The sequence below is a fragment of the Mirounga angustirostris genome, unplaced genomic scaffold (assembly GCF_029215605.1).
Source record: "Mirounga angustirostris isolate CCGP_5_RB_7025 unplaced genomic scaffold, mMirAng1.0.hap1 SCAF_7, whole genome shotgun sequence".
Taxonomy (NCBI): domain Eukaryota; kingdom Metazoa; phylum Chordata; class Mammalia; order Carnivora; family Phocidae; genus Mirounga; species Mirounga angustirostris.
In genome coordinates, this window is record NW_026991715.1 from 5,997,849 (window position 1) to 6,069,937 (window position 72,089).

At 39.1% G+C, this 72,089-nt stretch overlaps 2 protein-coding genes across 2 annotated transcripts; one reads left to right on the forward strand and one right to left on the reverse strand.

Moving 5' to 3' along the window:
* Positions 1-1,677: 1,677 nt before the first annotated feature.
* On the reverse strand, positions 1,678-20,627 carry TRIM58 (tripartite motif containing 58). The gene is made up of 6 exons (XM_064595579.1): positions 20,205-20,627; positions 17,733-17,828; positions 16,198-16,428; positions 13,033-13,055; positions 12,835-12,935; positions 1,678-2,511 (listed from the first exon to the last, which is right to left on the reverse strand). The coding sequence occupies exons 1-6, from the start codon at positions 20,625-20,627 to the stop codon at positions 1,922-1,924; spliced, it is 1,464 nt and encodes a 487-aa protein (XP_064451649.1). The 3' UTR covers positions 1,678-1,921.
* A 15,625-nt stretch (positions 20,628-36,252) lies between these two features.
* On the forward strand, positions 36,253-37,224 carry LOC123852038 (olfactory receptor 11L1). The gene has a single exon (XM_045886211.1). It carries the CDS (start codon positions 36,253-36,255, stop codon positions 37,222-37,224), a length of 972 nt encoding a protein of 323 aa, XP_045742167.1.
* The last annotated feature ends 34,865 nt before the right edge of the window (positions 37,225-72,089 follow it).

Consider the following 72,089-nt stretch of genomic DNA (forward strand, 5'->3'; position numbering starts at 1 on the left):
TATGTTCACCATATGGTCTCCTGTCATGGATCCCTGGCCTTACAGTGACATGAGTAGGTGTTTCACTACATTGCCAGCTCCTGTTTAACCCCTGATGATGGGGAAGCATGAATGGAAACCCAGGGCATGAGCCTCTTCTCTACTCAGACCATGCATGAAAGAGGCCTCAGGTATGTGTGGTCTATAAAATATCAACAAGAGGCATGTAAGAATACATTATTATTACCTCCATTTGAAAAGGAGAGATGGAAAGAGGACTTGTTTGCTTATGATCAAACAAAAATGTATTACACATGAATGTACAGAAATCTTTAATACAAGGACTCATCAATAAAGTATGTAGAGCCATCTGGAAATACAGTTTATGAGATTGTTCCATTGCTAAAATTATTATACTTCATGATAGTCCTCCAAATGTAAAAGGCCTGGAAAGAAAAATGTTTAAAAACTCTAGAAAGAAAACTATGTTAACGATGTTATTGGAAAGTAAGTGAAAGATTTTAGTCAAAGATGTTTCAGGAAGAGAAAAATATGTTAAAATTCAAGGTAGAGTTAAAGTGGAGGATTAAAGTGTTGGCAGATTATTATTAAAGTAATGTTAACTAAATTTCCCATTAATTAATAATTGTATGGCACTTAAATATTTAGCATTTAAACACTTTAGCATTTGTCTGGCAATTATTTATTAGACACAGATATAGAGAAACGTAGCAGTGAAGTTAGCCTTCCAGGACTTAAGAATTTTTTTTAGGAAGTTACAGAGTACACTTTAAAAATAAGTCAAATATCATTATCAGTTCATCATCATCATCATCATCTTTATATTGTATTTAAGTAGAGAAGTTTAATTAAAACCGATCATATCAATCATGATCTTAAATATCTGTCATAGCATTGTAGGTCCATATCACTATTTCACTTATAGGAACCATATTAAATTGGTGAGATCTAAAGACAAAGGGTTTATTTGTTTGAGGTCTTGCCACTAGCAAATGGCTAAGTCAAAGAACTAGTTGAATCAGAATTCTGAGTAATTTCTACTCTAAAAAAAAGTCTCTAAAAATAAAGGAAAAAGTTGCAGTCCTAGATGTGTCTGGAGTCATAATCAGTTATATCAGAATCAGAGGAATGGATTTCATAATCCTTAGAAATTAGTCCAGTATAAAGAGGATTTAGAAAGTAAATGAATATAGTCATAGGAAAATTGAATGTAAAAAGAAATGGTTCTGAATATGTTAATCTAGAAGGAAATGGAATGTTATCAATAACAGGTATAAAGCAAAAAATAAGTCAGGAGCAAGAAAGAAAGAGACAGAGGCAGACAGAGAGAGACAGAATGAGAGAGGAAGAGAAACAGAATTATGTATCTGATGCTGGAGTGAAATTGGACTGTTCTCCACCAATTTAAGACTTGCCATTTGTAAAAAAAAAAAAAAAAAAAAGTCATTTCTATTCTTAATATGAGTTGGAATGGAAGGAGATCAAAAAGAATGAGAAATTATAATGAATGTATAGGAATCCTTAACAAAAGGTCCATTGACTTGGACAAAGCCTCATCAAGAAAATGTGTAGCACCATTTGTAAGACTTGAGAAGCCTGCTCCATTTCTAAAATTATGATATATAGGGGCGCCTGGCCAGCTCAGTCAGAAGAGCATGTGACTCTTGATCTCGGGTAGTGAGTTCAAGCACCACATGGGCTATAGAGATCATCACTTACAAAATTAAATATATATGCTCTATAATTCTCCTCCAAATGTAAATATTTAATATTTTCTGTTTTGTCCTGATGTAAAAATGTCCATAGCAAGAAGGATTAAAGTGCTGATTTGAATGGGGGCATTTGTTGGGGCTTAGCATGTTTGCATCCTCATTCCACCCCAGGAACCTTTGCTAGGTGTAAAATTCTCAGGAACAGAATTTTAGGAATGATCGTGTCTCACATTAGAAGCAGAGTCAAGATGACCCCTGGATGCCCAATTTTCTGACTCCACATCTGTCATAGATGGCAAGATAAGAGGAATCGTGTCACAGATGAAAAAATAAGGTCGAAGAACACCAGAGAACAGTTGATTGAATGTGTAGATGTAAGACCCATTTGTTACATTGTAAAAGGAGATTTCACCTGCTTCATAGTCCAAAAAAATCCCAATGCAATGAGGCCGTTCCAGGTGGAGGAGAGGCACTGATGGGGAGGTAAGGACCATGTACTCATTCCCTTTCAGCAGCCACATGGCCCAGACTCCGTTCTCAGGAGAGGGTGTGGTCTCCCCCTTCCGTGGCACTGTCTCTTGACAGACACCTAAACCCCATTCTGCTCTTTCTCCCACCATGACTTCCCAGTAATGCCTCCCTGAGGAGAAGTTCTGCAAACCCAGGATACAGGGCCATGTGTCAAATCGCTCGGGGTTGTTGGGGAGATCCCTCCACAGCTCTCCATCCTGCACACTGCGTAGATCAGCCGTCAAGAGGAGGCTAGGGTGTGCTGTGACAGGGTCCAGCTTTACATCAACTGTGGGAAGAATTTTGTGGGACATGTGAAAGGTCAGAGAAGACTGGTAAAAACATAGGAAGCACAATATTATGTATAATAGTCCCACCATTCCTCATCCTCCTCTCTCAAATAACTCCTAGAGAAAGAAAAATAATAGTTTGCCTTGTGGGTCACTAGTATATTCCTCATTACTTCCTTGTGTATCCCATTGCTACCTCTGCATAATTCAGGACTCATTATTACCCCAATAAAAGCATAACCACTGATGATGTGATGAACCATAAGCATAATTATTTAGATACCTTTCACCTACATTCAGAACACTTGGGTGCTCTTAGGAAGATCTTCTGCATTTATTTTTTCTCAAAATCCATAGAGAAATTTTGTTAATTTGAAATCTACCACTTTCTTCCAATGTTATGTTACTCTGGTAGGCAGAATTCTAAAATGAGCCCCATGACCTATAGACCCTGGTGCTACTCTCATGATTATATTTTATGACAAGAGGAACATGATTTGGGTGGATCTCATCTAATCACATGAACCCTTAAAATCAGAAAGGTTTCTCTGGCTATTGGGCTGGTGGCAGAACAGGAAGTGAGAGAGATTTGAATTTAATGTGTCCTTGCTGTCTTTGAAGACAGAATGAGCCACATGAGAAGAAAGGCCAGTGACCTCCAACTGATAGCCAACAAGGAAATGGGGATCTCAGTCCTACAACCGCCATAACTACATTATGCCAATAGACTGAATCAGCTTGGGAGTGGATTCCTCCCCAGACTCTTCAGAGGAGCCCAGCCTGCCAACACCTTAATATTGATCTTGTGAAAACCTAAGCAGAGAAATGAGCTGATCCCACATGAATGTCTGGTCTGTATAACTATGACCTAATAAATGTATGTGGATTTAAGCAGTGAAATCTGTGGTAATTTCTTACACAACAACAGAAAACCAATATTGATACTGTGAAGTCCCAGGGAGATTGATGTGAAATTTTACTTATACACATAATTAATAAATACATTTATGTGTAAAATCTGAATGAAGAAGGCAGAATGTAAAATATTCAGTGTCTTGACTTTATAAACATTTAAAAATAATAAGTTTCATTAATATGGTTTTATTTTTAATATCATAATAACAAATACTATTATAATGACCCTTATTACTATTTGTCTCTAAATCCACTTCTGGTGGTCTTGTGTTGATACCCTAACCTGAGTGGGTCATGTATGTAATATATCATCGCTGCTAACCCATTTAACCACCCTCAAGGTGACTGTTATCATCCCCACATTATAGATGAGGAGACTCAGAGTCAGAGTTTATGCAATTTCCCCAAACTCTAGAGGTCATAAGTAACAGACAGAAATGTGGGTTTCCATGGAACTGTGCTAGGCCTACTTAACATATGTTGTCTTTACACATCATTTCCACTCCAGCACACTTCCTTGATCCATTTATAAGAAAATAAATCTGTGAAGTGGTTGTTAAAATGGTCTATCTCCAATTGCTCCCCCACCCCTCTCTCCTACACTCAATTGTTCATCATGATATAACAATACTCAAAGGAGACTTCCCAGTGACCTCCACACTGGTGAGTAGTCATTAGAGTTCACCTTAAATTACTTTTCTGTAGCATTCAATGTTGTTGAGAATCCTTTGTCCTGGAAAACCTCCTTTCTCTTTCCCAAAGACACTGATCATCACAATTTCCTTCCCTCTCTACTCATCACTCATTCTTGGTCTCCTTTGCTGTTTTCCTCTCTTCTCTATCCAATGGTTTTAGGACTGGGACCTCTTCTTTCTTTCTCAGCTCACTCTCAATGCATTCCTGGGCTGGCTGGATCATTGCTTTAATTAAATTCCATTCATGTGCTTACTGATTCCAAATGCATATCTCTACCTTAGACCTTTCTCCTGAAACACTGTATTTGCAGAATCATCTGCTTACTTCACATCAAACTTTGGATATTTAACATTCATCACAACATTGGTATGTTCAAAACCCAACTCCCTTCTTCTCCCACACCTGCAGCTTTAACCATCAATGTTAACAACTTCATTATGCCAATTCTGGAGATTCAAACTCTGGAATCATTTTGATTTTTCTCTTTCTCTGACAACTCATCCCTCATCCAACAGCAGATTCTGCCAGCTCTACTTTTTTTTTTTTTTTTTAAGATTTATATATTTATTTATTTGACAGAGAGAGAAATAGTGAGAGAGGGAACACAAGCAGGGGAGTGGGAGAGGGGGAAGCAGGCTTCCCGCCGAGCAGGGAGCCTGATGCGGGGCTCTATCCCAGGACCCTGGAATCATGACCTGAGCCGAAGGCAGACGCTTAACGACTGAGCCACCCAGACACCCGCAGCTCTACCTTTGAAATATACCAAGATTCTGTCCACATTCCAGATCTCAGCACCTCTGATAATACTACCATGTTATGAATTATTGCAAAGGCTCCTAATTGCTTTTCCCACTTAAAGCCTCGCCCCTTTGAATTTATTCTCAATAAAACGTACAGAGTAAGACTCTCAAAACATTAATCTAATCATGTTATTCCTCCATTTACAACTTTTCATCGATTTCCTGTTTCACTCAAAGTAAAGCATCCTGGCCACATTGACCTGCCCATAGCACCCTGTGCTAGTTGGTCTTTTCTTGGCCTCTCTGACTCTGCCCTTGCTTACTCTTACCCAGCCACACAGACCTCATAGTTCCTGGAACGCATCTTCTATATTTCTATCTCAGGCCTGGACACTCATTGTTTCTGCTGCCTGGAATGTTTTCTTCCACATTAGATATATGATGAGTTAACCCCAAGGGGCCTTCCTTGATTGTCAAATTCAAAATCAGATGCCCTAACCTGAACACTTCTGGCCATCTTTACTTTATTTTTTCTCAGTATTTTTGTTTGTTTGTTTGTTTTTAAACTATTCTTTATAAATATACAAATATATATTACATCAGTGGTCCATTTCTCAATGTTGTGTTTGCAGTGAGCAATCTATTTATTTTTTTTTTATTATTTTATTATGTTATGTTAGTCACCATACAATACATCATTGCTTTTTGATGTGGTGATCCATGATCCATTCTTTTCGTATAACACCCAGTGCTCTGTGCAGTACGTGCCCTCCTTAATACCCATCACCAGGCTAATCAATCCCCCCTCCCCCTTCCCCTCTAAAACCCTGTTTGTTTCTCAGAGTCCATAGTCTCTCATGGTTCATCTCCCCCTCCGATTTCCCTCCCTTCATTTTTCCGTTCCTTCTAATGTCCTCCATGCTATTCCTTATGTTCCACAAATAAGTGAAACCATATGCTAATTGACTTTCTCTGCTTGACTTATTTCACTTAGCATAATCTCCTCCAGTCCCATCCATGTTGATGTAAAAGTTGGGTATTCATCCTTTCTGATAGCTGAGTAATATTCCATTGTATATATGGACCACATCTTCTTTATCCATTCATCTGTTGAAGGCCATCTCGGCTCTTTCCACAGTTTGGCTATTGTGGACATTGCTGCTATGAACATTGGGGTGCATATGGCCCTTCTTTTCATTACATCTGTGTCTTTGGGGTAAATACCTAGAAGTGCAATTGCTGGGTCATAGGGTAGCTCTATTTTTAAAATTTTGAGGAACCTCCACACTGTTTTCCAGAGTGGCTGTACCAACTTGCATTCCCACCAACAGTGTAAGAAGTTTCCCCTTTCTCCACAACCTCTCGAACAATGGATGTTTCTTTCCCTGTCATTTTTGCCATTCTAAGTGGTGTAAGGTGGTATCTCAATGTGCTTTTGATTTGAATTTCCCTGATGGCTAACAATGATGAAAATTGTTTCATGTGTCTGTTAGCCATTTGTATGTCTTCTTCAGAGAAGTGTCTTTTCATATCTTCTGCCCACTTTTTGACTTGATTAGTTGTTTTTTGGGTGTTGAGTTTGAGAAGTTCTTTATACATCTTGGATACCAGCCCTTTATCTGTAGTGTCATTTACAAATATCTTCTCCCATTCTGTGGGTTGCCTCTTTGTTTTGTTGACTGTTTCCTTTGCTGTGCAGAAGCTTTTTATCTTGATGAAGTCCCAAAAGTTCATTTTTGCTTTTGTGTCACTAGCTTTTGGAGATGTATCTTGAAAGAAGTTGCTGTGGCCAATGTCAAAGAGGTTTCTACCTATGTTCTCCTCTAGGATTTGGATGGATTCCTGTCTCACATTGAGGTCCTTCAACCACTTTGAGTTTATCTTTGTGTATGGTGTTAGAGAATGGTCGAGTTTCACTCTTCTGCATGTGACTGTCCAATTTTCCCAGGACCATTTATTGAAGAGACTCTCTTTTTTCCATTGCCTGTTTTTTCCTGCTTTGTCAAAGATTATTTGACCATAGAGTTGAGGGTCCATATCTGGGTTCTCTATTCTGTTCCATTGGTCTATATGTCTGTTTTTGTGCCAGTACTATGCTGTCTTGGCGATCACAGCTTTGTAATATAGCTTGAAATCAGGCAACGTGATGCCCCCAGCTTTGTTTTTCTTTTTCAACATTTCCTTGGCGATTCGGGGTCTTTTCTGATTCCATACAAATTTTAGGATTGTTTGTTCCAGCACTTTGAAAAATGTCATTGGAATTTTGATCGGGTTGGCATTGAAGGTGTAGAATGCTCTGGGTGGCATAGATATTTTAACAATGTTTATTCTTCCAATCCATGAGCATGGAATATTTTTCCATCTTTTTGTGTCTTCTTCAATTTCTTTCATGAGTGTTTTGTAGTTCCTAGAGTATAGATCCTTTACCTCTTTGGTTAGGTTTATCCCGAGGTATCTTATGGTTTTTGGTGTTATTGTAAATGGAATCGTTTCTCTAATTTCTCTTTCTACAGTTGCATTGTTAGTGTATAAGAAAGCAACTGATTTCTGTGCATTGATTTTGTATCTTGCCACATTACTGAATTGCTGGATGAGTTCTAGTAATTTGGGGGTGGAGTCTTTTGGGTTTTCCACATAAAGTATCATGTCATCTGCGAAAAGAGAGAGTTTGACTTCTTCTTTGCCAATTTGAATACCTTTTATTTCTTTTTGTTGTCTGATTGCTGTTGCTAGCACTTCTAGTACTACGTTGAACAAGAGTGGTGAGAGTGGGCATCCTTGACATGTTCCTGATCTTAAGGGAAAGGCTCTCAGCTTTTCCCCATTGAGGATGATATTCGCTGTGGGTTTTTCATAGATGGGTTTTATGAACTTGAGGAATGTCCCCTCTATCCCTATACTCTAAAGAGTTTTAATCAGGAAAGGATGTTGTATTTTGTCAAATGCTTTTTCTTCACCAATTGAGAGGACCAGATGGTTCTTCTCCCTCCTCTTATTAATGTGTTCTATCACATTGATTGATTTGTGAATGTTGAACCACCCTTGCACCCGGGGGATAAATCCCACTTGGTCATGGTGGATGATCCTTTTAATGTATTGTTGGATCCTATTAGCTAGGCTTTTGTTGAGGATTTTGGAATCCATATTCATCAGGGATATTGGTCTGAAATTCTCCTTCTAGATGGGCTCTTTGTCTGGTTTGGGGATTAAGGTAATGCTGGTCTCATAGAATGAGTCTGGAAGTTTTCCTTCTGTTTCTATTTTTTGAAACAGCTTCAGTAGAATAGGTATTATTTCTTCTTTGAATGTTTGGTAGAATTCCCCAGGGAATCCATCAGGCCCTGGACTCTTGTGTTTTGGGAGGTTTTGGATCACTGCTTCAATCTCCTTACTGGTTATTGGCCTATTCAGGTTGTGAATTTCTTCCTGTTTCAGTCTTGGCAGCTTATAGGTTTCTAGGAAGGCCTCCATTTCATCCAGATTGCTCAGTTTATTGGCATATAGTTGTTGATAATAATTTCTAATAATTGTTTCTATTTCCTTGGTGTTGGTCGTGATCTCTCCCCTTTCATTCATAATTTTATTAATTTGGGTCCTTTCTCTTTTCTTTTGGATAAGTCTGACCAGTGGTTTATCGATCTTATTAATTCTTTCAAAGAACCAACTTCTAGTGTCGCTGATCTGATCTACTGTGTTTCTTGTTTCTAATTCATTGATCTCTGCTCTAATTTTAATTATTTCTCTTCTAATGCGTGGCTTAGGCATCGTTTGTTGCTTTTTCTCTAGTTCTTTAAGGTGTAGTGTTAGTTGAATTCGAGATTTTTTTATTTTTTTGAGTGAGGCTTGAATGGCTATGTATTTCCCCCTTAGGACTGCCTTTGCAGTATCCCATAGGTTTTGGACTGATGTGTTTTCATTCTCATTGATTTCCATGAATTGTTTAAGTTCTTCTTTGATTTCCTGGTTGCCCCAAACATACTTGAGTGAGTGGTCTTTAGCTTCGAAGTGTTTGAATTTCTGCCAATTTTTTTCTTGTGATTGAATTCCAGTTTTAAAACATTGTGGTCGGAGAATATGCAGGGAATTATCTCAATCTTTTGGTATTGGTTCAGACCTGATTTGTGACCCAGTATTGGTCTATTCTGGAGAAAGTTCCATGCGTGCTCAAGAAGAATGAGTATTCTGTTGTTTTAGGGTGAAATGTTCTGTAAATATCTATGAGGTCCATCTGGTCCAATGTATCATTCAAAGCTCTTGTTTCCTTGTTGATTTTCTGCTTAGATGATCTATCCATTGCTGAGAGTGGAGTATTGAGGTCCCCTACTATTAACATATTGTTATCAATATGACTCTTTATTTTGGTTAACAGTTGGCTTATGTAGATGGCTGCTCCCATGTTGGGGGCATAGATATTTACAATTGTTAGATCTTCTTGTTGGATAGACCCTTTAAGAATGATATAGTGTCCTTCTGTGTCTCTAATTCCAGACTTTATTTTAAAATCTAATTTGTCTGATACAAGAATTGCTACCCCAGCTTTCTTTTGAGGTCCACTGGCATGGAAGATGGATCTCCATCCCTTCACTTTCAGTCTGGGTGTATCTTTAGGTGCAAAATGAGTCTCTTGTAAGCAGCATATGGATGGGTCCTGTCTTTTTATCCAATCTGCAACTCCGTGCCGTTTTATGGGAGCATTTAGGCCATTCACATTGAGAGTGATTATTGAAAGATATGAATTGTCATCATGTTGCCTGTGAAGACGTTGTTTTTATAGATTATCGCTGTAAATGTCTGTTGTAGATCACTCTTGGGGTCTTTCTCCTTTTATAGAACCCCCCCTTAATATTTCTTGCAGGGCAGGCCTAGTGGTCCCATATTCTTTCAGTTTCTGCCGGTCTTGGAAGCTCTGCATCTCCATCCATTCTAAATGGCAGCCTTGCTGGATAAAGTATTCTTGGCTGCATGTTCTTCCTATTTAGTACCCTGAATATGTCTTGCCAGGCCTTTCTGGCTTGCCAGGTCTTTGTGGATAGGTCTGACGTTATTCTGATGTTCCTCCCTCAGTACTTAAAGAATCTCTTCCCCCTAACTGCCCTTAAGATGGTTTCCTTGGTTCTAAGATTTGCAAGTTTTACTATTACATGCCAAGGTGTTGGCCTGTTTTCCTTGATCTTGGGAGGGGTCCTCTCTGCCTCTGGGCTCGAATGTTTGTTTAATTCCCCTGATAAGGGAAGTTCTTGGCTACGATTTGCTCAAATACATCTTCTCGTCCTCTCTCTCTCCACTCCCTCCGGGATTCCAATTATTCTGACATTGGAATGCTTCATGGTGTCACATATTTCTTTGATTCTATTTTCATGGATTCTGAGTTCTTTTTCCCTGGCCTCCTCTTTCCCTTTTTATCTATTATATTGTCTTCCAGGTCGCTTATTCGTTCTTCTGCCTCACTTACCCTAGCTGTTAGATTATCTAGATTGGATTGGATCTCATTGATTGCATTTTTAAGTTCTGCCAATTCACCTTTCATTTCTGCCCTTAGAGACTCTTACATTGCCATTAATTGATTTCTTCATTCTAGCCATTGTCTTCACAATTGCTAGCCTGAATTCCATCTCCGAATTCCATCTTGGTTATATCTGCATCCCTTTGTAAATCTGCAGCATAAATCATAATCTCTGAGTCTTTCCTATTTTGGGGGTTCCTCCTCCTAGTCATTCTGTTGATGGGTGTTTGAAGGAATGTATAGAGTCCAAATTATTGACCAGAACCCAAGCAAGATGCACCTGTTTTCTTGGGACCTTAAGGTTGCTGGCCTCTTATTCTCCCAGCCTGTCTTCCAGGGGAGGGCCTGTGCGCTGTTACTCAGGCAACCCTGTTTGGGCGGAGTTGCCCTGCCCCCCTATGGCGGGGATGGGCTCTGCGGGAATCAGTTTTGGGGGCTTTTGTTCTCTGGCGGCTTTCCCTGGCAGCTTTCCACATCTCTTCTGCAAGTCAGAGCAGAAGTGACCGTTTCCAACCCTCTGCCTCAGAGCAGAGAGACCTCAGTCTGTTCTTCAGTCAACTTTTCAGGCCACACTGTCTCCGTTTCTGTCCATGCTGCTATAAACTGCAGCAGCCTGGGTTGTGTGCCCCACCACAGTGCCCCCAGTCCTGCCTCCAGGTTGGGGCACGTCTCTGCCCTTTGTGCTTCTAAAACTGCCAGCCACTCCCAGTTCACACGCGTGACCCCGCCGCTCCAGGTTTCTGCCCCGGGGGGCTGCCCTAAAGTCCTTTCCCCGCCGCTACTGGTCTGCGAGTCTGTGCCCTGTCCCCAGCGTGTGAGGCCGTCACTCACTGGCGGTGTAGGATTCCCATGACCAGGCACCCTCCCACTGCCATTTATCCTCCGATATCTTCCTGCAGAATCATGGCTCTCCGCTTCCTACCTCAAAACCAACCGCCTGCGATATTCTGCTTGTAGAGATTCAGATCTTCTTACATCTCAGGCTGGTTTCGCGGGTGCTCAGAGTGGTCTGGTGGATATCCAGCTCAATTCTGGGGACCAGTTGAAATAGGGTCCCCTACTCCTCCACTATCTTTCCTTCTCCCCCCTTAATATTCTCAATATTTTTCTCGGTATTCTGTGTCATCTTCCAACATTCTGTGCATTTTGCATAATTCAAGTAAATATGTACAACATGAAAACATGAACCTATGGATTTGTAGGATTTGTTTTGTTATTGTTTGATAATATATTTCAATACTTACAATTTTGTGTCTGGACAAAATACAGAATATTTATTGAATTGATCCATCATTATTTCATTCATTAAAAAATGGGAATATGAGGACATTGATTATGGGAGTGTAATAAATTGCAACAAGTCATGCAGTTAGTGTATGTTAATCTGCCCATTATTGAACAGGACTGCAAAAATGGGTTTTCTCATTATGGGCTGGGGTTCCTTCTAAGTAATGAAACCAGTACTTAGCCACAGTCTGTGTGCATTGCTGGGTATAACTTGGATTAAAAAAAGAAATACAAATGTTGAATCTATACTCTTTGAAGAACAGCATAATCAGACCTAACAAACTCATTTATGTCACCACACTTATTCCTACATAAAAATAACTGACTGAATATTTTTGGCTTTATTGACTACCTAATTTAAGCAGCTCATCAAGTTATGATAATAAAATAAATTTGATGTAAAGCAATGCTTTTATGTTGATGATTTTTCTATGTTTTCAAGTATGTTTCATTTAGTCCTTCAAACAATAAATTTTTTCAGTATTTTATAAACAGGGAAATTAATATTTATTGGAATTAATGTTACTCATATCATAGCTAATAAGCTATGAACCACTCTTTCAAGCCTAACTAAATGTAGCTCAAATGGGTGTTAGTGACTCTGGTACTCTTTATGACTTTACACAAATACCCAGGTTCTCTTTCTTCTGAAAACAGCGCTCTCTTCCATCCACCCTTATAACCTGGCATGATCATGTGACTCAGTACAGTTAATAAAATCTCCAGAGAACCCAGTGTGCCACTTTAGTGTAGGACTAGTGCCTCATCCACCATAAACTAGCCCTTCCCCAGAGCGACCAGCAACAGAAAGGAGGTGGGGCTTTATCTGCCTGGGTCCCAGAGGGAGATGAGGTGAAATAAAAAGTCCCCACAATCCACTAGTAAACCAATGATATGATCTAAAAATAGACCTTTGCTGGGGTGTCTGGTGGCTCAGTCTTGGTTTTGGCTCAGGTCTGATCTCGGGGTTGTGAGATCGAGCCCCACATCAGGCTCCACCCCCAGTGAATAGTCTGCTTGGGTTACTCTCTCTCTCTCTTTCTCAAATAAATAAATACATCTTAAAAAATGAAAAATAAACTTTGGGTTCTGTTACTGCAGCCTGACTTGTACAGTAACAAACTGTAATAACAGCCAAACCATAGGCATTGTAGTTCTCCTGGCTCAAAGACACAGCCTACCTTGGAACTTTCTCAACATTTCCCTCATCCCAGGGATGCGACACATTGTCCTCAGCTCCATGGGGATGGTCTCCGGTTCCAGCTGTGTGACATCCTTACTTCTGAGAAGGGCACAGAACCGATAACTCTCAGTAGGGTTTATCCACCAACTTCCTTGTCTTCCCCCAACCCAGTCCCTGGTTCAGAGAGTAAACATACCGGCTCAAGGCTCCTCTCACACCCTGAAAGCAAAAGAGAAATATAAGCAGGTGTGAGTTACACCTCCGAACTGCTTTTGACGGATTGTAAAAACAAACAAACAGAAAAAACAAACATGAACATCTCTTTAGGAATGACTGGAAATAATTAAGTATGAAGATAAAACTATAGGAGATAAGAACCTCTCTTAACAAAATCCAAAAATTCGCTTTTGAATTTTCTCATGAATTTTAGAATCAGTTTGCCTCTGCTACAATGGAATTAGACTACTCAAGGTTTAGATTAATTCCAATGAGATCAATTTAACTATTTTCTGAATTGGTAATTCTGATATTTGGATATATTAACAAAGATTTACATTCTGTAACAAGTGTAGATGGAATTAAGGTAAAAATAGAGTTTAAAAATCTTCAGAATTTATTTGAGGGATGGAGAAAGGCATCGACAAAAAATGTTACTCCCAATGTCTCTGTAAGAAAACCCCAAATTCTTCATTCTTTGAAACACCACACATCATAGCTATGAACTCATGTGTGAGTGGGTTACCTAACTGGATAAAAAAGGAAATCATTAATTAACAGCAACATTTTATCTCAAAGGAGATTATTTAAATAAATCACCTGCTTCACATTTTCCTTTTTCCCCTCTAAAAATAGCCTCCTGTCAGATAAATTTTGAGAAGGCATAAAAGGAGGAAAATAACTGACTACTTTTCATGGGACTGGCAGGCCTTGTTTTTGGCCTTTGGCAGTAAAACGCTGCTCACTGGTACTGAGGAGGAAAGGGAAAGGTGGATATAAAAATAAAAATAAATAATTTTAGAATATATCCTCCCTAAGATTTGTAATGTGAATCATTTTAACATTATCTGGTGTTAAGAAATGCTTGTTTTCAATGTTGTGTTTTGGAAACATAGTAAAATAAGAAGATGGATATCATTATTGAAAATGCTAAAGTTCTGTGTATATTTACTGTTTGAAATTCAGAAAATTAATTCCTTTCTGATGCTTAGTTCACTCACATGGAAATGAGCCTAGTAATTAATAATAATAATAATAATAATAATAATAAACATAAGTGTTGCTTATAGAGAGATTGAAGACAAAACGAATTATGACAAAATAAATAAAAATGCTTTGTAAGTTCATTTATTTAATGAACTCCCAACTATGTAACCAGGGCTGTTTACTCACTTTACTTGTAAACATTATGTAGATAGTTAATATAAAGATTTCATGGCACTTTCAGTGTCTGGAGCTAACTCAAGGTGGAATCTGAGGGTCAGCTGCTCAATGAGCGTATGGATTACTTAGTTGAGAATCTCCTGAATGAGTCACTGGGGATGAGAAAAAATGAAGTGTGCCCCCAAATTTTCTATTGCAGTGCGTTCTAACATGATAATATGCATGCATTATCAACAATGGCTTTCTCAATTCACTTGGAATTTTGATGACCTCCTGGAAGATTAAAAACAAATAAATATTCCATTTTTCCTGTTTTGTCTCTCTGCTGTAGAACCCCTAACAGACTATGAGCAAATGGCAAGGAACCCACTTAATACCTCCCCACCGTGCCCGGAATGGGTATGCAGTACAGACAAGGAAATTCGTGTTTGCCACAAAGTTTAACAGGAAAACTTCAAGCTGGACAATTTAAGACATTATTCATACGTTTAGCTACTGACACGGAAATGGGATTCCAAAGACTTCTGGAATTGGCATATCATCATTACAGATTAACTGTGAGGTTTTAAGAAGTGTTTTCCAGGCAACATAGCATCGATTGTCCATTTTTTGTTTAACCTTATAGGTAAGATATCAAATTTTACTTCTTAAAAATATGAATTTTTGGTCTCTAAGATGAACTATTTTATTTATTTATTTATTTATTTATTTTTTAAAGATTTTATTTATTCATTCGACAGAGAGAGTGAGAGAGTACACGCAGGGAGGAGTAGTAGAGGGAGAGGGAGAAGCAGACTCTCCATTGAGCAGGGAGCCCAATGTGGGGCTCGATCCCAGGACCCTGAGATCATGACCTGAGCTGAAGGCAGACGCTTAACCATCTGAGCCACCCAGGCGCCCCTAAGATGAACTATTTTAGACAATTCTCAAGAGTCCCTTCTCATTCTGATGCTAGGACTTAGAATTAAGGTGCTTTCCAAACAGTTGCCAGGGTGCCCTTTTCCTAAAAAGCATGAGGGTGCAAGTGGTTGCAAGCAGCTGTGTGTCACCATGGTTTCCCACATGGCCCGTGCTCTGTTGAGGACCCCAGGCTCACCTCCAGCTGAGCCAGCTGCAGAGGACCCAGGCTCACCTCCAGCTGAGCCAGCTGCTGAGGCACCCAGGCTCGCCTCCAGCTGAGCCAGCTGCTGAGGCACCCAGGCTCGCCTCCAGCTGAGCCAGCTGCTGAGGCACCCAGGCTCGCCTCCAGCAGACCCAGCTGCTGAGGCACCCAGGCTCGCCTCCAGCTGACCCAGCTGCTGAGGCACCCAGGCTCGCCTCCAGCTGACCCAGCTGCTGAGGCACCCAGGCTCGCCTCCAGCTGACCCAGCTGCAGAGGCACCCAGGCTCGCCTCCAGCTGACCCAGCTGCAGAGGCACCCAGGCTCGCCTCCAGCTGACCCAGCTGCAGAGGCACCCAGGCTCGCCTCCAGCTGACCCAGCTGCAGAGGCACCCAGGCTCGCCTCCAGCTGACCCAGCTGCAGAGGCACCCAGGCTCGCCTCCAGCTGACCCAGCTGCAGAGGCACCCAGGCTCGCCTCCAGCTGACCCAGCTGCAGAGGCACCCAGGCTCGCCTCCAGCTGACCCAGCTGCAGAGGCACCCAGGCTCGCCTCCAGCTGACCCAGTTTCAGAGGACCCAGGTTCGCCTCCAGCAGACCCAGCTGCTGAGGCACCCAGGCTCGCCTCCAGCTGACCCAGCTGCTGAGGCACCCAGGCTCGCCTCCAGCTGACCCAGCTGCTGAGGCACCCAGGCTCGCCTCCAGCTGACCCAGCTGCTGAGGCACCCAGGCTCGCCTCCAGCTGACCCAGCTGCAGAGGCACCCAGGCTCGCCTCCAGCTGACCCAGCTGCAGAGGCACCCAGGCTCGCCTCCAGCTGACCCAGCTGCAGAGGCACCCAGGCTCGCCTCCAGCTGACCCAGCTGCAGAGGACCCAGGCTCACCTCCAGCAGACCCAGCGCTGGGCGCTGGCACCTCTCCTCCAGCTCCTCGGCCAGCTCCCTCAGAGCTCTGCTCTGCTGCACCAGCCGGTTCTTGCTCTCCCGGAGTCTCTGCAGGGTGGCTCGCTCCTCCTCCTCCAGCCGCCTCAGCTGTAGCTGCTCATCTAGGGCCAGGAACCCACGATACTTCTCAAACTCCAGCCTGAAGCGCTGCCTCTGCATTTCCACTTTCTCCTGGAGTGACACAGGGGATCCAAACATCACCAGGGGGCGCTTCAGGTGTGGGATAGAGAAGCTGACCGCAATGTCCAGAGAGACCTCAGCGCCTTAACTCTGTCCACAGATTAGCTGCTTTTTAGCAACATGCAGAAATCAGAGGCCACTCTATGGGACAAGTGGCCTTCAAATTTAGAGTTTAAGAAAGACAGTTGGATCTGAGTTCTCATTTGGCCAAGGACTTGGGGGCAAGGCTGTTTTACAGGTAAGTTTTTGTTTGTGTGTTTGTTTGCTTGTTTTTAAGATTTTATTTATTTATTTGACAGCACAAGCAGGGGGAGTGGGAGAGGGAGAAGTAGGTTCCCCACTGAGCACGGAGCCCGATGCGGGGCTCGATCCCGGGACCCTGGGATCATGACCTGAGCTGAAGGCAGTGGCTTAACCATCTGAGCCACCCAGGCACTCCAAGCTTTTGTACCATATTTAAATTATGGGGGAAGAGGAGTATGGGGATTAAGGTTAAATATCCATTAAGTTGCTGAGCAAAGTGACTAGCATAGAATAGTTGCCCAAGGAAGTTAAAAATACATCATTAAAGTAGTCACTAGAATGAGAACAGGGTGGAAACAACTGAATCATTATGAAGAGAGATTACAGAGACCTGATTTGTAAATGTGAAAAAAAAAAAGGTTTAGAGATTAGAAACATGAACATTACTTAGTAATATGGTGATTGTGAAACCTTAAAGATTTTATTTATTTATTTGACAGAGAGAGAGCATGAGCAGAGGGGAAGTTCAGTGGCAGATTGAGAACCACTGTGTGTGTGTGTGTAAATAGGTAAGTGAAAAAAGCTGAAGTTTAAAAAAAAGAAGGTATGTATATGGATTACTGACAAGAGGTTGAAAGCTCAGATTATCCTCCTATATGTAAAATGATCAATATTAGCTATATTTCATATATATAAATCCTGTGAAATATTTATTATGTCATTTGTCCAACGAATACACACACACAAACACATTTTAAATTAGTAATGACAGTATGAGATTCTCCCCTAGGTACTAGGAATGGAGCATTGAGTTATAGTACAATCAAGATCAGTAAAACTATTTCTTTATAATTTGGACTGGGGTAGTATTAATAGAGATAAAGAACACAGCTACACAGGATAATCTGAGGGGACATGATGATCCAAGATGACGCAGATGTTTCCCTAGAGCAACTACGTAAATGGAACAAAAGTGTACCGCAGGGAAGATGGATGAATAGTAATTTAATGACCCAAACTTGGATCTGTCAGAAGTCCCAAGATTCTCTTACCTTCCAGATGACAATTTTCTTCCCCACATTGGCCTCCTGAGTGAAGGTCTCCTCTATCTCCTTCCTTACAAGTTCCAGGGCCATCTGGAGCTTTGCCTGTTTGGAAAGATGTGCGAACCCATTATAGATGCCCAAATTCAGTACCTAGTATTAACCAGGGATATCAGGAAATGCAAAGATCGATTAAAACAGGCCCTAGTAAGCACATAAAAATGTTCAACCTCTTTAATGGTTAGTAAAATATGCATGTATTTTTAAATGTTAATGCCAGATATAATCAAAGATTTATCTAAACATATGTTCACTGCAGCATTATTTAAAATAGAAGTAACTTACCAAATGTCAAAAATAGGAGAGTGAGAAAAATGTATTTTATATTAACTTGATGGAATTAAAATAAGATGCTGCAGAATACTGAATGACAAGAAACATTCACAATTATAAAGTCAATTAAGATAAGTATATTTTATGTAATATGGCACCAATTTTGAAAAAAGTGCTTGTAATAAATACATAAAAAGCTACATAGCAACAGATGTTCAATAGATGAAACTGCATCTACTAATGCTTGGTTGCAATTGATGCTATTCCTTATATCTATCTATATATTTGAACTTTTTAAAATTATTTATTGCTTTATAATAAGAAAATTGTTTATTAGTATTTGGTAAAATGAAACCTTGTAAATTACTAATTGTTAAGTGGAAAGGAGATACACAGTATCATAAACCTTATGAGGAATTTAAAAAATAACAAAACTGAATCTCCTTTCAGCCCTACAACTCCTCCTAGAAGTAAACACATATATGTTATCTATAGAGAACAACCATAAGGATACACATATACACACATTTTTATATTCTTCCCTAAGTCATTCAATAAATCTTAGGGAAAAAAATGGGGGGGGAAACTCTTCCCAAAGTCATTTAATAAGTCTTACACAACAACTGCCTTTAAAAGAGACTGTTAGCTTATCCATAACGGTGCGCATAAAGTAGCAGGAGAATTTATGTAAGTATTTGACAAGATGGGGGAAGTGGCATTTTTCTTAATGTTTGCAAGAAATAGAACTCTGACACTTATAGAGAGAGAAAAAGCTCCCTTAGGCAGAAGAAACTGTGATCAAAAGCAAGGAGGTGAAAAAGATGTGGCATGTTTGGGGACAACAGTGATTAGACTAGTTTTGCTGGATCTCATGTTTGGCTGAGACAAGAAGTATACAAACAGAACTTAGGGCCCTAGGAAGTCTTGACTGACAGGCTTAGGAGTTTAACAGATATTCATTTGCTATTTAATCAAGGATTAATGAAATATAAGGAACTTCTTTAGACATATTACATATAGCCACGTTACATTTAGGTAACTTCCAGGTAAAAAGAAAGCAAGATAGCATACTTCAAAAGTGTAGCTAGAAAGGAGCTGGCACCTGAATTTTGTAGAGATGACAACCAAAAGATAAAAGAAAAAAACAAAAACAAAAACTAAGAGATATTTCCAGGTATGTGAAGAAGGAAGTTGAGGTAGGAAATATCCCAAAACCTTGGTTTAAAACAATGAAAGTTAAAATAATAATAATAATAATAATAATAATAATAATAATAATTTTAGAAAGTTCAATGTTAACAATGTATTTCATTGTGACAGCACTTCAGTTAAACATGCAGGTAGATTGAAGACGACTCCCACCTCCTTTGTGGTAACAGCTGTTCCAGATGTTGGGAATTTAAATGTGATCAGAATATGTGAAATCACTTTTGAAGAGCACCAGTAGGGAGAATTCTATTAGAGTTTCACAGATGCCGCTTTTGGGGGCCAAATACTCCAATATGAGTCTCCTCTTTATTGAGGATCAGTCCCTGGGTACGTGCTGAACAGACTTAGCTACTGGATTTTTACTTCGGGGTGCACATGCATCCGCAAGCTTTAAAGGTGGTCAGAGCTGTGTGCTCGGCAGACACCAGGTCCAAAACTCAGCGTTGTTCTAGTGACAGTATTAACTAACATGGAGATAAGCACTATGGAAAACAAGGCATTAGACAGCCAATTAGGAAGCATTTACAGTAAAGATGTACACCTGGAACCAAGAACCAGCTGGAGAGCCCAGCGCTCCACTGGAGCTCTCGTCTGGAACCAGAACACCAGCATCAGGGAGAAGAGAACCAGGAACGAAGCAAAGGGCTGGGGAGGCTTCAGCGGAGGAGGGGACAGTCTAAAATAATGTGGTTAATGAATCAGGTGCATTGGAGCTCCTGAACAGAGAAGTGCCAGAGGGGGTTCCCATGGGGCAAGGCAAGGAGAGGAGAGGGGGCGAGAAGGGCGCGGAGTCATTCAGGCCAGGAGGGGATCGTGTGGGTTGGTCCCTAGGCAGGTCAGCAGCCCCGCGGGCTCGGGCCGCTCGCCGCCTGGGCCGCGCGCCAGACGCCCAGCCGCGGCCTCTCGCCCGCGCCCCGCGGCGCGCGCCGGGGCTCTCACCTGGTAACCCCGTGCCGCCTCCTGCAGTGGCGCCGTGTGGTGGCTCCTGTGCTCCGCGGTGGTGTCGCACACCCAGCACAGCGCCTCCTGGTCCTCCTCGCAGAAGAGGCTCATCTCCTCGCCGTGCCGCGCGCAGCGGCGCGCGCCCACGCGCCCCGCGCCCAGCCCCAGCTGCCGCACGCTGTCCACCAGGCCGGCCAGCTGCCGATTGGGCCGAAAGCTGTCCAGCCCGAAGGGGCCCCGGCACTGCGGACAGGCGTAGAGGCCGCCCTGCGCGCTGTCGGACTTCTCGCAGAACTCCGAGATGCACGCCAGGCAGAAGCTGTGGCCGCAGGCCACGCTCACCGGGTCCCGCAGGAAATCCAGGCACACGGGGCACCTGGCCTCCTCGCGCAGCCGCTCGCCCGGCGCCCCCGAGGCCATGGCCGGCCTGGCCTCGCCTGGCCCGGCTGATAGCAGCGCGGCCTTCCCCGCGGCCCGCACTATCTGCGCTCGCGGTCTGGCACCGGAGGGAGGAACCCTGCAGCCTCAGGGCAAGCAGCGCACGATGGGTTTTAGCCCCTGGCTCTGGTTCAAGAGTCCAAAGGAGCCACTCCCCGCGAGAAGTGTCAACTCAGACCAGCCTCAGTTACAGGGTAAAATAACATTCTGGTCACCTGGCCTCCTAGGAAACGAACGTTTGTAACGGAATCCCTCACACTGTATCTTTTTTTTTTTATTTATTACTATGTTATGTTGATCCCCGTACATTACATCGTTAGTTTTAGATGTAGTGTTCCATGATTCATTGTTTGTGCGAAACACTCAGTGCTCCATTCAGTACGTGCCCTCTTTAATACCCATCACCAGGCTAACCCATCCCCCCACCCCCTCCCCTCTAGAACCCTGTTTGTTTTTCAGAGTCCATTGTCTCTCTTGGTTCATTTCCCCCTCCTTTCATTCTTCCCCTCCTGCTATCTTCTTCTTCTTCTTCTTTTAACATATAATGTATCATTTGTTTCAGACATACAGGTCTGTGATTCAACAGTGTTACACAATTCACAGCACTCAACTACCCCATGGCCTTCTTATCCTTATAAGGCATACTAATTTCTCTTTTTTTTAAGATTTTTATTTATTTATTTGACAGAAAGAGAGTACAAGCAGGGGGAGCTGGAGACTGAGAAGCAGGCTTCCTGCTGAGCCCCATGTGGTGGTGGATCCTAGGACCTTGGGATCATGCATGACCTGAGCAAAAGGCAGACGCTTAACCAACTGAGCCACCCAGGCACTCTTATATGGCATAATAATTTCTTAAAATATTTTCCAAACTTTAATTTTCTACCCCCCATTAATTAGCTCATGATAAAGAACTGAGTAGATGAGCTGATGTGGAGACTCCTGGATAGATATGTGTAGAATAATGACAGGTTAGCATAGCCCAGCAACTATTTGGAATATAAGTATTTGGCATAGTTCAAAGAGGGTCTGTAAGGACTGCATGCCTGTTATTACTGTTGCAAAGCACATTTTGGAGATGACAAGGCTGTAAGTTGCTGCTTTCCTGAGAAGGAGTAATTCAAGCGTGGCCCATCAGCGCTGCGCACCTCTGAAGTGGGGGAGACTGAGAAAGACACGTAAGGAGCAAGATAATTTGAAGAGAAGATGTGATCCCTATTCAGGGTAAGTATGGTGAGGTCATTAGGTCACCTGAAAGGTGGCAAATGCAGGGAGTGTCTGTCACTGAGCAAAATGTAATTTCCGTTTTGTTGAATTTGAAGTGATGGTGCGTATGCCTATTCCAAACCATCCAGTCCGTCCGCAGAACACGTCCCTTGGGAGCCAGAGTCCCAGATGCAAGGGTAAGCAAAAGACATATTATGTCCCAGCTCTCGAGGAGCCTTAGGATGCATCAGGAGAATGCAGGCAATTACAAAGTAATCGTGGGGAAAGGATGCTCAGCAATGCTACAAGACTATAACAGAGGACTCTGAACTAGCCTGCAGGGTTAGGGTGAAGGTCCCGGGGAGTCCCTGAGCTAACAACTGAAGGGCCGTGCGAGGAGGAAGCAGGAAGGGGAGCCAGCAACACAGGAGCCAGAGGTCACAGGGCATACAAACATGGACTGTGGTGGGAGGGAGCAGGACTCACCCCGTGACCAGAGCCCTCCAGGCGGGCTCTGTGTGGGGCCAGATGAGGATGAGCAGCAGCAGATAAGGCCCCAGTCAGAGGCGGGGACTGATGACTCAGGTCTTTGGAGCTCCTGTGAGGTTTGTGGTCCTTATTCATTTTTTTAAAGATTTATTTATGTATTTGAGAGAGAGAGAGAGAGAGTGAGTGAGGGGAGGGGTAGAGGGAGAGGAAATCTCCAGCAGAAGCCCCGCTGAGCGAGGAGCCCAACAAGGAGGAGGGGGTTTCGATCTCATGACCCTGAGATCATGACCTGAGTGGAAACTGAGAGTCCGAAGCTTCTCCTACCGAGCCACCCAGGCACCCCGTGGGTCCTTATTCTAAGGATGAGGGCTTGGCCTGAAGCTTTGGTGGTGCGCAGGGTCTGAAAGGCTTGAGGTCATCTGCCAGAGGCTAGGTGGATAAATAAACTAGATTTTTTTTGAGAGAAAACAGATGCAGGTATGAGCAAAGCAGCAAAGATGTGAAGTTAGAAAAGAATGTAAAAGGGTGCAGGGCTCCTCAGCAGAAAAGCAAACGCTGGCCCAGGCTGAAGACTGTGCCACTTTCTAGCTAAGGGGGTTTAGAGGAGGCCATGTCCACCTCTCTGTGCCAGGCGTCCTCTAAGATAGGAGGACGTTGCTAGTTCCACTCCTACAGTGCTGTTCAGGGGATGAGATGGACTCACAGATACCCCACACCGGATGCAGGGTCTGGTAGGAGTAAGTATATTTAAGTAAAGAAAAAGAGCAAGATAGATGGAAGAAGATGAGACGGAACTTCAGCGACATGAGGACAGGGAGATTTTTCTCTGTTTTGTTCAATGCTATATCCCCAATACCTTGAGGAGTGACTGGCATATTTGGACACCCAGTAAGTGCTAGTTGAATAAATAACCAGTGAATGAGCAGATCAGCACAGTTTATCTTAGAAGCTAATGGATGAAGGAATTTCAAAGATGACAATATTATGTCAAAAGTGAGATCCGTATTTTTCTACATGTTACACATATTATTTTGCTTTTTATTGATACCCCTGAGACTCTCAGTGATGTTAGAAACATCTCTATTGTATTGGGAGACACAGTAAAGCCACATATGTGCTCAAATGTATGGATGAATTGATATTACAGCTCACTTGAATGCAGATTTCCTAATTCCCAGAGGCTAAGAGGAGCTTGTGGCTTCCCGTCTGGGGGTCGCAGGGGTCTTCAGCAGGGTGAGGCTGAGTGAGTGAGCTGACATCAGAGGACATTTCTCCCCCAGCTGATTCCAGGGTAGCTGAGTTTAAGCTCTGTTTTGTCTCCAGGCTTGTTAGCTGGGGAATGAGGTCTGTGGCATCGTTGTTCTTAGAAAAATGTTTGCTTCCCTTGCAGCCTATCTGTGCAGGATTATAATTTGATTTCCCTGTATTTACAGATACAATGGGAAGTGACCAAAAAAGTGGCACTTTTTTGTTTAGTACGGTTGTTCTAACTGAAATTTGTATTTTCTCATGATCTTTCTTCTAAGGTGAATAGAACACCTCTTTGTGTCGCTGCAACCCTATTTTGGTGCACTGCCTCCTAGATTCTTACCTCTGACGTTTTCAGGTTTGCATAGTTCCAAATCCACCCCGACTTTCACTAATACTCCTTCTCTAGTCCCCCTCTCCATTTGTGTCCTGTTTTCTCTGACAACATGGGCTCCTCCATCCTTTGAATATTCCTCTCTGCTCACCTTCCCTGTCTCCAGGGCATCCATATTTTCTTCCCTAGCCAAGTCCCTTGTCCTTCTCACCAAGACCCTCAGCTCTCCCGGGCCTCACCATTCGCCTCCACTCTGGGGATTCAGAGTCTCCTCCACCCAAGCTCCTTCTACTCCACAGGGAAAAAAAAAAAAAAAAAAAAAGTTCAAACTTAAAAAGCAACAGCCGCTGACACAGCACTTTCCTTCCTGTTTGTGGTTTTTAAAAGGATCTTGGTTGCTTTTCATTCAGCAGTTACACTCTGCCTTACTATTGTTCCCTTTCCCCCAGAGACTGCATTGGTGATTTATTGAGCTAAGGTTTTCAAACATCCTCTGTGAACACAGCCTCAACTTTCCCTAGTTAGGTAAGGGGCACCTGCATCCCGTGCACCTCTGTTTCCATGGAGGGAATCCGGGAAGAAGAGTTAAACCAGAGAAGGTCCTCATGACTCTAAGGGAGGACAAGGGGTGTTGGAGATACTGGATGGTGCAGTGGGAGAAATGCCACCCCTTGGCCTGTTTCCCGCACACGCGAGCTCCATTCCCTGTCTGTGCGTGCTAGCAAAGGTAGATTTATGTAGTAATGCTACATTTAAAAAGTGATTTACATTAGAATCTCCTTTTGAGTAATTTGAGGGACTTAAGGACAAAAAATGTACCCTGTTCATATTTTTATTCCAAAGTCCTTCACTCAGACCGCACAGAGTAAGAGCTAGGCACCAGGAATTGGGATCAAATGCAGAGCTAATTAAGAAGACCCCAGAGCTTATATCCAGCCTTAGGATAGAACTGGCATGTGGACAGAATAACAAGGTAGTGGCAGAATTTCCCAGATGCACCCACGAGGGTGGACAAATGGGCCAACCAGAATGAGGCATGTGGAGAAAAGATTCACAAGGGAGCTACTCTTGGAATATAGTTTCCAGGGAAATCTGGAACGGCCAGCCAGCCTCTGTAGTTCTAGGGGAATCTGGTCCGAACAAACACAAGTGCAAAACTCAGTGCAGGTGTGAGAGAACACTGGGCGTCTCAGAAGGTCCCGTAGTTTGACATGGTTCCTGGTCCAGCTGTGACCAGGAAAAGACCGGCTGATGACCAGTTTTGCATGTTCTACAAAGATGTTTAGATTTTTATTTGTGGGAAATGGGCCCTGATGACAGATTTTCAGTGATTGTCACAGAATGCGATACCCTGTGGTTGTCTTTCCCAGTGGTTTGGGTTTTGAAGGGTCACTGTGAATTAGAGGCTTTGCCTATCCTCAGGGATGCTCCAGTGTGGCTGGGGGTATGGGGTAAAATGGGACATGTGAACTTCTCCCAGCTTGTAGAAGCAGCCTGAACACAACTGTATTTATACAGATCCCATTATTGTATATCCACTAAATGTAAAAACAGACCTTCTAGGCCTCTCGGGCCATCCCTCCAAGCCAGGCCTGTGAAAGACTCCAATGAGTGCAATACCTTGACTCCTTTTTCTATCTCCAGTCTATGTAAAATACTTAGGAAAAAGCAGAGGCATTTCCATATATATATAGACTTTCACACATTTGCAGTTAATGGCCTCGTATGGAATCTAGTGTTTCATACAGTGCTATTGTTGTAAATCGGTTTGACACAAAATAGGCTTTGATGCTTAGTACATCATGATAGGCCCCATGCTAAGAATGTCTGTGGTTTCTTTTTTTTTTTTTAAAGATTTTATTTATTTATTTGAGACAGAGAGAATGAGAGACAGAGAGCATGAGAGGGAGGAGGGTCAGAGGGAGAAGCAGACTCCCTGCTGAGCAGGGAGCCCGATGCGGGACTCGGTCGATCCCGGGACCCTGGGATCATGACCTGAGCTGAAGGCAGTCGCTTAACCAACTGAGCCACCCAGGCGCCCAGAATGTCTGTGCTTTCAAGAGTCTTCTGCAAACACACTATAGCATAAGAAGGAAAAGCATGAGTCAAAGAGGAGGATTTTTCCTGCTTTCTGTAAGATTTAAAGAAAGAGGGCCACCTGGGTGGCTCAGATGATTAAGCGTCTGCCTGCGGCTCAGGTCATGATCTCCAGGTCCTGGGATTGAGCCCCATGTTGGGCTCCCAGCTCGCTGGGGAGTCTGCTTCTCCTTTTCCCCCTGCTTGTGCTCTCTCTCTCTCTCTCTGTCAAATGGATAAATAAACTCTTTAAAAAAAAAGATTTAAAGAAAAAGGGCATATACATTGTTTTAATTAGTGGCAGGATGGGAGAGAAATCAGGAAGAATTCATGGTGATATTTGAAAAGGGTTTCCCAAGACTGGACACAAGCACTCAATTACCAAAAAAAAAAAAAAAAGATTGTTGCAAAGTTTAACTTTATTTTTTAAATAAATGAATACATCCTCAAAGTATAAATAAAGAAGTTATACGTTCTTCCCAAAAGTGGAGCATTCATATGAAACCTTTTGTGAACCAAAATGCATACCAATGAATCACTGAGCCCTACAACAAAAACTCATGACGTACTATATGCTGTCTAACTGAGCATAATAAAAAAAAAAAAATTAAGTGGATACATTAAAAAAAAAGAAGCAAACGTCATTAACTTACACAGAACATTCTTGAGCATTTCCAGACCCCAAAACAACCTCTCTTAGGTTTTTCTGATACCTAGGGATGCATCTTGCTGACAAATGCACAAAACAAATCAAGATAAAGCACGGATGCTCACCAAGTGCAAAGCTATGGTGGCCTGATGCTCAGTGTAGGTCCTGGGGAGTGAGCTTTGTGGGGCCACCCTTGCTGCTCTGGGCGCGTACCCCCTCTGTAACTGCTCTCTGCAAAAACAAACACTGAATGCTAGTTTTGCTCTCCACCTCTTTTGTAAAAGCAAAAATCCTCTTCAGATTTCTTTTGGCTTGTAAAAGCAGATGCTAAGGTAAGTCTCATAAAAGTGAAATGGAGTAATTCAAGCTTTCAGAAAGGGGGGAATACCTGTAATATCAGAGCTGGGCCTTTAAGAGTAAAATTTAAAAGACCGAAAACAGTTTTAAGGTGCAGTATCTCTGGAGAGCAGGTTTTCCTGGATCAGTGTTGTGGTATCAGCCGCGGGTGCGACATCTGAAGACTCTTCCTAGTCCCCTGAGGAGGATTTTCCCAACTACCTATCCTGTTCAGACCCCACCCCACCACTTCCATGTAGGAATTTTCTTTCATGCGGGTATGAGTCGTCTCCCCCTCATTTGTCTCTTGTGCTAGCTCCTGAATTACCAGCAGGATAACAAACCTTCTATCATTAGTATAACTAACATTTACTCATTTCCTTTGGTGTTCTTTGAGCTTGATTCCACTGAAATAGTATGTACAATTCCCAGAATTGCCCTAAAAGCAGAGCATGGCACTGAAAGACGGTGGATTTGAAGCTAAAATAGACCTCCTTTCAAACACTGGTGCTCTGACCCTGGTGAGTGATATTATGTCCTTCAAATACCCTCAGGTGACCCTGGTGAGTTATGTAAGCCTCTCTGACTGTGTCTGTGGGTGAAACAGGTTCTTTTATAAGGCTTATATGGGTTTTTGTGCATGGAGGGCCTGGCATCTCATACATACTCAACAAATGCTTGTCCAAACCCTTCACCATCCAGTCATACAATGCACCCGAGAGAAAGGAAGGAAAATGCAAATTGCTGGGGACATCGTCTGTTCAGCTGTGTGCAGGGGCTAATTGTTCTGAATTTCTTTATTTCCACTGTGTGTCCAACATGGAGATGTTCAAAAGTGAAGGTTTTCTTCATAATTATATGCCAGGGGGTTTATCAAAATAATAGCAAATTACCTGCTAATTTCAAAACATGGCTGTCTTGAAAAGAATAATTATTGATTTCTACATTGGGTATTATCTTCAGCTGGTTGTTTCAATTACTTCATCAGTTTTTCAGTTACTTGATTCTAGAAGGTAGTTCTATAAAAAAAAATAATGCATTGCCCAAGTTTGTCCTTGGACATTAAGGATTTCTAAAAAATACAGTATCACCAATCACTGTTTGGCGGAGGTAGCCCGAAGCGTTCCTTATACCCATAATGGCCCCACCACATCATATAACTGTAGAGAATGCAGCAAGCAATGAGATATAATGTTTGGATAATCCTCATTTTACTTTATAAAAAACTTAAGTAGAATTTGAAAATAACTCTGCATATAATTTAAATTCATGAACTTAGAATTCTGTCTCCACCCACCACACATTAAGTCCCTAACACAGGTAAGCAATGTTAAGGGATCAGAATGGGAGTTGAGGGAGGTGATGAATCTACTTTGGAAATAAAGGTCTGTGATGAATGCGTTCTGGAAACCACCCCCCCCTCATTTCTACAGTTCTACAAAGGCAATGTGACACTGACAAAGTTAAATTTAGATGTTGTCAGCAAACTGTGCCCCTAATTTAATTCAAAGTAACTTTGGTCTATGAGATCACAGAATTACATTTCTCAAAACACTTGGGTGTCTATCTTATCTATTCAACAATTATACAACAACTTGTATAATGCCTAAGTGAGTGATGATATTCCCTGGGTTTGAACAATATCAAGCCTGAGTTTTAGAATGTCTTTCTTTTTATTGGACCAAAATATATTTCCCTAAAGGCACCATCTGTTAATGGCATCTCTCCTTTAAAGATGAAATAGAGCAATTTTAATTTCTTTCATAAAACTATTCAATCTATAAAATCATCCATATCTATCTTCTTCAAATCAGCTGAAATACCTCCACTTCTTTTTCTTTACTTTTTTTCTCTTTTTCTTAAAAGATTTTATTCATTTATTTGAGAGAGAGAGAGAGAGAAGCAGCCTCCCTGCTGAGCAGGAAGCCCAATGCAGGGCTTGATCCCAGGCCCTGGAGATCATGACCTGAACCCAAGGTCATGCCTAACTGACTGAACCACCCAGGTACCCCTCATTACTTTTTTCTTGGCATAATTCTAAAGCATCACAACATCCTCCACTGAGCACATACCACATTGGCTAGGAGCTTCTCAAGCACGGCCCTCAAAAGTGACGGCAGTGTGCTCGAGGAAGGCTGCAGATGAAGCTGTCTGTCCCCATGCTGACTGTGTGAGACTTCTATTCATTGGCATGCAGTTACTTCCCCCATTATTTTGTGAACAAGTGTATTTGGTAGGACAAGACTCCACCACTCTTACCTAGAGAATTAGGAAAAAATTCTGTGCCAACATGGCCTCTATATCCAGACATTCTGGGGGGAGCTAATGGTTCCATAGTGACCTTGAGCTCAGTGACCTTGAAAGAATCACTTACTTTCTAGGCCTTAGCTTTCTTACTTGTAGATCGATGCCCAACATGTATAGCTATTGTAAACACAAGATGAAGAACTATATGTAAAGCACCATGACTCCAATTAAATAAATGCTCAAAAAATGTTGGCTGTATTATTATAATGAGTATCATTATTTTGCATGTTACACTGAAATTAGGTTGTTATTACAATGAAATACTCTCAATTCTCTTAATTTGAAATGACTTTCAGCAACATTTGGTTAGGTTTAAGCTTACTATTAAATATCTATAATTTTTATATAATCCTTCATATCATAGTGATAATTACCCAATTTCAAATTTCTCTGTGCACTGACAAATTCATCATACAACAATGAAGAAAACCTTAAAATATCAACTTTACTGAGAAATATAAAAGAGGAATTTTAAAATATGATTCCTGAAATGAAAATTAGAATATTTAAAATTATAAATTTGTTTTGACGTGATGCATCTACATGGATATTTATTTTTAATGCAGTAACATAATTCTTAATTAATATGTAATAAACTTTAGTAAGAATAAGTTTATAATGTTTGAAATAAGAAATCAATTAGAATTGCTGCACTGTGAAATAAAATACAGAGCAAATGGCCATTATGAACGTTCCTTACAATAGATTGCCTATTGCACTATCAGAAGCCAGGATGCTCATGGGAAATATAAAGCTATTGGAAAGAATACCCAAGATAACTGATGGCCGGGAGTAGTGAGGAAAAGATGACCCAGTGAAGGAGAGGCACTATATAGTACACATTTGTAGGTTTCTAAGTGTTTATGTCATTTAAAGCCTTCCAAACCTACAAATGTGCACCATAGCTTGCAATTTACATATTTCATGACAGGTTTTTAATCTTCATTATCCAGCTTAGTTTTAAAGGTGATGTTTATTTACCTGTGCTTCTAATATCTTCTCTTGCCAGAGAAGAGACACCCACCCTTGTCACCACATGCTTGAATATTAGAGGGAAGTTTCATGGGCCGCCCACCTCCCATGGTTTGCTCTCACCGGGAAGCCAGGTTGATCTGTGAAGCCTGATTTGTGAAGACACTTTCTGGTTGTGGGTATGTATGTATATATGTACTGCTCACGTCCCAGGTGCCTGCCGGCTGGCTGTCCCTCACATGTAAGCAGTGATGATCTTTGTAGGCATGGACACCGTCCCATCAACTTGAATGGAGCTGCAGCTGATGTATACAGATGGAAGTGCCAGAGGAAACTGTCAGAGTGCCCAATCTGCTGTGAAGACCCTATCCATCCTGCCTTTCATTTTTTTTTTCCTGCAAACATGCAGGAATTACAAACCTAGACTTGAGATTAGATATGAAAAGTCCCCCTCACACAAGACTACCATGGAGTCTATCAATGGCGTTTAATTTTGTTCCCCCAAATCTAATAGCATAAAAAAAGACCTATGATGGAAGTAGTTGTAAAAGTAATAGCAAAAAAATGCCAAAATGATCCAGGCTATAGAATTAGCTATAAAAATAGCCCGGATACAGTAGTAACCTAATTGCATCACCCCATATGTAGAACTCACCAAAAACTTTGGAAGGTAAGACATCAAGTGCCTAACTCCGGCAGACAGTACTATGGATCCCACCCGCAAGTAATCTGAATATTCTTCCCAACAGCCTTTATTACCTATAAGCATGATGGCCTCTGATGCTGCAGCATAGAACATACCCTAAGGAGCTGTATACAGTTGTGGCCATTTGCTATATATTTTATTTCATCACAGTTTACACAAAAATTATTTTATTAGAATTTATTGCATATTAATTAACAATTATGCTGTTTAGTTAAAAATAAATACCCATTTATGTATATCACACCAAGATAAATGTACTGATACTTTTGTCTACTTCTTTCTATTTTCAAGTTTTCTAAAAAGTATACACATGAATCATATTATTTCCAAAAAATATTAGTTAACACAAACATCAATGCATCCGATTATAATGACCTTTCTTCATACACTTGAATTTTTTGTTTTATTTTTTTCTGTGTGTTCTTGTTTTGTTTGTTTGTTTTTTAAGATTTTATTTATTTATTTGACAGAGAGAGACACAGTGAGAGAGGGAACACAAGCAAGGGGAGTGGGAGAGGGAGAAGCAGGCTCCCCACAGAGCAGGGAGCCTGATGCGGGGCTCGATCCCAGGACCCCGGGATCATGACCTGAGCCGAAGGCAGGTGCTTAACGACTGAGCCACCCAGGCGCCCCTTGTTTTGTTTTTAATACTGCTATATTACAGATGATTTGAGAACCTTTTCTTTTCCAACTCATCTTCCAAAACTCAAACTAAACAGCCTCTCAGACAAACTCAGATATTGCATTTTCATAGATAAATTGACAGATTCACATTTAGAATGAGCTTGGGTACAGATTGCTCTCATTGCATAAATTAATTAATTTTCAGTCATAAATTGTTTTTGTTTTTTCATTTAGTTATACTTTCAATTAAAATATGATGGCAAAATGCCATTCAAGAAAAAGCAGCTGTCCTATATCCAGTTCTCAGGATAGGTGATTCACTAATTGCCTGCTTGCTATATTTTAGAAAAACTGTCTTTTTGATTCAATTTTTATCCCAACATTTTTGAGACCAATCCTAATTTCAAAAAAATACCTCTCCAAAAGAATGTGAAAATTCATTTATCCTGAATGTGTTATAGACATCTAAGCTTCAGTGGGTAGAGCTGAATCTCAGGAGATTGGTTCCATTGTTTACTAGCTCGATTGACAAATTACAGGAAAAAAAAAAATCTGGGGACCAGGATTCTCAGAAGGGCCAGGTCCCCAAGAAACCAGCCATTAAAAGGAGAAGACAGCTTCTTCCAGGGTCAAACCCCAGCAGAGGAGATGGCAAATTTCCACTTGCATGAGGAAAGCACAGCCCACTTGTGGGTTCAAGGAGGGCAAAGCAGATCCTGGAGCAGGGACATTTTAGGGCTCTCCGTGCTGGGAAAAAAGACAGGTAGGAGAGGCTCATGTAGACAGGCACAAAGGTTTTCGGAAGGAAATCAACGTGGTGTGTGTTTTAGTGTCAAGTGACATAAATTTTGTTGTACTGTTTGCTTTGTTGACATTGAATTCTGAAATTACACAGACTTCAATAAATTCTTCCTCATTATCAGGGCGATTTTAGCCTTTGCTGATGCTCTATGTGAAAACTAAGCTAATGGTTTTGCCTAAATCGTTTAGCATATAAATCTGTAGTAACTGAAAAGTAACCAAGAAAGCGTTTTTAAGAGTCAAAGGCCGTTTAGTTGACTCTAAGCAAGATTCCAACAATAATATTTTTAATGTTGGGCGCCTGGGTGGCTCAGTTGGTTGAGCGACTGCCTTCGGCTCAGGTCATGATCCTGGAGTCCCGGGATCGAGTCCCACATCGGGCTCCCTGCTCAGCCAGGAGTCTGCTTCTCCCTCTGACCCTCCTTTCTCTCATGCTCTCTGTCTCTCATTCTCTCTCTCTCAAATAAATAAAATCTTTTAAAAAAAATAAAAAATAATATTTTAATGTTTATTTTCATACGATTTCATAGAATTTCTGAGGTTGCGCTGCTGGTGCTAGTTCAAAAGTAGACTCAGCATTTTTGGGAGGCAGATGTTTTCATTTTCATTTATTTGGTTTTTGTTTTATTTTTTAGCTCAATATAATTAAGGTACTGCTAGCATTGAGCATTGAATTGAAGCCCTGAGCTCCCGGAATGGCGGTAGAGTACCCAGAGAAGATGTCATGGAGAAGGTGCTATCTGAGCAGACTAGGGTAGGAGCCGCTCAGAAATACAGAGATAATATCCCAGGGAACTGAATGCGTTGAACAGAAAAGGAGTCAAGACCCGCATTGTGTCCACAATATGAAGGGAGCTGGAGTGTTGGGAGTGAATGGGATGGGAGAAAAGTGGAGGAAGAGATCGCAGAGGAGATGGGAGGAGAGAAGTAGGGCCTGCTACACTGGGAAGGCTGTGGCTTTTCTTTTGCTTCTTAAGCTTTAAGAAATCACATACCACACAGTTCAATATGTATAAGAGACATCCAGGATTGTATCCCTGGTAACAAGGGCATAGATTTTATTAAGATATTATTTTCATTCCACATGAATTCCTCATGGTCAAATGAAGATAAAATTCCCAATGATTTCACTCAAGTATGGGAGGAAGAAATAGAACACAGCAAAAATAGTGAACTAAAACAACAATGTATTAACAGAGCAGTTGATTCCTGATGTGTGCATGAGCTGATTGGCCACATTGATTTACTCACGTATCAGGAATGATTCACAGTACCATGTGCTCCCAGTATACCCAGTAAGCTGGGTGCCACTGTGGGCTTTGAGAAGAGGAGTGACACATGCTGTCCTCTGTCCGTCTTTCCCTTTTTCTCTTCTCTCTTTTCCTTCCTTCCTTCCTTCCTTCCTTCCTTCCTTCCTTCCTCCCCCTCTCCCTCCCTCCCTCCCTCCCTCCCTCCCTCCCTCCCTCCCTCCCTTTTTCCTTCCCTCTGTTTTAAAAGTTTCATTCGGGGCGCTTTATTGAGTACTTACTGAACAAGGGCAGATGCAAGGAGACTATTGAACAATCCAGGTGAGAGGAAGTGGCACTTTTTCTGCATATATTTCCAGGTGGAGCCAGGTGATTTTGGCGAGAAATCAGATACTAGGTGTGAGAAAAACAAAAGTCAAGTTTCCTGGCCTGAGCCAGTGGGAAGATGGAGTAACCATTGATGAGATGTGGCCGACAGACTAAGGGGAGACTCTTGGGTGAAAAAGAGATGCAGGTTAATTAGTGTTAAGTTCCAGATACTAATTAGACATGTCAATGTGCTTTCAAATAGGGAAATTGTTTACATGAGGCTTATAGTCAAGCTTGATACACACATTTTGGTGTTGAGGGCCAGGTAATAGCATTTACAGTCAAGAGCCTGCATCAAACCTCAAGGGGAATGAGGGTACATTGAGAGGTGTTCAACCCTGAGGTCCTACATTAACAGGTTGGAGGATGTGGAGAGATGCTAAACAAATAAATGGATACAATGTGAAAGGCAGGTCTGTAGCTGAATTCAGAGGACACATAGCTGGGCATGTTAAGTGACAAGAGGAGACCCAGGAACACAGTGGAATCAATTCAGCCAAGCTGACAAGAGATTAAGACCACTAGGGATGCTTGAAGAGCCACTGAAATGTGGCATTACTATTTTGGTGGAGTGGTGAGGGAAAACTCCTGATTACAGTGGATTCAAGGGGGATGCAGGCAGTTGACAGGGACAACACCCTCAAGAAGGGAAGGAGTACAAGTGAGTGGACAGATGCAGGCAGTAGGTTTTAGAGAACAGAATGACATCAAGACTTTATCCTTTTTGTTCTGTCTCTTTTTTTTTTAAGATTTTATTTACTTATTTGAGAGAATGAGTGAGAGAGAGAGAGCATGAGCAGAGGTGGTGGGGGGAGGAGCCCAGGGAGAGGGAGAAGCAGACTCCTGCTGAAGCAAGGAGCCTGATGTGGGGCTCCATCCCAGGACCCCAGGACCACGACCTGAGCTGAAGGCAGATGTCCAGTCAACCGAGCCACCCAAACACCCCATTTGTTCTATTTAAAGGGAGAGAATACCAGCCTGTTTACATGCTGAGGAAATGATCTGGCAGATAGAGACCATCATTAATTCAGGTGAGTAAGAAATTGTAATACCTGCAAAAAGTTTCACTATGTAGGAGGGTGTAGGAACTAAAGAATGTGTGGAGGAACTTGCCTTAACCCAGGAACAGACCTTTAATTTGGAGTAACATGTAGGGAGCAGATGCAGAGGAACTGAAGGTGGGAGGTGGGGATTTAGTAGCCTGAGTGTCTGGATATTCCCATTAGAGGATTTCAGATTTTTCTTCAGAACAATAGGACTTCCACTGAAAGTATACATAGACAAGGAAGTGCTGGAAGTTTTAAAAGGAAAAAAATGTATAATGTATGAACTAATCACTCAGGAGAATGGAAGAGTAAATAGATAAAAAAAGGAGCAGTCATTGTTCCACAGCATTAAAGACATACTGGAATTAATGGTTATAAATTTTAAAACAACAACATTATGTGTCGTCTCTCATCTCCTTTATTGCATGGAAGCTCATGTATGGCAGGTGGATGTTGCCTTTACCCAGGACTAGCTTTGACAATGAATGAAAGGAAGCGAAGGGAAGGTGACATATTTAATGTACACAGGATACATGCTCGGTGGCAGAGCATGGTATCCAACTGGGCAAGAAAGGACACTGGTGGAGGAAAAGGTTAGCTCAGCACAATGCTTCACACACACACACACGCACATACACATACACAGAGCAAGGTATCCGTAAATATTGTTTGACAGGAGAATGAATAAACTTTCCCAAGACGTCACAGGAGATAAGCTACGCCTGACTTCTATATCAGACAAAACCTGTAGGTGAGAAAAGAGAGTTACTGCATCCATATGTGCCTGCTTTAAAAAACATTGTTGTTGTTATGCTTAGTTTCCGAGTTGCTTTCCATCAGAGATTTTTTGTTTGTTTTGTTTTCTTAGTTTTTTGTTTTGTTTTGTTTTGCTCTGTTGTTTCTGTTTTTGTTTGTATCTTTGGATCTGAGACTTCTAAATTTCAGAGAACACAAGAAATGTAATTTGCTGAGGTTCTTTCCAAGACCTAACAACCACACTCAGCTTGTGATATCGAAATGTTTTCTTATAAAAACAAGATGAAATTGTTGCTATAAAATGCTTGTCCCTATAAAGTGTTGTATACAAAGATCTAAATTATTTAAAAAAAATAGTTTCTGAACTGCTAAACATCAATAGCTACAAATATTTGCATGGCTTTTATATAGTGATTTTGCAAAATATTTTCCCTTCCACAGGCAATGAAGCCCCCAAATGTGTCCAGTGTCACTGAGTTTCAGTTGCTAGGATTCCAGAACCTTCTTGAATGGCAGACACTGCTCTTTGCCATCTTCCTGCTCATCTACTTTCTCACAGTCACAGGAAATGTTGTCATTATTGCAGTGGTGAGCCAGGACCAGCGTCTGCACTCACCCATGTATGTATTTCTCAAACACCTCTCCTTTCTCGAGATCTGGTATACATCCACCATTGTGCCCCTTCTCCTAGCCAACCTGTTCTCCCACGGCCAAGCCATCTCTTTCCCTGCCTGTATGGCACAGCTTTACTTCTTCATATTCTTTGGGGCTACTGAGTGCTTTCTTCTGGCCATGATGGCCTATGACCGATATCTGGCCATCTGCAGCCCACTCCACTACTCTTTCCTGATGAGTCCTGAGATCTGCACCAAGTTGGTGGCAATCTCCTGGTTGACAGGTGTTGGCACAGGATTTCTGCCCTCCCTAATGATCTCCAAGTTGGATTTCTGTGGTCCTAACCAGATCAATCATTTCTTCTGTGACCTTCCTCCCCTCATGCAGCTCTCATGTTCCAGTGTGTATATCACCAGGATGGTCATCTTTATCCTGTCAATTGCAGTGCTGTGCATTTGCTTTTTTCTTACACTTGTGTCCTATGTGTTCATTATATCTACCATATTGAGAATTCCTTCAGCCTCTGGCCGGATGAAGACCTTTTCCACATGTGGCTCCCATTTGGCTGTTGTCACTATCTACTATGGGACCATGATCTCCATGTATGTTCACCCCAATGACCACCTGTCACCTGAAATCAACAAGATCATTTCTGTCTTCTACACTGTGGTCACCCCACTCCTGAACCCTGTTATCTACATCTTGAGGAACCAAGAATTCAAAGAGGCTGTTAGAAAAGTCATGAGAAAAAAGTGTGGTATCTATGGAGTAAGAGTGAAGGGGAGTTTCTTTGTTAGGTAAGAAAAAATAGCACAAGAACACACAGTGGATTAATTTGGGGATTATGGGAGTGGCAAGTTTGGAGCCTTCAAACCAGAATGTCATCCTTGGCACCATGTTGAATTCCACAAGCCATAATGAAAGAGTTTCATCATAGCCCCTTGCCAACAACTGTTCAGAAGACAAATAGCCTCTATCAAATCATTTTGGGGGCAATCTTATCCTTTGACACTTTCTTTCATCTTCTGATGAGAATCTAATTGTGTGATTTCAGGGCATGATGATTTCACACATTACTTTCAGATTTTATAGTAGGATTTCTCCTGAGTTCATGAAGCATACACATAGAAAAGTTATACATCTTTTAAGTACTGGTAGGAACTGGCTTTATAGATTCAATTCCTGGTGCTATTGGTGCCTATTAAATGTCTGTGTAATGAATGGAGATATATAAATGATTATTGACCTAAATTTTCTCCTAGTGACAAGAACAAAGAAGGGTTTTTGAAGTGTCAAAGATTTATCTACAGGAATTTAGACTTTTAATGCTTTTTATTTAATAAAATTCTAGGAAAGGAAGGAAGAGAAGGAGAATGGCAGAGGGAGGGAGACATAAGTGGAGGGAGAGGACAGGTGGAGAGGGAAGAAAGAAGAAGGAAGGAAGGAAGAAAGAAAGGAAGGAAGGAAGGAAGGAAGAAAGAAAGGAAGGAAGGAAGGAAGGAAGGAAGGAAGGAAGGAAGGAAGGAAGGAAGGAAGGAAGGGAGGAAGGAAGGAAGGAAGGAAGAGTGAGAAAGCAAGCAGAGAGATGGGGGAAAAAGAAAGGGAAGGGAAGGGAAGGAAAACAGATGGGAGGGGAGGAAGGAGGGAAGAGAGGAGTCAAAATTTCTTTTATTCAGCCAATATTTAGAAGACCTCTGCTACTCCTGCCTACTATCTCATTCATTAATTCTACAAATATTCTCAAGCCCTTTATATATGCCAGTCCTCTTGCTGCAGTCTGGATTGCCCAGGGACACAATGGTAAAGAAATGGCCAAGGAAGATTTTGCCTGAATGGAACCTCCAGTTTTGAAGGAGGGAGAGATATATAATGATTTCTCCAAGGAGTAATGGATTTATGTCTATTTGTGATGTTTGCTGTGAAAGTATAAGCTGGTGCATTTACATGGAACAATAAGATCTGAATCAACATAGAGGGTTAGGAAAGCTTTCTATGTTTATGTTGTACTTTAATGTACACTTTACAGATGAGGAGAATAAGGATGGAAGTAGTATCCCAGGCAGAAATCATGGCATGAATGTCATGAGAAGAAGCCTGGGGAACGTGGGGATGGAGGAAGGAGATGAGTTTGGAGAGAAAGGCAAGAACTAGTTCCTGCAGGTCATTAAAAGCCCCATTAGGGTTTTTGAATTTTACACTAAGACAAATGATGGATTATCAAAGGGTATCAAATAGGAAATGACATGATATATTTTGCATTTGCAAATCTCACTGCTGTTTAGAGAAAAGAGTGAAAGAAAGCAAGAGTTGCTGGAATCATAGCAGTAACCCACATGGGAGAGGAGCTTGGCTTGATTTTAGGTTTGATGATGTCTCACAGATGGTGAGGTTAGGAGTGAAAATTCTGGACTCATTCACTCATTCCCATGCAGCGGGGCCAGTCTGTAGTCTTTTCACAGTCCAGTAGTATATCTGTGATGTTCTACATCAATCCCTGAACTTTAGGGGTAAGTGCACTTTGACCCTTTGGCACATGTTTTTAGTTCTTTTTACCCTCCTTCTTCCAACCCTTGTTTCCTCTTCCTCCAGAATGTGACCTGTGAGAACTGTTGTTAGTACTTATCAGATCCATCTGTTTCAAACACTGAATAAAAGGGAAATGGTACATTGGAATCTGAGATAGGACAGGAAGTGGGGGATATAGAAAGGAAAGTATCATTGCTCTGGGGTTTTGGATAGAATATCAAGAAACAATCAAATACCTTATCTTTCATATGGTCATTGCTGATCAATATATTGAATATGACTTATATTTAACCAGACTTAAGTTATCTTACCAAAAGCTTCTTTCTAATTTTAAACTTGATAGGTAATTGGCTCTGCAAAAAGGGAGAAAGATTATTGACCACATATGAGAGATTTCAAAAAATGATGTCAAATGCGCACTTGGATGCATAAATCTGGAGCTCAGAGTAGTAGCCAGGCTGAAAGTCAATTTTTTTTTGGTGTTTTGTTTTTTTTTGTTTTTGTTTTTGTTTTACATATAGATCCTATTTGAAAACAACAGAGCATGGAGGGATTACAAAACATAAATTTTCCGTAGAGAAGAGGAACTAGGGGAAGGGAGCTAAGCTGAAGGGGAACTAAGAAGGAACAATCACATAAATGGAAGGGCATTTGTAAGGTGGTTATACAGACTCTTCCAGAGGAAGAGTGTTTTGGAAGGAAGAGGTGGTGAGCATGGAAGGTAAGGATTAACAGGCTTTTACCAATGTGTGCAGTCTAGAAGTGACAGTTGTTCCTGGAAAGGAACAAAGCTTCTTTGGAATGGGAATGGGAATGGCTTGCAATGGAAGCAATTATGTGTATGCAAACAATTACCCTGAGAAATGCAACTGTGAAAGAGTGAGATAAAAGTGCCTATATTGGAAGGGCCGTTGTGTTTTCAACAGAGGTAAGATTTTAGCATCTGAGTAAGTTTGAACACTTCCATTAAGAGTCCAGTAGTGAGCAAAAATTTGAGGAATGGACATGGAGGATAACTGAGAGCCTGAGGTTGAAAAGGGAGGGATCTGATACAAATGTGACTCAAATGAGCATTGAAAAACATTTATTTACTGTGAAAGGCAGAAAGGAGAGGATATTGTAATCTGATGGGTATTCAAATAAATAGGACTTGCAGACCTCCTCATCTGTGGACTTATAGGGCTTATATTTCTGTGATAAGGTAACAACTCTTCTTTACCATAGAAAATGTGGGTCTAAGTTTGAAGAAAGTGGTAAAGTCATTCCAAACTCATTTGGTAAAATGGGATTGATAGATATCGAAAGACAGGTGGATTTGGGGGAAAAATGAGTGCCTAGATGAAGTAGGATATCACTGATTTGTTGTGATGTTGAGTTGCCTGTCTTGTGCACTCTGCTTTAAGATCACTCAGCTGTTTGTGCTCAGGCCCATACAACAAAATAGTTCATTTTGGGTTGAGACTTAGCTCTGTGTATAGAGTTGGAAATAAAGGCAAAGACAATGGATTTAAGAGTCGCAGATTGTCAGGAAGATAAATCAATATAGGAGGGAAGTGAGGCAAACAATGACCAGAAGTCCAGAGTTTAAAAAAAGAGAAAAAAGTGGGATTGTGTTATAGGATTTTGGTATTTGTTATAGGACTATCTGTGCTATGTGTATAGATAGGAAGTGACACATAGAAGTTTAGTGGCTTAAAATAGTAATTAAAGACAGGGTTTAGTTTTAGGAGATGACAAACCAAAAGTATGGCCATAAGAATAAGTGAGATAAATCAGGTCATGAAAAGAAAGATGGATTGGTCACATCACTGAGGACAAGCACTCCAGTAGGAAAAAAAAGAAAGTTATGGTCCTGGTGTCTTTTGTAAATGAGAGGTAGTCAGTAATTTAGTAAATTGTCTCAATAAGGGGAGAGTGGGTTCACTACCTTTTTAGCATGAGGCTTAAAACATATTTTTTTAAAGGAGTGGGAGAACAATATCCAAGGCAAATCATTTAAGAGCAGGGAGTTTATTATGTGCATAGACTGACCCTGAGATACAAGGAAAGGGAATGTTAAGCAGTTCCATTTAAGACAATTAGTGCTCAGTTCCCATTCAGGCAAGGAGGTGGGATAAGATTCATGAAGAAGTGGCTGAACAAGAGACAGGAATTCCAAAGGGAGCCTTAACTGTGATTGACCCAGGGCTGCCAGCTTTTCAAGACCTCTTGTGGGGTGAGCCTATCACTGTTCTCTCAAGGCACCACTCCGGCCTTGCATGGAATATTTCAGAGTCCCCATCTTCAATGGAAGTACATTTAACATGTTTTAAATTAAACACAATTTGATTCTCAGTTCCTTTTAAAAGATCTCTAGACCTTTGTGTTGTGGCATTAAAAGGGCCACTGTTACCTGTGTTGTTGATTACTTGCTTCTATTCTCGGTTGTTCAAGAACTATGATACACTCAAGGGTGTTATATTTTTAAGGAATCATTTCAGAAATTTGTTATAGCATGGACTAAGAAAATTATATGGAACTTCTAATGAAGTCCATCCCTATTACTACAAATAAATTTCTATAAGCACATATGTTACCAATGGAAACATACATAATCTTCCTGGTTGTTGTTTAATCATTTGGTTGATCTATTAACTGTACACAATAAAAAATAACATTTATTATGATGTAAACATTAATTTTTTGTTAAGTATACCACTTTACCAACAATCTTATGACTGTGAAGAAAAGGAAAATTGACATTCTATCATTTCTATCTCTAACAAACACAGAAGGAAAAGTGACTTTAACCCCCAATGGCTCCAGCTAGATCCTGAACCATTTTTATGTGATCACGTGATCTAAAATGTTTTCTTGAAGATCAGCTACCCCTAAATCTGTCATTTGAGAATAAGGACTGTGACTTTATCCCTGGTTTTAACTTATGTCCTACTCTCAACAGGCAGCACACAAATAGACACAGATGAAGGGCCAGAGAGAAGAGCCAGGAGAGACTAGGTACTGGTAACCCTATACCAGCCCACAGTGTCCTTTTGATTGACCTATTTTCTTTTTTGTCCTTTTTTTTTTTTTTTATTTGACAGAGAGAGAGCACAGCAGGGGGAGCGGCAGCAGAGAGAGAGGGAGAAGCAGGCTTCCCGCTGAGCAGGGAGCCCGATGCAGGGCTCCATCCCAGGACTCCGGGGTCATGTCCTGAGCCAAAGGCAGATGCTCAATAACTGAGCCACCCAGGCACCCTGATTGACCTATTTTCTTTTTTTAAAGATTTTACTTACTTACTTACTTACTTACTTACTTACTTATTTATTTATTTATTTATTTATTTATTTATTTATTTACCTGAGAGAGAGAACGAGAGAGAGACAGCATGAGAGGGGAGAGGGTCAGAGGGAGAAGCAGGCTTCCTGCTGAGCAGGGAGCCCGATGCAGGGCTCCATCCCAGGACTCTGGGGTCATGTCCTGAGCCAAAGGCAGATGCTCAATAACTGAGCCACCCAGGCATCCTGATTGACCTATTTTCTTTTTTTAAAGATTTTACTTTTTATTATTTATTTATTTATTTATTTATTTATGTATGTATGTATGTATGTATGTATGTATTTATTTATTTATTTACCTGAGAGAGAGAACGAGAGAGAGACAGCATGAGAGGGGAGAGGGTCAGAGGGAGAAGCAGGCTCCCTGCTAAGCTGGGAGCCCGATGTGGGACTTGATCCCAGGACTCTGGGATCATGACCTGAGCCGAAGGCAGTCGCTTAACCAACTGAGCCACTGAGGCGCCCCGAATGACCTATTTTCTTATAACCTCTTTCATATCTGTCAATGAAGTTGGGCTGATTAGACTGACATTCATTTAGCATATAGTGTTAAAAGTGAACACAATATATAACACGGTGGTCAAAAAGACATGCTGTGTATCAGATAGTCATTTGTTCAAATTCTAGCTCTTCCACACACAGGGAGCATGGCATGCCATGTACCATTTAATCAATGTCACCCTTAAATAACTCAAAATTTAAAAGAAGAAAAATAATATTCACCCCATAGTAGTTTCTATTTAAATTCTTTGAGTGATCTCTGCATATATTAGGTAATCTATACCTAGTGGACTGTTCTATGGAGTGGATATGTTGATGTTCTTTTTTTTTTTAAAGATTTTATTTATTCATTTGAGACACAGAGATACAGAGAGCGAGCATGAGCATGGGGAGAGGCAGAGGGAGAATGAGAAGCAGACTCCCCGCTGAGCCAGGAGCCCAGCATGAGGCTCGATCCCAGGACCTGGAGATCATGACCCAAGCCGAAGGCAGATGCTTAACCATCTGAGCCACCCAGGCGCCCCGGATATGTTGATGTTCTATACAGGTTCCCAATTCAGGCCACAACAACCATCTGTTGATGATGGCCCACACCTACCTCCCTCTATGGGATGGGCACTGGGACGCTGAATTTGAGTTTATGCCTTCCAAGGGGCATTCTTTAGCCACTGACTGGATAAAAAGACCTGCCCTTTTGCCCTAGCTTTCCATGGAATTCCCAGGGCATCAGGTACAGATGCTTGTGAGGCAGCTTCATTACTGCCCTATGCCTGCCTCCCTCACTTGCTACAGGTGCATCTCCAAATAGGGATTCCAACATTCCTTACCTCTCTGGTCCTGGCTTAGTATCTACCCTCCAGGGAACCACCTTTAAAGTAGAACACAGTGATGCACACATCAATTCCAGTTGGTGTGAAACAAGAGGGGATGGAAGACAGAGGTTAGAACACATAGGACCTCACACAATGTGGGAAGATAGTTTTGCTATCATCATACAAAATGGATGCAATCACATTTATATTGTAACCCAAAACTGGGTTTACCTCTTGGTGGCCATCAAGCCAAAAGACATAAACAAGCCAAAGACTGGAAAAGGAAGGATTTTACTTTCAAAATATCAAATTTTATATTGCTCAGTGGGGAGTCTGCTTGAAATTCTCTCTCTCTCCCTCTTCCCCCCCAAAAAACCAAATAAACATTTATTTTTTAAAATTTTTTAAAAATATTTTATTTATTTGAGAGAGAGAAAGAGAGAGAGCATGAATGGGGAGGAGAGGGAGAAGCTAGGGAGCCTGATGAAGGTTTTGATCCCAGGACCCTGGGATCATGACTTGAGCTGAAGGCAGACACTTACCCAACTGAGCCACCCAGGTGCCAAAAAAACACAAATATATATACATACATACATATATGTATGCATATATATTTGGAGAGAGAGGGAGAGCACACACACACTGGGATATTTCCCAAAGCAGTATCTCCCTGAACAACGAAACTGGGAAAGTTTTAAGCTAAGTGTGCACGTGTATTTATAAAGGGGCTTGGCAAAGGAGAATTTAGTGTAGAATTGAGGTAAAGTTTTCCTAAATTGACAGAGTAGGGGTCCTAGTTGATTGAAGTCACAAGGGCCAGGAAAGGTAGGTATCATCAATTCTCTGGCTCCAGTTAGTTCTGTGTTTGAGGGCACAAAGGGATTTAAATCCTGCAAAGCAACACAAGAATGTGGGGGGATGGGCACACGAAAAGATGCTCAGCATCATATGTCATTAGGGAATTGTTTGCAAATTATAAAAACAACGAGCTACTACTGCACATCTACTAGAATGGTCAAAATCCAAAACACGGACAATACCAAATGCTAGTGAGAATGTGGGGAATAGGAATTCTCATTCATTGCTGGTGGGAATGCAAAATAATACAACCATTTTGGAACAAAGTTTGGCGATTTCTTATGAAACTAAATATACTCTTATATAATCTATCAATCACTTCTCTTAGTATTTACATAAAGGAGTTAAAAAATTATGTTCAAGTAAATCTTGCACATGGATGCTTATAGCAGTTTCATTTATAATTGCCTTAATTGCCCAAAGTTGGAAGTGACAAAGATATCTTTCAAAGATATCTTTCAATGGATAGATAAACTGTGGTACATCTAAAGAATGGAATACTATTCATGCTAAAAAGAAATGAGCTATCAAGCAAAGAAAAGACATGGGGGAACCTTAATTAGGTATTAAATGAATGAAGCCAATCTGAAGAGGCTACATACTGTAGGATTCCAACCATATGGCATTCTGGGAAAGGCCAAATCATGGAGACAATACACTATCAGTGGTTTCCAGGCACTGGAAGGAGGGAAGGGTGAACAAGATGAAGACAGAGGATTTTTGAGAGGAGGGAAGTTATTCCCTATCACACTTTAAATGTGGATCCATGTCATTTGTCAAAAACCACAGAATATAAAACATCAGGGAGTAAACTCTAATGTAGATGATGAACTTTGGGTGACAATGCTTCGTTAATGTAGGGCCATGGTTTTTAAGAACTGTGCCACTCTGATGGGGTTGGTAATGGGCAAGGCTGTGAAGTGTAGGGTTGAATAATCATACAGACACTCTATAGTTACTGCTCAAGTTTGCTCTGAATATATATCCCCTACAAATATAAAGTCTACTGAAAATAATAGACCTAAAGACACCTCCAGATTGAAAGTGAGGGAATGGAGAATCATCTATAATGCTAATGGATGTCAAAAGAAAGCCAGAGTAGACATACATATATCAGACAAGCTAGATTTCAAAACAAAGACTGTAACAAGAGATGAAGAAGGGAACATTATCATAATAAAGGGGTCTAACCAACAAGAAGATTTAACAATTGTAAATATTCATGCCCCCACATTGGGAGCATCCAAATACATAAAACAATTAATAACAGACATGAAGAAACTCATTGATAATAATAAATAATAGTAGGGGACTCTAACACCACACATATCAAGGGACAGATCATCAACAAGGCAGAAAATCAACAAGGAAACAATGGCTTTGAATGACACACAGGACCAGATATATTCAGAACATTTCATCCTAAAGCAGCAGAATACACAATCTTCTCAAATGTATATGGAATATTCTCCACAATAGATCACATACTTGTTCACAGATTGGCCCTCAACAAGTTAAAAAAGACTGAGATCATGCCAGGCATATTTTCAGAGCACAACACTATCAAACACAAGAAAAAAAAAATGGAAAGACCAACAAATACATGGAGATTAAAGAACATCCTACCATGATTAAAGAACAACCCATCCATGGGCTAACCAGGAAATTAAATAAGAAATAAAAAAGTAAAAGGAAGTTCATGAAAATGAAAAAAACAAAAACAAAAACAAAAACAACACAACACAACAAAACAAAACAAAACACAACAAAACAAAATGACAGTCCAAAACATTTGGAATGCAGCCAAGGCAGTCCTAAGAGGAAAATATATTGCAATACAGGCCTCCTTCAAGGAGCAAGAAAGACATCAAATACACAACCTAACCTTACCCCTAAAGGAGCTAGAAAAGGAACAGAAAATAAAGCCTAAATTTAGCAGAGGGAAGTAATAAAGATTAGAGCAGAAATAAATTATATAGAAACAAAAACAGTTGAACAGATCAGTGAAACTAAGAGCTAGTTCTTTGAAAGAATTAATAAAATTTATAAACCCCTAGCCACTCATCAAAAAGAAAAGTGGAAGGAACCAAATAAATAAAATCATAAATGAAAGAGGAGCAATCAAAACCAACACCCCAGAAATACAAATGATTGAAAGAGAATATTTTGAAAAAAATTATGCCAACAAACTGGGAAATCTGGAATAAATGGATAAATCCATAGAAACATACAAACTACCAAAACTGAAACAGAAAAAAAATTGAAAATTTGAGCCAACCCATTACAAGCAAAGAAATTGAACCAGTATTCAAAACTCTCCCAACAAACAAAAGCCCAGGGACCAGATGGCTTCTCAGGGAGATTCTATTAGACATTAAAAAGAATTAATACCTATTTTTTCCCAAAATGTTCCAAAAAATAGAAATGGGAGGAAAACTTCCAAAACTCATTCCACGAGGCCAGCATTACCTTGATTCCAAAACCAAAGACCTCACTAAAAAGGAGAATTACAGGCCAATGTTCCTCATGAACATGGATGCAAAAATTCTAAACAAATAACCAGAAAAGCTAATTCAACAACACATTAAAAGAATTATTCACCATGATCAAGTGGGATTTATTCCTGGGCTGCAGGGCTGGGTCAGTATTTGCAAACCAATCAACATGATACACAACATTAATAAAAGAAAGGATAAGAACCATATGATCCTTTCAACAGATATAGAAAAAGCATTTGACAAAATACAGCATCCATTCTTCATAAAAAACCCTCAACAAACTACGGATAAAGGGAACATTATTCAACACCATTAAGGCCATATATGAAAGACACAGTACTAATATCTTCAGTGGGGAAAACTGAGAGTTATTCCTCTAAAGTCAGGAACAAGACAGGAATGACCACTCTCACCATTATTATTTAACATAGTACTGGAATTCCTAGTGACAGCAATCAGAAACAAAAAGGAATAACAGACATCCAAATCAGCAAGGAATATGTAAAAATTTCACTAACTGTAGATGACATGATACTCTAAATAGAAAACCTGAAATTCTCGACCAAAATATTGCTACAACTAATATATGAATTTAGAAACGTTTCAGGATATAACTTTAATGTACAGAAATCTGTTGCCTTTCTATACACCAATAATGAAGTATCAGAAAAAGAAACCAAGGAATCAATCCCATTTAAAATTTCACCAAAGACAATAGGATACATAGGAATAAATGTAACCAAAGAGGTAAAAGACTTGTACTCTGAAAATTATAGAAAAATTATGAAAGACATTGAAGAGGACGAAAAGATATGGAAAACATTCCATGTTCATGGACTGGAAGAACAAACACTGTTAAAAATGTCTATACTACCCAAACCAATCTACATATTTAATGCAACCCCTATCCAAATACCACCAGCATGTTTCACAAAGCAAGAACAAACAATCCTAAAACATATATGAAACCACGAAGGACCCTGAATAACCAAAGCAATCCTGAAAAAATAAACTAAACTGGGGAATTCACGGTTCTGGAGTTCAAGCTATATTACAAAGCTGTAGTGATCAAGACAGTATGGTACTGGCATAAAAATAGACACACTGATCAATGGAACAGAATAGAAAACACAGAAACTGACCCATAACTATATGGTCAAATAATCTTTTTTTTTTTTAAATTTCTTTTTTTACAGTTTTATTTAAATTCAAGTTAGTTAACATATACTGTACTGTTAGTTTCAGAGGTAGAATTTAGTGATTCATCAGTTGCATACAGCACTCATTATATGCTCATTATATCAAGTGCCCTCCTTACTGCCCATCCCCCAGTTACCCTATCCCCCATCTAACTCCTCTCCAGAAACACTTAGTTTGTTCTCTGTAGCTAAGAGTCTCTTATGGTTTGTCTCTCTCTCTGTTTTTATCCACTTTTACCCTTCCTTCCCCTATGTTCATCAGTATGTTTCTTAAATTCCACATATGACTGAAATCATAGGCTATTTGTCTTTCTCTGACTGATTATTTTGCTTAGCATACTACATTCTAGTTCCTCAACATCACTGCAAATGGCAAAAGTCCATTCTTTTTGATGACTAATAGTCTGTTATATTTAATATATATATAATGTCCATTCAATTTTGAATATATATAATATATAATGAGTAAATAATGAATATATAATGAATACTATATATATAATGAATATATAATGGACTATATATATATACAGTATATATAAAATAATGTAATGAATATATAACATATATTCAATTTTGAACTTTTTGAGGAACATCCATACTGTTTTCCAGAGTGGCTGCACCAGTTTGCACTCCCACCAATAGTGTAAGAGGGTTTCCCTTTCTCTGCATCCTCACCAACACCTGCTGTTTTCTGAGTTTTTAATTTTAGCCATTGTGACTGGTGTGAGTGGTATCTCAATGCGGTTTTAATTTATATTTCACTGATAATGAGTGATGTTGAGAATTTTTTTCATGTGTCTGTCAGCCATTTCTTTGTCTTCTGTGGAGAAATGTCTGTTCATATCTTCTGCCCATTTTTTTTTTAAGATTTTATTTATTTATTTGAGAGAGAGAATGAGATAGAGAGATCATGAGGGTCAGAGGGAGAAGCAGACTCCCTGCTGAGCAGGGAGCCCGATGCGGGACTCGATCCCGGGACTCCAGGATCATGACCTGAGCCGAAGGCAGTTGCTTAACCAACTGAGCCACCCAGGTGCCCCTCTTCTGCCCATTTCTTGACTGGATTTTTTGTGTTTTGGATATTGGTCCTTTATCTGATATGTCATTTCAATATATCATCTCCTATTCTGCAGGTTGCCTTTTAGTTTTGTTGATTGTTTCCTTTGCTATGCAAAAGATTTTTATCCTGATAAAGTCCCTATAGCCCATTTTTGCTTTTGTTTTCATTGCCTTTGGAGACATGTCTTGAAAGAAGTTGCTGTGGCCCAAGTCAAAGAGGTTTCTGCCTCTGTCCTCCTCTAGGATTTTGATGGATTCCTCTCACAATTAGGTCTTTCATCCACTTAGAGTTTATTTTCATGTATGGTGTAATAAAAAGGTCCAGTTTGATTCCTCTGTATGTGGCTGTCCAATTTTCCCAACACCATTTGCTGAAGAGACTATCTTTTTTCCATTGGATATTTTTTCCTGTTTTGTCAAACATTACTTGACGAGTTGAGGGTACATTTCTGGCTTGTCTATTCTGTTCCACTGACTTTTGTGTCTGTTTTTGTGCCAGTACCATACTGTCTTGATGATGACAGCTTTGTAACACAGCTTGAAGTCTGAAATTGTAATGACTCCAGCTTTGGTTTTCTTTTTCTTTTCTTTCTTTCTTTCTTTCCTTCTTCTTCTTTTTTTTTTTTTTTAATTACTTTGGCTATTCAGAGTCTCATGGTTCCATACAAGTTTTAGGACTGTTTGTTCTAGATCTGTGAAAAATGCTTGTGATATTTTGATAAGGATTGCACTGAATGTGTAGACTACTCTGGGTAGCACTGACATTTTAACAATATTCATTCTTCCAATCCATGAGCATGGGATGTTCTTCATTTCTTTGTGTCTACCTCAATTTCTTTCATAAGTGTTCTATACTTTTCACAGTATAGATCTTTTATCTCTTTGGTTAGGCTTATTCCTAAGTATCTTATTGTTTTTTGGTACAGTTGTAAATGAGATGCATTCTTTGATTTCTCTTTCTGCTGCTTCATTGTTGGTGTATAAAAATGCAACAGACTTCTGTGCATTGACTTTATATCCTACAACTTTGCTGAATTCCCATATCAGTTCTAACAATTTTTTGGTAGAGTCTTTTCTACATAGAGTGTCATGTTGTCTGCAAAGAGTGACAGTTTTAACTACTTCTTTGTTGATTTGGATGCCTTTCATTTATTTTTGTTGTCTAATTGCTGAGGCTAGGACTTCCAATACTATGTTGAATAGCAGTGGTGAGAGTGGACATGCCTGTCATGTTCCTGACTTTAGGAGGAAAACTCAGTTTGTTTTTTTTTTCCTTCCCATTGAGGATCATATTAGCTGTGGTTAATTTCATATATGACCTTTATGGTATTGATGTATGTTCTCTCTAGTCCTAATTTCTTGAGGGTTTTTATCAAGAAAAGATACTGTATTTGTCAAATTCTTTTTCTTCATCTATTGAGAGGATCATATGGTTCTTATTATTTATTATTTTTAATAAATAATATTTATTTATAGATTATTATTATAAATAAATAATCTTACTTATCTTTATTAATGTGGTGTATCATGTTGATTGATTTGTGAATGTTGAGCCACCCCTGCATCCCAGGAATAAATCTCGCTTGCTCATGGTGAATAATCTTTTTATTTATTTATTTTTAAAGATTTTATTTATTTATTCATTTGAGAGAGCTAGAATGAGCGAGAGAGCACATGAGAGGGGGGAGGGTCAGAGGGAGAAGCAGACTCCCCGCCGAGCAGGGAGCCCGATGCAGGACTCGATCCCGGGACTCCAGGATCATGACCTGAGCCGAAGGCAGTCGCCAAACCAACTGAGCCACCCAGGCGCCCTGGTGAATAATCTTTTTAATGTACTGTTGGATCCAATTAGCTAGTATCCTGTTGAGAATTTTTGCATCAATGTTTTCTCAAGGATACTGGTCTGTAATTCTCCTTTTTAGTGGGGTCTTTGTCTGGTTTTGGGATCAAGGTAATGCTGGCCTCACAGAATGAGTTTGGAAGTTTTCCTTCCATCTTCTATTTTTGGAATCAAGACAGGAAACAAATATTCATGAGGATGTGGAGAAAGAAGAACCCTCTTTCACTGTTGGTGGGAATGCAAGCTGGTACTGGTACAGCTACTCTGGAAAACAGTATGGAGGTTACTCAAGATGTTAAAAAATAGAGCTACCCTATGACCCAGCTATTTACCCCAAAGATACAGAAGTAGTGAAAATATGGGGCACATGCAGCCCAACATTCATAGCAGCAATGTCTACAATAGCCAAACTGTGGAAGGAGCTGAGGTGTCCTTCAGGAGAAGAATAGATAAAGAAGATGTGGTTCATATATACAATGGAATATTACTCAGCCATCAGAAAGGATGAATACCCACCATTTGCATCGACATGGATGGAACTGGAGAGGATTATGCTAAATGAAATAAGTCAAGCAGAGAAAAGACAACTATCATATGGTTTCACTCATATGTGGAACATAATAAATAGCATGGAGGACATTAGGAGAATAAAGGGGAAAATGAAGGGGGGAAATCAGAGGGAGAGATGAATCATGAGAGACCATGTACTCCAGGAAATGAACTGAGGGTTTCAGAGGGGAGGAGGATTGGGGGATGGGTTAGCCCAGTGATGGTTAATAACCAGTGATGGTTATTAAGGAGGGCACATATTGTAAGGAGCACTGCTGTTATATGCAAACAATGAATCATGGAACACTACATCAAAAATAATGAAGCACTGTACGGTGACTAACAAAACATAATAATAAAAAAAAAGTGACTGAATAATGCCCAATTCAAATTTTAAAAGTGACAGAGTTCCACAAGGAAAAAAAAAAAAAAAGGATAGCAAAAGTCAAAAAAGATCTTTATAAAGTTAATAACATCTAGGCACATACTGACCAAACTGCTATAAACCTACACTAAAGATAAAATTTGCAAGTAACCACAGGAAGAAAGGGCATATTGAATACAGGGAAGAACAGCTAAAAGTCATCACTGAGTTTCCATCAAAATCTGGTAGCCAGATGACAACAGAAAGACACATTTCAAGGGCTGAAAAAATAAAAACAACTGAAAAACGAGCTTCGGAATTCAAGTATCCATATCCTTCACGAATTATGACAAAATAAAGACTTTCCTGATTAAAATAAAACAAACAAACAAATAAAGCAGAAATAATCACCAGCATATGTAGATAACAGGAATATTAAAGGATATCTTCAAGCTGTTGGGAAATTATTCAAAATGGGAATTTGGATTCATTAAGTTGAGCAAAAAGCATCAGAAATGGTTAATAAGTTAGAAAATATGAGGGCGCCTGGGTGGCTCAGTTGGTTAAGCCACTGCCTTCGGCTCAGGTCATGATCCTGGAGTCCCGGGATCGAGTCCCGCATCAGGCTCCCTGCTCAGCAAGGAGTCTGCTTCTCCCTCTGACCCTCCCCACTCTCATGTGCTCTCTCTCATTCTCTCTCTCTCATAAATAAATAAAATCTTAAAAAAAAAAGAAAATATGAAAGATTTTGCTTTCTGTTCATCACTCATTTAAAAAACAAGTATAAACATAAAAATCATAAAATTCTTAATGTGTGAAACAGAATTAATATATATGATAAAAGTTGACTAATTATTACTATATTTGTGGAATAGGAAATAGGACAAGGAAGTATAAGCAAGGTGCAGGAGGTGAAACCTAGAAATCTCATGGTGGTTTTGGAGGGAAGAGGCAAGGAGGAAATATGGACTGTATAGTGACACCATGTAGAAGAAATGACAGGGAACACTAAAATAACGTGTCATTAAAAAATAAAAATAAAAAGTAAAAGAATGTGTCACACACAAAAAAAGACAGGAAAGGATAAACTGAGGAACAATAGCAGTAACAATCAGGATGAAGAGAAAATAAGTAATCAGGTAGATTCAAAGCCTGAAACAGAAATTTAATTAAATAGGAATGGACTTAAAGTACCAAACACCAAATAAAGGCAGAGACTGTCAGTCGAATAAAAAAGAACTTGATTTACACAGTCTCAAAAAAAAAAAAAGAAGAAGAAGAAGAAAGAATGAAAGATGCACATAAAAAGTAAAGTATAGAATAAGGATATACTGTAGACTATTATTCACTTACTCTAGTAAGCAAAGGGATAATGGAATAACCAGTGATATTAACCAAATACATTTCAAGGTGAAGATTATTGCAAGAGGTAATCAAGAGTATTACATGATGGGAAAAAGAGACAGTTTTGAGAACATCATAATATTCCAAATTATGTAACAATGTAACAGAGCAGCTAGTTCATAAAGCCAAAATTTATAGAACTACAGGGAAACCTTGCTGACCCATAACTGTAGTCAGAGATTTTAACAGGCTCTCTCTCAGTGATTGATAAATACTAAGTAATTATCCATAAAATTATCAATAAGTAAGCATATAGAATTTCTAAATACTATCAAACAATCTAATCCAATTAAACATCAAAACAACACACTATCTTTGAAACCGACATTCTATTCATAGAGGAGGAAAAATTGTCCTATGCCCTCTTAGGGTCTCTCACTAGTCCTAAGAATTAACTTGACATAAACCAGATTAACAGCATATACTTTTCATTGAATTTTTACACATACACGAGAAGCTTCAAAAGACAATGAAGACCCTAAGTAGTGACCAGAGCAGGAAAATTCTATGTCTTTCAAAAAAGGGAACAATAAATTTCTGAAGAATTTGCAAAGCACAGGGTTTTGGGCTATAGGTAGTCAATGGAGAAGAATTAACAAGGTTTGTTTATACAGCCTTTTCAATCCTAAACGCCCTGTTTCTGATGATGAGGATGTCTCCCTTCCTCCTGGTACAGGAGTGCATCTTTCACATGGAGTTCTATCTCCTGATTTCAGGAATAAGGAGGGTCAGAGTGCCCTCCATGCACCTGCTGATTCTTAGTGCATTTAACTTAAAATAATCAACATGCCAAAGTGGCATATTTTGGAGTGACATGCTCCTAACACCTTCAGAGTCTTAGAAAGTGAATATGGAAAGTTCATCAAGATAGACCACAGGATGGTCTGCAAAATCATTCTCAATGTAGTTCAAAAGAAAGAAATCATATAAAGCATATTTTCTAATAATGGAGTTAAATGTTGAATCACAGACCTGTACCTCTGAAACAAATAACAAATTATATGTTAAAAAAAAAAAAAAAGAAGAAGATAGCAGGAGGGGAAGAATGAAGCGGGGGAAATCGGAGGGGTAGACGAACCATGAGAGACGATGGACTCTGAAAAACAAACTGAGGGTTCTAGAGGGGAGGGGGCTGTGAGGATGGGTTAGCCTGGTGGTAGGTATTAAAGAGGGCACGTTCTGCATGGAGCACTGGGTGTTATGCACAAACAATGAATCATGGAACACTACATCTAAAACTAATGATGCAATGTATGGTGATTAACATAACATAATAATAAAAAAAAAAAAGAATATAAAGAAAAAACAATGCTCATAAAAATCCCCAAAGAATTGGGTAAACATTTCTAAATAAACCTTGGGTGTAAGAAAAAATAAAGAACACAATAGAAAATACCTTGAATGTATTCTATTGTCAACAATAAGAGCACAATACAATATTTTTGACGTGATTCTAAAGTAGGACTTCATGGTGAAATTGTAACTTTATACTTCATCACAGTAACAGGCTGAAAATAAATTATGCAAATTTCCACCTAATATACCCAGAAGAGCATACTTTACCAAAAGTAGGTAACAGAAAATAATAATACAGATAAAAACTGAAATCAAAATTAAGTAGAAAACATATACAGAATAGACAAATTTAAACCAAATGTTCTTTTTATGAAAAAACAGAATATATAAGACCCTATTGAGGAAAAATAAATAAATCACAAATTACCAATATTAAGAAAGAAAATATCACTATATATTCTATGGATTATAAAGGATAATTTATTAACTAATTTTAGCCCAATTAAAATTTGAATTTTAGTACACTAAAACCATGGCTAAAAAACCAGCACATCCTTATTTTGCACTTATACGCAAGAGTCTACGGGGTCAAGAGGCACTTTCCCTAGGGTCTCTCCTGCAGTCTGGCCAAGGCTGAGGCTGGGTCATGTCAGTGGCAAGGCTGGCATCAGGGTCTGGATATATTTTCAGGTACAGAACTCAGAGTAACAGGACATGCTTGTCCGGTTGGTGTCGTAAAGATGCCTTCTGGAGAATTTGCACATGTATGCCAAGATCTCGGCCATATTAGAGGTGATATTGTAATTTCCTGTGCAAAAGAATGACTGAGATCTGCAAGTGGGGAACTCGGAAATGGAAACATTAAATTGTCACAAACAAGGAACGCCAATAAAGAAGAGAAAGTTGTTACCATAGAGATGAATGAGCCAATTCATCTAACTTTTGCACTAAAGTACCTGTTTTTGTTTTTTTTTTAAATTGATATCACTTGGTCATAAATAAGCCAAATATCACAGTCACAGCTTCATATTAACTAAATATAGTAACTTAAAAACTAGATACCTGAATAATTCAGCATTCTTTTGAAAAGTGCAAACAAGGGTTCACTTTACTAATTCTATTAAGTAGATATCACTGTGATTTTTTTTATTTAAATTCAATTTAGTTAACTACACTGTATTATTAGTTTTAGGGATAGAATTAATAAAATAAGATAAAAACCATGAAAACCAAGAAAAATGATCTCAGGTGGAAATTTAGTGGTGGATACCATAAAAAAGGAAGCAAAACCATAAGAGACTCTTAACTGTGGGGAACAACCTGAAGGTTGCTGGAGGGGAGGTGGGTGGGGTATGGGGTAACTGGGTATGGGCATTAAGGAGGGAATGTGATGTACTGAGCACTGGGTGTTATATGCAAATGATGAATCACTGAACACTACATCTGAAACTAATGATACACTATGTTAACTAATTGAACTTTAGTAAGTTAAAATAAAATTTTAAAAAAGATAGGACTAATTTCTATGGTCATTTAAATTCTGACCATCTATAAAGATGTAAAGTCAGTTCCTGCACCTTCATCTTACATGCTACTGGAGGAATGACCGAAGCAGAAAGTACCAAGTGAAGGTCTAGCAAACTCATCTCTGCTTGCTTCCTTGCTTATTATAACGTGTTATTCATTCCTTGAGATATCCACCACTAAATTTCCATCTGGGATCATTTTTATTCTTCCTGGGGAACATTCTTCATATATATTTTTGAACTGATACCATTAGGTCAGTTTTTGTGTTCCAGAAAACAATCTTTAATTTTAATTTTATGTTTAATATCTGAAAATTTGAGAATGTATTTCAAGCATCAAGAAATTTTACGTATGTGTGTCATCTATCTATCTATCTATCTATCTACCTATCTATCATCTATCTATCTATCTATCTATCTATCTATCTATCTATCTATCTATCTATCTATCATCTATCTATCATCTATCTATCTGTCTGTGTATCTATCATCTATCATCTGTCTATCTATCTATCTTTCTATCTATCTATCTATCATCTATCTATCTATCTATCTATCTATCTATCTATCTATCTATCTATCTATTTATCTAGGTCAGTTTTTGTGTTCCAGAAAACAATCTTTAATTTTAACTTTATGTTTAATATCTGAAAATTTGAGAATGTATTTCAAGCATCAAGAAATTTTACATATGCGTGTCATCTATCTATCTATCTATCATCTATCTATCATCTATCTGTCTGTCTATCATCTATCATCTATCTATCTATCTATCATCTATCTATCTATCTATCATCTATCATCTATCTATCATCTGTCTATCTATCTATCTATTTATCTATCATCTATCATCTATCTGTCTGTCTATCTATCATCTATCTATCATCTATCTATCATCTATCTGTCTATCTATCTATTATCTATCTATCATCTATCATCTGTCTATCTATCTATCATCTATCATCTGTCTATCTATTATCTATCTATCATCTATCTATCATCTATCTATCTGTCTATCTATCATCTATCTATCATCTATCTATCATCTATCTATCTATCATCTATCTATATATCTATCATCTATCTATCTGTCTGTCTATCTATCTATCATCTATCATCTGTCTATCTATCTATCTATCTTTCTATCTATCTATTTATCTAGGTCAGTTTTTGTGTTCCAGAAAACAATCTTTAATTTTAATTTTATGTTTAATATCTGAAAATTTGAGAATGTATTTCAAGCATCAAGAAATTTTACATATGCGTGTCATCTATCTATCTATCTATCATCTATCTATCATCTATCTGTCTGTCTATCATCTATCTATCATCTATCTATCTATCATCTATCTATCATCTATCTATCTATCTATCATCTATCATCTATCTATCATCTGTCTATCTATTTATCTATCATCTATCATCTATCTGTCTGTCTATCTATCATCTATCTATCTATCATCTATCTATCATCTATCTGTCTGTCTATCTATCATCTATCTATCATCTATCTATCTATCATCTATCTATCTATCATCTATCTATCATCTATCTATCATCTGTCTATCTATCTATTTATCTATCATCTATCATCTATCATCTATCTATCTATCATCTATCTATCTATCTATCATCTATCTATCATCTATCTATCATCTGTCTATCTATCTATCTATTTATCTATCTATCATCTATCATCTGTCTATCTATTATCTATCTATCTATCATCTATCTATCTATCATCTATCTGTCTATCTATCATCTGTCTATCATCTATCTATCTATCTATCTATCTATCTATCTATCTATCTATCTATCATCTATCTATCATCTATCTATCTATCATCTATCTATCTATCTATCTATCTATCTATCTATCTATCTATCTATCTATCATCTATCATCTACCTACCTGTCTATCTATCATCTATCATCTATCTATCTATTTATCTATCATCTATCTATCTATCTATCTATCATCTAGCTATCTATCATCTATCTGTCTATCTATCTATCATCTATCTATCATCTATCTGTCTATCTATCTATCATCTATCTATCATCTATCTATCTATCTATCATCTATCTATCTATCATCTATCTATCTATCTATCTATCTATCTATCATCTATCTATCATCTATCTATCTGTCTATCTATCTATTATCTATCTATCATCTATCTATCATCTGTCTATCTATCTATTTATCTATCTATCATCTATCTATCATCTATCTGTCTATTATCTATCTATCTATCTATCTATCATCTATCTATCTATCTATCATCTATCTATCTGTCTATCATCTATCATCTATCTATCATCTGTCTATCTATCTATCTATCTATCTATCTATCTATCTATCTATCTATCATCTATCTATCATCTATCATCTATCTATCTATCTATCTATCATCTATCTATCATCTATCTATCTATCTATCTATCTATCTATCATCTATCTATCATCTATCTGTCTATTATCTATCTATCTATCTATCTATCATCTATCTATCTATCTATCATCTATCTATCTGTCTATCATCTATCATCTATCTATCATCTGTCTATCTATCTATCTATCTATCTATCTATCTATCTATCTATCTATCATCTATCTATCATCTATCTATCTATCTATCTATCATCTATCTATCATCTGTCTATCTATCTATCTATCTATCTATCATCTATCTATCATCTATCATCTATCTATCTATCTATCTATCTATCTATCTATCTATCAATCATCTATCTATCATCTACCTACCTGTCTATCTATCATCTATCATCTGTCTATCTATCTATTTATCTATCATCTATCTATCATCTATCTGTCTATCTATCTATCATCTATCATCTAGCTATCTATCATCTATCTATCTATCATCTATCTGTCTATCTATCATCTACCTACCTGTCTATCTAACTATCATCTATCATCTATCTATCTATCTATCTATCTATCTATCTATCTATCTATCTATCTATCTATCATCTATCATCTATCTATCATCTATCTGTCTATCTATCATCTATCTATCTATCTATCTATTTATCTATCATCTATCTATCATCTATCTATCTGTCTATCTATCTATCTATCATCATCTCTCCATACACACATTTGCAGGTAGCTCCTTAATACAAGGACATTCCTCTGTATAACTATAGTACAAATATCACACACCTCAGGTTTAGCATTCACAGAACACTGTTTGTTGTTGTTTGTTTGTTTTAATATTAAGTCCATAATAACATTTTCCCAAGTGACAGATGAAAGTGATGACTGGAAGAGCAAATATATTTTCCATTTTCATAATGTAAAACTCAATATATATCAATAAAATGTACTTTCCTACTTTTACTGCTTTCACCGCCACATTTTTGCCACTTGTCTGCATGCATGGAAAGGTGTGTTTTATTCTATTTTTAGTACATTTTTCTACTTCTCTTTTCACTTCCCATGTTTCTGTCAAGTGTTCTACTGATATACACATATCCATAGCTCTTATATTTTACTTATGTGATACTTAATGTGTTCTTTTTTGTTCTTAACCAGTTTTCTTCAACTTCTCTTAACAGTAGTAGTACAAAGAGGACTCATATCAGAAATTGTAATACTGCTAGTATATAACAAGCATTGATTTTTAAAACTATTTTCATACTAATATTTTATACCTTTAGCTCATTCCCTTAGTCTTCTGCCACTTAGTATGCCAGCTTTATTTTTTTTCTCACTTCTCAATTCTAACGATTTAGCATACAGTACAATATTAGTTTCAGTTGTAGAATTTAGTCATTCATCGCTTACATACAACACCTGGTACTCATCACAAATGCACTCTTGAATCCCCATCACCTATTTAAACCATTACCCCACCAACCTTCCCTTGGTAATATCATCTGTTCTCTATAGGTAAGAGTCTGTTTCTTGGATTACCTCTTTTTCCCCCCATGACAATTTGTTTTGTTTCTTAAATTCCATAGATGAGTGAAATCATATACTATTTGTTATTTTCTCAATGACTTATTTTGCTTAGCATAATACTCTCTAGCTCTATCCATGTCCTTGCAAATGGCAACATTTCATTCTTTTTTATGGCTGAGTAATATTCCATTGCATATACCTATACCAACTCTTCTTTAGCCATTCATCAGTCAATGCACACTATGGCTGTTTCCATTGTTGATAACACCGCTATAAATACTGGGGTGCATGTATCCCTTCAAACTAGTATTTTTATATTCTTTGGACAAATACCTAGTAGTGCAATTGCTGGGTTGTAGGGTAGTTCTCTTTTTAAATTTTGAGGAACCTCCATAGGTTTTCCAGAGTGGCTGCACCACACTGCATCCCCACCAAGAGTGTAGGAGGGATCCCCTTTCTCTGCATCCTTGCCCATCATCCTTGCCCATACCTGTTGCTTCTTGTATAGTTATTTTTTAGCCATTCTGAGTGGTATGAAGTGATATCTCATTTCAGATTTTATTTATATTTCCCTGATGAAGAATAATGTTGAGCAACTCTTCATGTGTCTGTTGACCATCTGTATGTCTACTTTGGAAAAATGTCTATTCATGTCTCCTACCCAATTTTTAATTGGATTATTCCTTTTCATGGTGTTAAATTGCACAAGTTCTTTGTGCATAATAAAGATAATATAAATATAATAAAGATAATGATATTCTCTTTGGATAATAACCCTTTATCACATTTGTCATTTGCAATTATCTTCTCCCATTCTGTAAGTTGCCTTTTAGTTTTGTTGTTTATGTCACAATGCAGAGCTTTTTATTTTGATGAAGTCCCAATAGTTTATTTTTGCCTTTGTTTTCCTTGCCTCAGGAGATATATATAGTAAGAAGTTGCTATTGGCTGATGTCAAAGGGATTACTACCTGTGTTCTTCTCTAGGATTTTAGTGGTTTCCAGCCTCACATTTAGGTCTTTAATCATTTTGATTTTACTTTTGTGTATGGTGTAAGAAAGTGGTCTAGTTTCATTCTGTTTGTTTGTTGTTGTCCAGTTTTCCCAACACTATTTTTGAAAAGACTGTATTTGTTTTCATTGGATATTCTTTCCTGCTTTGTGGAAGATTAATTGCCCTTATAGTTGGGGGCTCATTTCTGGGTTTTCTATTCTATCCCATTGATCTATGTTTTTGTTTTGTGCCAGTACCATACTGTCTTGATCACTAGTTTCTAATAGAGCTTGAAGTCTGGAATCATGATGCCTATAGCTTTGCTTTCTTTTTCAAGATTTCTTTTGCTATTTGGGGTGCTTTGTGACTTCATACAAATTTTAGGTTTGTTAGAAATCTGAAAAATTCTGGTGGCAATTTGATAGAGATTGTGTTAAATGTGTAGATTGCTTTGGGTAATACAGGCATTTTAACAATATTTGTACTTCAAATACAGGAGCATGGAATATTCTTCCATTTCTTTGTGTCCTCTTCAATTTCTTTCATAAGTGTTCTATAGTTTCCAGAGTACAGACCTTTTGGTTAGGTTTATTCCTATGTACTTTATGGTTTTTGCTGCAATTGTAAATGGGATTGATTCCTTGATTTCTCTTTTTGCTGCTTCATTAGTGGTATATGCAATTGCAACAGATTTTTGTACTTTGATCTTGTATCCTTTGCTGAATTCATTTATCAGTTCTAGCATTTTTGGGGGGGGGGTTGAGTCTTTTGGTATTTCTATATAGGGTATAATTGTCACTTACAAATAGTGAAAGTTTGACTTCTTCCCTGCCAATCTGGATATCTTGTATTTCTTTTTGTTGTCTGATTGCTGAGGCTAGGACTTCCTGTACTATGTTAAATAATAGTGGTGAGAGTGGACATCCTTGTCTTATTACTGGCTGTAGAGGAAAAGCTCTTTGTTTTTACCCAAAGAGGATGATATTAGCTATGATTTTCTTATATATGGCCTTTATTAAGTTGTGGCATGTTCCCTCAAACCCTACTTTGTTGAGGGTTTTTATAATGAATGGGTGTTGTACTTTGTCAATTTTTTTTTCTGAGTCTATTGAAAGGATCACATGGTTCTTATTCTTTTATTAATGTGGTGTATCTCACTGATTAATTTGCAAATATTGAAACACTTTTGGAGCTCAGGAATAAATCACACTTGATCATGGTGAATAATCCTTTTAATTTACTGTTGGATTCAATTTGCTAGTATTTTGTTGAGATTCTTTAAAAGATTTTATTTATTAATTTGAGAGAGAGAAAGAGATCATAAGCAGGGGGAGGAGGAAAGGGAGAGGGAGAAGCAGACTCCCCACTGAGCAGGGAGCCCAACACGGGGCGCAATTTCAGGAGCCTGAGATCATTGGCTGAAGGCAAACGTTTAAGCAACTGAGCCACCCAGGTGCCCCATGAGAATTTTTGCATCCATGTTAATTGGGGATATTGGCCTGTAGTTCTCCTTTTTAGTTGGGTCTTTGTCTAGGTTTGTAATCAAGGTAATGCTAGCCTCATGAATGAATTTGAAAGTTTTCCTACCATTTTTATTTTTTTGGACAGTTTGAGAGAATAGGTATTAAATCTTCTTTATTTTTTTTTTAAAGATTTTATTTATTTATTTGACAGAGATAGAGAGAGAGCGCAAGTAGGCAGAGAGAGAGGGAGAAGCAGACTCTCCATTGAGCAGGGAGCCTGACGCGGGGCTCAATCCCAGGACCCTGGGATCATGACCTGAGCCGAAGGCAGCCGCTCAACCAACTGAGCCACCCAGGCACCCCCTTCTTTAAATATTTGGTAGAACTCTCCTGTGAATCCTTCTGGCCCAGGACTTCTGTTTCTTGAGAAGTTTTTGATTTACTTTTTCAATTTCTTTGCTATCAGTCTGCTCAAGTCTTCTATTTCTTCCTATTTCAGTTTTGGTAATATATTTTTCTAGGAACTTATCTAATTCTTCCAGATTGTCCATTTTGTTGGCATATAATATTTCATAATATTCTCTTATAATTGTTTGTATTTCTGGGGTGCTTGTTGTTACTTCCCCTCTCTCGTTTACAATTTTATTTGGGTCCTTCCTTTTACTCTTTCATAAGTCTAGCTAAAAGTTTATCAATTTTATTAATTTTTTCAAAGAACCAACTCCTTGTTTCATTGATCTGTTCTTTCTTTTGTTTTTGTTTTCTTTTTAGCTTCTATACAATTTCTGCTCTAATTTTTATTATTTCCCTTCTTCTGTTGGCTTTAGGTTTTGTTTTTCTTTTTTGAGTTCCTCTATGTATAAGATCAGGTTGTTTGTTTGAGAATTTTCTTGCTTCTTGAGATAGGCCTGTACTGCTGTATACTTCCCTCTTAGGACTGCTTTTGCTGTATCACAAAGATTTTGGACCACAGTGTTTTCATTTTCATTTGTTTCGATTTATTTTTTTTAAATTTCGTCTTTGACTTCCTGCTTGACCCATTAATTCCTTAGTAGCATGTTGTTTAACCACCATGTGTTTTTGGTCTTTCAAAACTTTTTCTGGTGCTTAACTTCAAGTTTCATAGCATTGTAGTCAGAAAATATGCATGGTATGATCTCATTCTTTTTGTACTTGTTGAAGCCTAGTTGGTGACAACTGTGATGTATTCTGGAGAATATCCCATGGGCATGCAAAAAGAATGAGTATTCTGCAGCTTTAGAATGACATGTTCTGAATATATCTGTTAAGTCCATATGGTCCAGTATGTCATTCAAAGCCATTGTGTCCTTATTGATTTTCTGCTCAGATGATCTGTCCATTGATATAACTGGATGTTAAAGTTCCCTTCTATTGTTGTAGTATTATGAATGAGTTTCTTTATGCTTGTTATTAATTATTTTACATATTTGGGTGTTCCCAAGTTGGGAGTATAAATATTTACAATTGTTAGGTTTTCTTATTGGATAGTTCCCTTTATTATGACATAGTGCCCTTCTTCATCACTTTTTACAGTTTTTTGTTTAAAATCTAGTTTGTCTGGTACAAGTATCACTACTCTAGCTTTCTTTTGATGTCGGTTTGCAAGATCAATGTTTCTCTATCCCCCTCACTTTCAATGTAGCAGTTGTCTTTAGGTCTAAAATGAGTCTCTTGTAGGCAGCATATAGATGAGTCTTCTTTTGTTGTTGTCATTTTGTTTTTATCCATTCTGACATCTTATGTCTTTTGATTGGAGCAATTTAGTCCATTTACATTCAGAGTAATTATTAATAGATATAAACTTAGTGCCATTTTATTACTTTTCTTTAATTGTCTCTGGAGATTTGCTCTCTTCCTTTCTAGTCTTTGTCACTTTTCATCTTACCTTTCCACTCAAAGACTCCCCTTTAACATTTCTTGCAGGGTTGGTTTAGTTGTCACGAACTCCTTTAGTTTTTGTTTTTCTGGGAAACTCTATCTCTTTTTCTATTCTAAATGACAGCCTTGTTGGATAGAGTATTCTTGGCTGCAGATTTTTTTTCCCATTCAGCACATTGAATATATCTTACCACTCACTTCTGGCTTGCCAAATTTCCTTGGAGAGGTCTACAGCTAGACTTACAGGTCTTCCCTTGTAAGTCAGGGACTGCTTTTGTCTTGTTGACTTTAGGATATTTCGTTGTCACCATATTTTACAAATTTCACAATATGTCATGGTATTGGCTTGCTTTTGTTGATTTTGATGGGAGTTCTCTGTTCCCCATGGATCTTGATATCTGTTTCCTTCCCCAGATATGGGAAAGTTCCACTTTTATTTTTTATTATTTTATTAAAGTTTTATTATTTTTCAAATAAATTTTCTGCCCCCCTTTCTCTCTTCCTTTTTTTGGAACTCCTATGATAGGAATGTTAGTATGTTTGATGTGCCACCTGTGTTCCCTAAGTCAATTCTCCTGTTCCATAACTCTTCTTTTTCTTTTTTGTTCTGCTTCATTTTATCTTCTATATCACTTTTATTTTATTCATTTATACTTCATTATCACTTCTATATCACCTTTATCTTCTATATCACTTATTCCTTCCTCTTCTTCTTCCATCCTTATGCTCATTGCATCCAGTCTGTTTTGAATCTGTTATTTTATTTTTAATTTCAGACTTTTTTTTTTTAATTCTTTTATCTCTTCAGTAAGAGAGTCCCTGTAGTCTCCAATTCTCTCCAACCCAGTGAGTATACTTATGATTGTTGCTTTAAATTCTCCATCAGGTATATTACTTATATCTGTTTCAATTAATCTATGCCCATGACCTTATATTGTTCTTCCATTTGGGATGTATTCATCCATCTTGGCATTTGACTAAGTCTCAGTCTTCTTCTCTGTGTTAGAAAAGCCTGTTATGTTTCTTGCTCCTATGTGCAATGGCTTTATGAAGAAGAGGTCATACAGTTCCAGGGCATGTGCTTCAGGGTGTGTCTCTGGTGAGTCCTGGTGCACTCTGCTATTGTATTGGCTGTTCTGTCCTTCAGGCCCATCTTCTGCAGAGGCTCTCCTTGCCTGCAGTAGGGAGTGTTTAGACCTTGGCTAGAGTGTGCTGAGTTTTAACTAGGTGTGCTCTGGTCTGCTTATTAAATGAGACCTGATTTTACTTCCACTAGAACTGAATCCTTGCAGAAATCTCTGGTTGGGAGATGTGGTGTGTGCAGGGGTTTCCACTGGTGGTCTAGGGAAGGAACCCACTGGGCTGGGGCTTAGGCACACTTTCCCCAGAAAAGCAGTACCAGCAGAGCACAGGGGGGCAGGACTTGATGTAATCAGGTTAGCAATCCAGTGTTGCTGTGGTGCTGTTTACTGAAGCTAGTTTATGCTGAAGGCAGGGGAGGGGAGGTCAGGGAGGTAAAAGAAGCCAGCTCCTTTGTCCAGGGAGAGGCGTCTCTGTGCCTGCTGCTCTTAGGGAATTACTTCCAGAAGAGCAAAAAATCTCTCCTTGTGTGTCCCATCCATTTTTCAGATCTCCATTTTCACACTGTCTCCAGGCTGTTTGCCTGCCAGGAGCAGCACGGTGCAGCTTGGACCTTATCCCAGTCAAGCCTGCTGATCCTTAAAACTCCAAACTTTAGGGATGTGCTGTGGTGGGGTCCTGTGCTGATCTTCTGGAGAGGGTCTTGACACACTGGAATTGATGCAAATTTAACTGAGAAGGGCAGTTGCATCAGAGTGAGTGGCCTGGGACCTGCAGCAAGCAAGCCAGTATCAGGGTTAGCTTCCCTCAGCAGGTGTTTCTGCATCTATGCTGAGGGGGATGGGAGGGAGATGGTGCTGGTAGGCTCCTTTGTCTCAGAGAGGCATCTCTCTGAATGCCACCTCTCAAAGATGTGCTCCAGGAAGAGTGAACAATGCCTCCCCTGTAAACCTTAGCCACTTCTCAGGGCCATCCACCCCTGGGTTCTCTCCATGAGCAGGTCAGCACCCTCAGGGCCCTATCCCAGCCAATCCCACTGACCTTTAAAACTCCAGCTTTAAGCCCATCTGGTTATAAGAACTCACAAAAATCAGCCCCTCTCATTTTCCCAGCCAATGACTTTGTGGAAATGGTCTCCTCATGTGTTCCTCTGTGGATTCTACTCTCCCTTACCTGTCTCCACAAATATGGTTCCCTCCCTTCCACAGCACCTGGAATCCATCTTTCCCCAAACCACATCACCACACTTCCTATCTTCTATAATGTGGCTTCTTCACCCCTTTTAGTTGTTGAGTTTGTCCTGTCAGTCTTCAGGTTGATTTATGGAGTATTTGGAATGATTTGATAGTTATCTAGTTGTATTGGTGGGAGAAGGTGAGCCTAGTCCTCCTATTCCACTGCCATCTTCTCTTCCTAAAAAACAGACTCTTAAAAACAGAGAACAAACTGGTGGTTACAAGATGGGTGGGGAGATGAGTGCAATTGATAAAGGGGATTAAGAATACACTTATCTTGGGGCGCCTGGGTGGCTCGGTTGGGTAGGCGACTGCCTTCGGCTCAGGTCATAATCCTGGAGTCCCGGGATCAAGTCCCACATCGGGCCCCCTGCTCGGCAGGGAGTCTGCTTCTCCCTCTGACCCTCCCCCCTCTCATGTGTGCTCTCTCTCTCAAATAAATAAAAAATTAAAAAAAAAGAATACACTTATCTTGATCAGCACTGATAAATGTATAGAATTGTGTACCTGAAACTAATATAACACTGTATGTTAATTATACACGAAAATCAATCAATCAAGTACTCAACATCATTAATCATCCAGGTAATCATATCAAAATCACAGTGAGATGTTGTCTTACACCTGTTAGGATGACTAAAATAAAAAATAAATTAAAAAAAATAAATTAAAAAAATAAGAAATAACTATTGGCAAGGATGAGGAGAAAAGGCAACCCTCGTGCACTGTTGGTGGGAATTAAATTGGGGAAGCCACTGTGGATATAGTATGGAGGTTCCTCAAAAAATTCAAAATAGAAATACGATATGTCCCATTAATCCCACTACGGGGTATTTACCCAAAGAACATAAAAAACACTATTTCACAAGGTATAGGTACCTCTTAAGTTTGTAGCAGCATTATTTACAATAGTCAAGATATAGAAGCAACTCAAGTGCCCACTGATAGATAAATGATAAGGATGTGGTGTACATACAATAGAATATTTTTAGGCATAAAAAAGAATGAGATCTTGCCATTTGAAAAACATGGATGGATTTAGTATATATCATACTAAGTGAAATAAGTTAGAAGAGAGAGACAAATATCATATGATTTCATTTATATGTGGAATCTAAAAAAACAGCAACAAAACAAAACCCAAAAATAAATGAACAAAGAAACAAACAAAAACCAAACTGTTAAAAACAGAAAACAAACTGGTGGTTGCCAGAGGGAAGGTGGGGGTGGGGACAGGTAAAATAGATAAAAAAGATTAATATTTACAGACTTCCAGTACAGAGATACTGTACTTAAAATGAGTAAGTCATGGGGGTATAAAGTACAACATAGGAAATTTAGTCAACGATACTGTAATAACATTGTATGGTGACAGACAATGACTATTCTTATTGTGGTGAGCACTGAGTGATGTGTGGAATTGTTGCATCACTATGTTGTACTCTTGAAACTCGTAAAGCATTGTATGTTAATTATACTTCAATTAAAATTAATAAAATAATCATAAAAAATGAAACAGTAAAACCTTAAAAAACAAATTGGGACTAACTCAAATGGAACTGCTTAATATCTCTCTCCCATTGTATTCCAGGGCCAGTATGTGGACATGGTATACTCCTTGTCTTTAATGCTGCTGAGAATATTTTTCTCCTACTCCATTTTGAAAACATCTTTGAAGTTTCATATTAAGGAAGTACAAACTAACTCATCCCTCATTGAAACTATTCACTTAACAACTGGCTACTTTCCTTTATAGATGACACCAGGATAATGGTTTTTTTTTGTTTTTTGTTTTTTGTTTTTTTTTCAAATTTAAGTCTGCCATTTGGCCTCATCCATTTGGCAATCCATCTAGACATCTTGTTATCAGGTTTTTGACTCTTTTCTGTAATGTCTTTTGTTTTTTACCTCATTTGTCTTTGGCCATATTTTGGACTTTGTTGTCATCCATAATGGAACCATGTCTTTTTTTTTTAAGATTTTATTTATTTATTTGACAGAGAGAGACATAGTGAGAGAGGGGACACAAGCATGGGGGAGTGGGAGAGGGAGAAGCAGGCTTCCTGCTGAGCAGGGAGCCCAATGTGGGGCTTGATCCCAGGACCCTGGGACCATGACTTGAGCCAAAGGCAGACACTTAACTGACTGAGCCACCCAGGCACCCCAGGAGCCATGTCTTAATTTACTAATTTGGTTAGCCAAACTACAAAATATCACATTCTATCAATCCCTATGGGTTAAATAACTATGACAACAGCAGTTTTAAATTTTAACTTACATCTCATTGTTTGCTCTTTACAATCTGAGACTCTAACAACTGTCACTCCTTTGCCCTTATCTCCAACTATGATGACAGAGCTAAGCCTCAACCCAAAGTCAACCTGCCTTCCATCATATTGCATCAGAGTCCAAACAACAGATGAGTGATCTTAAACAAAAGTACACAAACAGGTAGGAAAGGGTCACAATAAGTTGATCATATCCTACTCCCTAGACACTTAATTTTGATGCCAAATCCACCTCTGTCTTTAGTTCATTGTCAATTCCAATTTCCAAAAGGAGTATGAAATGCCTTTGCCATTTTGTTGAAACCCTATCCTCACTCTTGCAGTAAAAAGAGCTGACAGCATTATCTCAGAATTGAAAGATGAAATGTAATCCACATAAGTTCCCAGGTTACATCTGGCACATTATCTTGCCTCCATTTCTTTAAATGCTCATCAGATTGCAATGATCCTCTTTCCCTCTTACAGTAAATACTTTTCCTATTGAATCTGGATATCTCCACATTTTCCCCAGTTCCTTCCTTTTTAGTCTCAGGCTATCAGTGATCACTTTGTGTACTACATCCAGATTTTTGTTCACTATTGGATACTTAACACAAGTGTTCAAACTCACCTACACAATAAAATCTTCCATCTAACAAAAACACACATACTCTTTGAACATCACACCTTTTCTCACCTCTTCACAAATGTGTTTCTGGGTAATTTTTTGCATGTATAATTGCTTCCAATTCTTTACAAAACAGCCCCCCCCCACCACTAATATGGTATGCACCTTCCCCAGACCAAAGAATCCATCCTTTCCAGGAAAACAGTAAATCTGTGTGGAGAACTTTTATGGAAAATTCTTAATCCTCACTTTCCACATTTAATGCCTCTTCCTTCTGAGACCTCTCATCCCTCAGAAGAGTCTGCTTAACCATTTTATAAATGTCCTCCCACCTCTTATCCCCCCACCCCCCCCTTTTTTTTGGTTCTTCTTCCACTTAAAATTTATGTTCTGAATTCCCCTGTGCTTGCTCATTTATTTATTTGTGTTTACCCTCTCTTGTTGAAAAATAGTATTTATCCCTATTTTCAAATATCACCTATATGTTAAAATCTTGCAAAATTTTAACTGTAGATTAGCCACAACTCTAAGCTCCAGAACCATATAGCCAATTGTCCACTTGATATCATTCCTTCGAAGTCTCTCATATGTGTATAAATCCTTTTTTCTCTCAATATGCAGAGCCTAGGACTTTTATTACCAGTAGATGTGCCCAAAAATGCTAAATGGAGTCTTTCTGGTTGAAATGAAAGGATGATAAAATGAATGGGTAATAGTAACTCTAATCATATGAAGCTATAAATATCTCTAATAAAGAGAAACATAAAATACAGTATTATAATTTTGGTATTTAACTCTAGTTATTATTTATTATGACTTAAAATGGGAGCACATTAAAATAATTTTAAATCTATGTTAAATATAAGTCAGCATTGTGGTGGCATGAGATGTCCCTCCTTCACACCCCTCTTTTTATTTACAATAATGAGACATTCATACAGAGACATACTCTGTGGAAGTGGTTGGATCTGGTACTAAACTCCAAGGGATGTGGGAGAAGTCTCACCCACTTGTGCATCTGCTTACAGGTAGACAGACCTAGCTATAGGTGTTAGTAAGAGCAAGATTCACCAAACCTGCCCCAAACACTCTCAGATGTATCTGGGAAAATACTAGAGACTGCTGACTTGGACAGACACCCATGGATAAGAAAGAATTTGTAGCCATACAAACTCACCAAGGGGAGACTCCAGAATGCCAATGGAGCAACATCACCCTGATACCAAAGCCAAATAAGGACACTATAAGAAAAATAAAACTATAAGCCCATGTCCTTGATGAATATAGATGCCAAGGGAACAAATGGAGACCCAAGAAATAAACTCCCACGTACACAGTCAACTAATATTTGACAAGGGAACCAAGAAAACTAAATGGAGAAAGGATAGTCTCTTCAACAAATGGTGATGGGAAAACTGGATAGCCATATATACAGAAAAATGAATTTGTACCTCTATCTTCTATCACTCACAAAAATTACAAGACACAGATTAAAGATGGAACATAAGATCTGAAACTTTAAATCTTCTACAAACAACAACAACAACAAAAACATGAAAAAAGCTCCTTGACATTGGTTTTAACAATGATTTTTTTGGATATGACAACAAAGCACAAGTAACAAAAGTAAAAATTAACAAATGGGACTACATCCAAGTAAAAAGCATTTGCACAGCAAAGGAAACAATCAGCAAAATAAAAACACAGTCTATGAAGTGGGATACATATGTCATATAACTCAATAACAACAACAAACAATCTGATAAAAGATTGGTACAGGAACTCAACAGAATTTTTTTCCAAGGAAGGTATCCAAATAGTGAAAGATGGTCAACATCATCAAGCATCAGGGTAATGCACATAAAAAGCACAGTGAGATATTGCCTCACACAACTGGAATGTTTGAATGGCTATCATGAAGAAGACAAGACATTATCAGTGTTGGGGAGAATGTGGAAAAAATGGAACCCCTGTGCACTGTTGGTAAAACGTAAATTGGTTCATTTAGTATGGGAAATAGTTTGGAAGTTCCTAAAACAATTTAAAAAAAAAAGAAAGAAAAGAGCTACCATATGATGCAGTAATCCTATTTTGAGGAATATAGCCAAAGGAGATGGTATCAGTATCTCAAAGAAAAATCTTCACTCTTACATTCACTGAAGCATTATTTACAATAGTTAGGATATGGACAGAGCCTAAGTATTTGTCAGTGAATGGATGGATAAAGAATATGTGGTGTTTACATGTGATGGAATATTATTTGGGTATGAAAAGGAAGGCATTTGGGACATCACTGATGTACCTTGAGGGCATTATGCTAAGTGAGATAAGTGAGATAGAAGGCAAACACTGTATGTCATCACAAATATATAAAGTCTAAAAAACCTGAATTTGTAAAACTAGAGAGTAGAATGGTGA

Excerpts from the sequence above, each read along its gene's own strand:
- TRIM58 (XM_064595579.1), bottom strand. The coding sequence starts at position 20,627 with ATGGCCTCGGGGGCGCCGGGCGAGCGGCTGCGCGAGGAGGCCAGGTGC. Across the intron at positions 13,056-16,197 it reads CAGCGCTGGGTCTGCTGGAG|GGTGTGAGAGGAGCCTTGAG; the intron begins GTGAGCCTGGGT and ends TTTTGCTTTCAG. Across the intron at positions 2,512-12,834 it reads AATGTTGAGAAAGTTCCAAG|TTGATGTAAAGCTGGACCCT; the intron begins GTAGGCTGTGTC and ends TTCTTCCCACAG.
- LOC123852038 (XM_045886211.1), top strand. The coding sequence starts at position 36,253 with ATGAAGCCCCCAAATGTGTCCAGTGTCACTGAGTTTCAGTTGCTAGGA.